This window comes from Eleginops maclovinus, chromosome 4 (assembly GCF_036324505.1).
Source record: "Eleginops maclovinus isolate JMC-PN-2008 ecotype Puerto Natales chromosome 4, JC_Emac_rtc_rv5, whole genome shotgun sequence".
Lineage (NCBI taxonomy): Eukaryota > Metazoa > Chordata > Actinopteri > Perciformes > Eleginopidae > Eleginops > Eleginops maclovinus.
Genome location: NC_086352.1, coordinates 19310512 through 19382600, shown reverse-complemented (window position 1 = coordinate 19382600; position 72089 = coordinate 19310512). Strand labels below are relative to the sequence as shown.

The 72089-nt window shown below is 39.5% G+C and overlaps 3 protein-coding genes across 3 annotated transcripts in view; 1 reads left to right on the top strand and 2 right to left on the bottom strand.

The window, feature by feature from the left end:
• Nucleotides 1-17711: 17711 nt before the first annotated feature.
• Nucleotides 17712-22241, bottom strand: LOC134862877 (zinc finger BED domain-containing protein 5-like; the record flags this gene model as incomplete). Its single annotated transcript, XM_063880977.1, has 2 exons — nucleotides 17712-18578; nucleotides 21798-22241. Coding segments are annotated over 2 exons (1311 nt in total), but the record flags the coding sequence as incomplete, so codon positions are not given.
• An 8537-nt stretch (nucleotides 22242-30778) lies between these two features.
• Nucleotides 30779-60190, top strand: lgr4 (leucine-rich repeat containing G protein-coupled receptor 4). The gene is made up of 18 exons (XM_063882323.1): nucleotides 30779-31606; nucleotides 39763-39834; nucleotides 44328-44399; nucleotides 45191-45262; nucleotides 48107-48322; nucleotides 49828-49899; nucleotides 50661-50729; nucleotides 51183-51254; nucleotides 51489-51560; nucleotides 51718-51786; nucleotides 51871-51942; nucleotides 52058-52123; nucleotides 52282-52353; nucleotides 52463-52534; nucleotides 52663-52788; nucleotides 53360-53457; nucleotides 55592-55645; nucleotides 55766-60190. Exons 1-18 carry the CDS (start codon nucleotides 31425-31427, stop codon nucleotides 57157-57159), a joined length of 2922 nt encoding a protein of 973 aa, XP_063738393.1. The 5' UTR covers nucleotides 30779-31424; the 3' UTR covers nucleotides 57160-60190.
• Nucleotides 60191-61333: 1143 nt separating this feature from the next.
• The window catches only part of mybpc3 (myosin binding protein C3), a 27953-nt gene continuing 17197 nt past the window's right edge, over nucleotides 61334-72089 (bottom strand). Inside the window, exons 20-31 of the mRNA XM_063882324.1 lie at nucleotides 70618-70777; nucleotides 70411-70515; nucleotides 70128-70316; nucleotides 66069-66203; nucleotides 65275-65442; nucleotides 65081-65169; nucleotides 64562-64757; nucleotides 64316-64455; nucleotides 62886-63045; nucleotides 62616-62752; nucleotides 61986-62172; nucleotides 61334-61738 (exon numbers count right to left, since the gene is read on the bottom strand). Of these exons, the coding sequence (XP_063738394.1) occupies nucleotides 61701-61738; nucleotides 61986-62172; nucleotides 62616-62752; nucleotides 62886-63045; nucleotides 64316-64455; nucleotides 64562-64757; nucleotides 65081-65169; nucleotides 65275-65442; nucleotides 66069-66203; nucleotides 70128-70316; nucleotides 70411-70515; nucleotides 70618-70777 (1704 nt within the window). The 3' untranslated portion in view covers nucleotides 61334-61700. The remainder of the gene's footprint in view (nucleotides 61739-61985; nucleotides 62173-62615; nucleotides 62753-62885; nucleotides 63046-64315; nucleotides 64456-64561; nucleotides 64758-65080; nucleotides 65170-65274; nucleotides 65443-66068; nucleotides 66204-70127; nucleotides 70317-70410; nucleotides 70516-70617; nucleotides 70778-72089) is intronic.

The following is a 72089-nucleotide window of genomic DNA, read 5'->3' as shown; positions in this document are numbered from 1 at the left end:
GATAAAAATACCGTGGGTTGAAAATGGTGGCATCTTTGTTTATTATTACAGTGAATAACGGTATTGGAGCCACCAGCAATTATAAAAATATCAATTCATGGCACTGTGCGGAGGCACAGTGATACAACAGAAGATGCAGCGATTGTTGTGGGTCACCTTAGTTGTGCAGGAGTGTGTCTCTTTCTCAGATCCAAAGGTTTTCATCTCAGCCAGAGGCCACAGTCTCCACATTCCTTATTTCCAAGCCGCACTTCTGTTGATGACTCATCTCCCTGCCTTGTTACAGGGAGCAGCACTCACTCTCCATTGTCGGACTACTAGGATTACTTTACTGTGCACACCTTATAATGAAATGGAGAAGCCGATGCAAAAGGCAGACTGATTGATTATATATTTATATGACCGAGTGATTCTAAAGTCATTAGGAGGTTTGCTGAAATGTATTGAAAAGGTACATTTACCCTGCAGCAATAAAATAAATGCTTAGCACATCAGATAGATGACTGGAGAAATACTGTTTCTAAATTACCTAAATCAAGGGGTTGAATAAATGTTCCAGAACGACCTGGGAAAATATATGGAAGGACTGTTGTTGTCATGACTCGGAATAAAAACAAGATATGGTAATAATCTAATATGGTAATAATGGGAAAAGCCATAGTTAATCCTAAATTAAAAACACTGCTGTTATGAACACCCCCTCTATTTACATTAGCATTCTTCAAGATGATCTTAAACTGTATAATGCCATTATTTGTTGTGCTTTTAAAATGCTTTTATTTTTATTTCTGGAAATATTAAAGGTACACTGTGAATTACTGTGTTAACGTTATGCACGGATTCATCCAAACCAATTTTGTTGTAAGTGAAAACCATCTGATCCTGATGACATTGAAGGTTCTTTAAGTAAAGTATCAATTTGATCCAAACCATGATTTTTCTTTAAACCTTACCTTAAACAGGCAGTAACTGATTTGTTGGCCACTTGGTGGCAGCAGAAACAACCATGAATACAACATTCACATATCATCACTTTTTCATACACGCACTTGTTAAGAAAATATTGCTTATTTATATATTCAGCAGACACAAAGCAACATTACCTCTAAATAGAGTTATTCAACTGGATGATTGCAAGTCAAATATTTACTCTCTATTGGCTTTGTTTTTGGTCATCACCATTTGCCTGAATATTGAAATATCTGGCTTTTTAGCTGCTTATTGTTTTACTATGTTCACCAGCTAGTTTCATTTGGCCAAAGGTCAAAGACATAGGGGTGTCAAATCAGTTGTTTAATTTTGAGGACATAGTGCCACAATCCGACACCAATGGGACAACGAATAATTAAAAGCTGTGTGTCTATCCGCCGGTTTTGGTGTTCTTCTGCCCTCTAGTGGCCACAAATTGATTATTGCAGCTTTAAGTTTAGGACGAACCATCTCCATGGTCACCCTTCAAATAACACTGCGGAAACTCGTGTCCTCATTCTCATAATTTGTACTCTGCTGTCCACTCTGTATACATCTATAGTTCATGTTATATACTAACCAGACGTGAGAGAATTTTACTTTTCACACCGCTTTAAATACACTGTTGACTGCTGCCTGTGCAGGTTTATCACCTTGTTTACGGAGCTGTCTTTATTTATCACTGGTACATGCATAGAGCCCAGTATGTTCAATAACTCTCATTTTTCTCTTCCTTTATGATTTAATCAGTGAGTGTTGGCAGGAGCCTAATGGCAAGGCCAGTGATGAGTCAGCCAGGCTGCAGTTTTGGGAGCTTGAGGTGAGAAAAACACTGAGGGGAGGAGGTAGGCAGGGACACAGAGAGAAAACACAAGTACAAAGTAAGACAAGAAATGAGGGATGCCATTGTGAAAAACACTGAATTAGGAAACAGGTTTGTTTTGCCTCTTGTAGTCGTACATCTTAAGATTGTTGGAATGAAAAAGGGCTGTTACCTCTTGAGACACCTCGTTAATTGTCCTCTGTGAAATGCTTAGCATCAGGATGACTACTAACCTTCACAATGAGCGGATTTGTTCCATTCATAGATCACAATCCAGTCAGAGGATGCTTTCCCTTAATCAGAAGTCTGGATAGGACTTGTGTTATCAAGGCAGCTCCACTTGGTTAGGATAACATTAAAAAGAAAATGTTTCCAGGATGCATAACCATGTTAGAGACATTCCTCCTATCAGCCTGATTGATGCTCCAGACTTGTAGCATTCCTTCCGTATCTCACCAAATACCATTATGACAAGAGGCTTTCCATGCCTGTGTTAAGTCCGTGGCCTGAGGTCTCTTTTTTTCAAACATTACGGTAAATGTATCGTTAATTATGGACCCATTTAATAGTTGACTGTATTTTCACTGCCAGAGGCATCTCGTGACATTGTTTGGGAATGAGACACCACAGTTTAGACAGTGTGGTATTTTCATTCATAACACTCAAGCTATTCCTGTTTGCGCTATTGAACCAAAGAAACCAAACATGTGAAAAGACATCCCTCAGCTGTGAAATGTTTATTTTTGTATTTCATTCTCAAATAAAAAATACACTAACTCATTTTTTAATCGTACACTAAAAACAATGTGGTGCCTTAAAATAACTACAGGATGGATTAGTGAGAACTTTTTGTGTCTCTTATTCAAACATTTGACAATGTCAAGGGGTTGTAGCTCAATCACAAAAATAACGAGGAGTTGAATAACATTCAGTATAATTGAATCAATATTGTAAATTCTGGCTCCCTGTTACACTAGCATGGCTTACTGCAACACTTTTTGCAAAAATTGGAATAGCAGGTGTACATTTTGTTATTAATTGCCAATGCAGATCTACCAACTTGTTTTACATGTTAATATTCCTGAGAGTAGTTAAACATTTAAGGAAACACATTTTTCTTCTCTTCTTTCTTTTGTTATGACAAAATCTCATATCTGAGTATGGAGCTGAAACCATTATCTTAGCTTAGCGTTAGGACTTGAAATGAAGGAGAGGGGTCGGGCTCTGTCCTCTGAGGCTCACTAACTAACAAATTGTATCTTGTGTTCAATTACACAAGCATAAGTGTAAAAAAAAAAAGGGTTGTGGTAGTACTGGGAGTTTAATGTTGTAACGATTTCTTGGTGTGGTGAATTCCTGTGGCGTTGCCTGGAAACCTCAAAGTAATGAGAAGTCTATATATAGCATCTATAGCATGTTATTCCTGAGCTTTTGAGGTGCTGATAGGTGGATTTTGTCACTTTTGAATAGAGCAATGCTAGTTTGTTTTTACCATGCTTCCAGTTATAATACTAAATTAAGCTAATCTGCTGCTGGCTTTAGATTCATGCCGTACATATGATTGTCTTAATAACTCTTGGCAAAAATGTGAAAAGCATACATATTCACACACATATATCTATATTCATACACATACTGTAGATCTTGGACCTTAAATTTGCTGTTTTCAACTTGTTGAAAGTACGTACTGCAAAAAGTGGTCAATCTAATTATATAATATAATAGAGATATTAATATAATATAACATTGTACAGATACATGAATAGAAAGTAATAAGATATGATATATAACGCAAATAATTAGAAAAATAATTCAAGTGTCCAACGTTAGGGTTTTTGTCTTAAAGGAAAAGGAGACTGAAAGACATTAAAACAAGTGCAAAACCATCACCAGGACAGAAGTTCTTGTTATGTACTTCTCAGTACAGGTGATGGACTAGTTCCTATTCTGCCTGCACATTTCAGGGTAGAAATCGAGGGTGATGGTAAGGTGGTTGGACAGTTATTATGAGCAAGTTCTCAAAAGTGCCCTTCACTCATTTCTGTCCATGCAGCCAGTGTTCTCAGGCACCTGAATGAAGCAGGTGTTTGCAACCATATGAATCCTATCTTATCTGGCTGGTATATGATACCATTATTTTTTTAGATAAAATGTCAGTGACATATAAATGGGGGGAGAAAATACAGGAACTCTAATTCTGTATTCATGATCTGGGGATAAAATGTCATCATGACATGGACTGCCTGTGAACTGACTTTCAAAGAAAAAGAGGACAACACATGAGCTCAGGTGTTGAAGGACGGTACCAAGAAATGAGGGTGAGAGAAAGGTTCAGTGTGTGTGATAGAGGGACATGGGAAACTTCTGACCATTAGTGGGATATAAGTGACATTGATTGTGCAACAACTTTGATATCTATTCTTGGCTGCTAACAAACTTATACATCACTATAAAGAAAATCTAATTCAACCAATAATGTGGTCACAGGTTTAACTTTTAAGACTTTGTTTAATAAGAAAATATTAAGCTTACCACATGAGACAACAAAACTCATTACCCAATATAGATGTACTTGTTCCAGGAACATTTAGGAACTAAGTGTCAATATCTTGGAGCAGCAAAGTGGGCAGGATGGGTTGTGATTGTAGAAAAAAAGATTGTATTTTTTGGTTGTGTAAGATAAATGTTGTGTACGAACACAGGTGCATCCCCTTTCAAAAGCTTGAACACACAAAGATGTGTCCTTCAGAGGACCAGAAGGCGAGGCTGAACAGATGTGTTTGGGAAGTTTTTCTCAACAAAAAAAAGATGTACAACTCCATCACCAAGTTTCATGAAATAGTTTCTGTTGACTTAAAAAAAGTACAGTACAGATTTGTTTAAGGCCATTTTTGACAGGAGGAACAAACCAGTGACAAAAACAATGTCCAAACAACATTGTGAGTGTTGTGGGAGCCAAAGCATATACTGTAGATCAAATCAAAGTTCTGCACAGTGTTTATTAGTTTGTGTAAATTGGGATGAATAAGTATGTATATTAAATATGTTAATTCATAGAAATAAAGTCAGATAGATAATTTGATTTGCTGTAAGCATGATGTTTTGTGAAAGGCAACACTGTATAAGCTCTGTATACGGTGATGTAAGTGTGGCTTTATGAGATTGGGTCGCTTGTGCTTATTTAAAAAATTGTGAAGTTCAGTTGAGGCTCAACTTAAGGAAAAAGCCAGACTGTTTTTTTTACTGTAAAACTTAGACTTTGAATACTCATATCGGGAGATACTGCACAACTGTTTAATAAAAATGCTTATTCTTTTTACATTACAGTCGTGTGGAAACAAGTCCTTCTCTCATGAGTAAAGACAAGGGAATCGTTGGGACCACCCCGAGTGTTAACCTGTCCTTTAATCGGTTTTCATGCACTTCAGCTAATCAAATTTTTTAAAATGACGATAAGTGTGTCCTAAAAATAAAGTGGACTACCATTTAACTAACATCAAACGTCACTGACTTTTTACATTTGTCTGCTTTAAGTAGTTTATTTACTAGAGACATTTTATCTGTTAATATTTTGGGAGTTTATGCAGGTGGTTGTGGCTGCAGGCTAAACGAGGCTCCAGATGTTTGTCTCCACAGTCAAGTTTCCCGTTCTTTCTAGGGAATCATGAGGCATTCCCAGGCCAGATGGACTCCAGGTTGGATGCAGGATAGTGTGAAATAGAAATGTAACTTCCTTTTGAGAAAAAAAGAGTGAGTGTAACTTTTGGGATTGCAATATTTGAGCTGCGTAAGTGTTGGCTGATTATTATTATTTTTTCCAAATTATTTCTGTGTTAAGGATTGTCTCAATTTCTTTAAGAAAGAAAAAAAAAATCTAAGAAAACCCTATAATCATCAAAGTAAACCATGACCTTTTTTGTTCTTGAGTAAATTCAAAACACATTATTGATAGCAGCATGGAGTGTGAGGCAATAAACCCCGCAGAGAAGTAAATCAAGTATTAAGATTGTTTATAAATCCTTTCCTGCTGTAGAATCAAAATAGCCAAAAGTGAGGGAAGTACTCATCCATGCTACCATAGATTGGGTTACATAATCATGGTACAATATGTCACTGTCAAATCACCTATTTGTCATGAGACCTGTTGTCCATCCCCTGTACATTAAACAATGCAGATAACAACTGATGAGCCACAAGAGGTTTTATTATTTAATTGGGTGGGGGGTCCATAAATGAATGCCCAAACTCTTTAGCCACCTCCAGCACGTACTTTACATATTTAACCCCACAAGTAAATCTCCAAAATAAGTCAGGAAATGTCTATCCTAAACAAGCTCGTAATGAATTATGCAGCTGCTCAGGGTTGATGTGGGAATCACATTTCCTAAAACAAGCAATTTAGTTTTTTACCCCATTCACATAGAGCCTGCACATTTTATCACTGTGTGTGGAAAACGGAGCACCTGGATGAAACCCATAACAAGAGGAGAAGAGGAAAACTCAGCTATTTTTGCTATGTGCAACTGTGCTTCCCCCACAGTGAATATTACAATAATTTCAGAGTCCCACCTGACATTATTGTCATCAAAGCTCCACCACTTCAACTTAAGCAGAGGTCTGATCAGCCAAAATTACAGTCCTGCAAAAGCCGCTGAGACCGGATTTAAAAAACATTTTTTATTGATTACATTCAGATTCTAAAGAGTATTTCAACACATATTTAAAAAATGTATATTCTAAAACACATAACAAAGTTTACTTTAAAGAGAGTTTTCTGATCTATTTCTGAATATTTAACTGTAGCTTCTGTTGTCAGTATCTTTCCACTTTTACATGACCTACGCAAACCCTTTAAATCTTCGGTAAAAAAAAATATATTAACAGGCCAGATCTGACTGACCAGCTGCCTATTGATGATGTCTGTTCCAGGGACGCGGGAACTTGTTACATCTGTTGTCTGGTTGCTGTGAATTTAATCTTTCTGCTCGTTCATATGTGTTGCTTGTTATGTTAGTCATGTGGTCGCTTAAGCTATTTTTAAAATTTTGATAAAGTATTTAAAAGCAAATCAAAAATAATAGTAGCTCTAAAAACCCTAAATACAGGGTAACAGACACAAAAAACAAGGAGCAACAGTGCAGTGTCTTGAAGTTTGTTTCTGCCACACAGGCAAACATAACCCACCTCTTCCTAAATGGATCATGTGGGGATCATTCTTTGCTATAGCAATCTGCTGTGAGCTTCAGTGTTTCCCTTTTGCAGGAAACCAAAAAAAAACTATTCTCTTATTATTTCAAACAAAGAAATCATGCATCATCACTTTCAAACAGTTCACAGACCTAGCTGATTACTGTTGCATTCACAAACAAACAGTTTGAGTTGGAGATTATTATTATTGATGTCATAACAATGTATCACACTACAGCCTTACTTGTTAGTTCACTCTCACTGATAAAGCATCTTTTTTGGTCAGACGAAGACGCTGTTTGCACCAAAAAAGCTCTAAAAACGGCGAGTTTAGGGATGACTGTTGCTGATGAAGTACTGCCAGCTGCCACACCAATTTAGAAGATATATGTAAATATATTGTTGAGCTTGTTTCTCCTACCCCCAAGTGGCCAAAGCGTGTCATTGCAGGTTTGCGAGTTATAAGATCATTACACTCAATGCAACACTCCCTTCAGAAAGATTTCAATATAAGATTATGAAGATCCAAAGCTGATGCATTTAAATGTAAAAAACTAGTGTCATATAAACTTGTGTGCAATAAAAAACTGTATAAATGTGTGACAATCACTTGTGTGTGTGTGTGTGTGTGTGTGTGTGTGTGTGTTTGTGTGTGTGTGTGTGTCTGCATTTTGGTTGCATGACGCACATCCTCAATTGTGAGATGCAACTACCAGCAATTTTGTGGAGAATGAAACAGAGGAGAGGTCCTTTTTGTGGTTGCAGTTTATGAAATCAGCCTCAAGCATGTAAAATCTCTTTCTTATTGTCACTGTGCCGTTGATTAACTTTGTCAAAAATATGCCACTACGTTGCAAAAACAGTGTGGCTCATCATAGCTCGAACTGTTTTTCACTCTCAGCCCCTTTGCATTTCTCTGCTTCATGGTTCCTTTATTAACAGCATCCCATCAAACACAAACGCCTAGAGGTCTTTGGGAAAGCCTTGCCTTACTGTGCTGGAAGAAATATGTGCACAAGAGAGATCCAGTGACGTGCTTCAACCCTCTGATGTCTCTCATGGAGGACATCGGCTGAGAAATTATTAATTAGTTTAGCAAAAGAGCGGTAGGCAGGAAATACTATCAGCTATACTTAGGGCTATAAACTTTAGCTTCTAAAGACTGTAATGTACTCTCTCAATGAAAAGGAGGTCTTGTTTATATTTAAACTGTATATATTTTCTGTCCATTGTATTCCCATAATGGCTTACAGTAACATGTTTTATATTCATACCGCTGGAAGACAATGTGATAGAATAGAAATGATCATACCTAACAGGGAAAAGTAAACATCTGCTTTCACGTGGCAAACAAAATAACACCGTCTGAATATTGATAAAACAACACAAATGTAGCTAGGTGGGTTATAGAGTCAGGTAAAGGGTTCTGATAAATGGCACTAAAACATAATGGTTTCAAAGATGTCAGTATTGCATTAAACACTTCCAATGTCCCAAAGGGGCCAAAAAATGTCTTCAAACGCCCTGCAATCCCTGTGTGAATTTTCCCATAAGTCTTTGAGCCAAGCCTTGAAATTATTATGATACAAATTGGGTTTTTGACAAACCAAACCATGAATCTTTCAAGGAGGAGGGAATTTCACTTATTTGTTCTAATCCCACAGACCCTCTTACAATCTCTTACAAAGCTGACTTATGGTGCACTTTAATAACGTCCATTCATTGAAAAAGTGGTGATACACAACCTCGACATGTGACACATGGTGTGATGTCACAACGCATCAACACCAGAAAACCCACAGATGACTAAGATTTCCAACTCACCCGATCGGGATTTCTTCAGTCTACTGGATGAAACACACTCATGATAGATAAAGTGTAATAGGCCCTAGCCTGTGTGTATTTTCTTCTTTCTGCAAGGCGACAGGGATAATTGCTGAGCCATCATGCCATCATTAACATAATGTGTTTATTATAAAGGTTCAATTGCATTATGCATCCAAGCCAAGCTGACACATTGTGCGTAGTTAGAACAATTAGCAAATTAACTGAGATTCAGAGCTCAATTTCAGTGTACAGAAAATATTATTAGAAGGTGACAGGCTGCTTATTAGCAGATGAATAATATCAAATTAGCCACTTCAAATACATTTTAATGCACTCAATTATACTAAATTGAGTTTGCCTGGACTGTGTTGCCTCTTGCTTGTCGGTAGAAACTCAGCATAATTTTTATATAATTAGATAGAAAGCAGCTTGGAGAAAATGAATCTTTTCCAGGCAAATATACGTAATGCATGCCTAATCTATATGTTCATGCTGCCAGGAATACACACACACACACACACACACACACACACACACACACACACACACACACACACACACACACACACACACACACACACACACACACACACACACACACACACACACACAAACACACTATATTTTGTTTGCTGAAAGTGCTTTAACAGCAGCGTATAAATAGGCTCAGAGGAGTCAGAATCTTTAAACAGCTCCTTTACAAGAAATGCTTACAGTGCGGTGCTTTGTTCAAATGTTCATGTACTTTTATTCATCCTCACATCATTAGGCCAGCTGTTCAACGTGAGCATGACTGACGCACAGTGATGTGCGAGCGGCACATGAATTTGTTGATTGCTGTATTAATAGTAACATATTTCAGTGATTGTGTCCACGTTTTTTGAGGGGTGTGGTGACTCATATCTTGTTGACATGGAGACCAAAATAGCAGCCAAATGGAAGAGGATATTCAGTCTACCCTTGAGACTTTGCACGATGGTGAAGAAAATGGAGAGAGAAAGATAGAATGAGAGGAGTGACAGAAGGAGAGAGGAAAGGAGAGAAGGGCTTAGAGAACTATGAAGGTTTCTGTTGTATAAGCCAACGGTGAGTCACACTCCCTGTTTGAATCTTGAGAACTAATAGAAAATCGTTTGTTTTCTCTCACTAGGGAGTGGGTTAACTCTGCAAGGACGAAAACAGAAATAGGGTGATTTGAGAAACAAGAAAGAGTTGTCTTATGCAATGCTTGTCAGGGTCATTGCGGAGTGACACACAGATTGTGTGCACCAAGGCCATTGAATTCACCTGCAGGAGTTCATGTGAGGTTCTGCTGAGAGGCAGGAATTTTACTGCTATGATGTTTCATAGCAAAGGCATGGGTAGAACAACAAACAAACAAAACAACGTATTTCACCAATAGGACCTCTAATTGTGTCATTTACCTGTCAACATAAAGTTTAATGGTCACACAGGTAAAATGCTGAACAGGTTGGGTACAACCAGTTGTTTACCATTGGTGGGGCTATTGAGAAATACTTTTTTATAAATGGATACCTGATTAAAAAACAATAATTAATTAAAATATATGAGTTGCAAATGCGAGCATGTGGCAGCTCAATCAACATTTGTGTTTTCTGTTTAGAGTTGTTCCTTTTACTCACAGCCACACACTGAAAACATTTAGCAACGCACTCAAATCAAACATAACCATAAAGATTATAAAATTGCAGATCACCCAAAAAACCTTTTATATGGCATTTTAATTTACACAGTACAAATCTTAATGTAAAATAAATTCATGACACCATGAAATCCTGCTGGTCTTTAACTATGCCAGAAAGAGTGATATGTAACCGGTTTATAAGTTGGTTTTGTTTCAATTAATTCTATCCATCGATCGTAAACAACTGACTAAGATGGCATGGGATTTGTTACTAATATCAGTCCAAACATGTACAGTAACAAAATTGCAACATTTCAACTGATTTTCATCCCCCACCCCTTACATACAGCACTGTTCAATTACACCAGTGTTTATTTTCATTGTCTACACCCAGTAGACTTTGCAGGCGCACAAAAGGAAAGCAGCGTGGTTTTCTGGTGCTCCATCAATTGCAAATGTAACCCCACAATGACCAGGCAGGATAAGCCAAACCTCACCATCAGCAGGACTTTAAGATTGAGAGGTTGAAAATTAATCTGACAGCATGCTTTCAAAAGACAGCCTGGAGCTACAGGACACACATGGGTTAATATGTGTTTCTATGTTTCTCTGGCCTCTGTGGTTTTCAATTATTATGTTTAAGGACTGTTTGGCCAGAGTTTCACATTGGGCTGCTCTTAGTGAAAAAAAGTCCCATTTTAATATATCGTTACCCGTTTTATTATTTTAATATTTAATATCTATACTGATAACAGTGTGTAAATGTTTTTTATTAAATATAATTAAATCAGTCACTTGTTCTGTGTTCTCAAAGGTTTCCATGAAGTAAGTAAATGGAATATTTTGATTGGCATTTTCTCCTAGTATCTGACATTTTTTAGACCAAACAATTGCATTTAAATTCATCTTAAACGAATCATCAGTCAATGCCCTGTTATTGATAAATCGTGATAAATGTAAAGCAAAGAGATTACATATGGTATTATCAAATAATGTATTGCAATGTATTGTCTTTCTGTTGCTATGCATCGCATGTCTTGATATAATATGAATGCATAGTGGTTGTCATTACATATTGGAGAAACCGCATCCATCATAATTATTAAAGAAATTCCAATCTATTTAATACAAAGGGAAAAGATTCATCATGTCATTGAATCGTCCGTTCTGAACATCGACAGAAGTCAGTGTGATGAGGCACATCCTGTTCATCTGAGAGGATACTTTATATCAAACATATGTCACCAACTGCTGAGAAACAACAGTGAGCTCTGTGCTGATGCTAGCATGCTGTGTAGAATACAGCTTGAGGGAACAGTATCACAATGACCATTTATAAAGACAGAAGGCATGAATGACAGGACCACATAGGCCGATCACGCAATTACTAGACATGCATTCTGCCAGATTTGAAAGGGTGATTTGAGGATAAAACATCTTAATATTAAAAAAAAAGTACCACAATGTTCCTTCGATAAGAGCCTTCCAACCAAATGAAAACTGGAACATATGTGTTAATAGGTGAGGGTGGCTTCATTAAATTGTAACAACCATTTTTTGATTAAAGAATCTGGAACATTTTGCCCTCTTTTGCTGGTAAGACATTATATCCATGAGTAACTTTTAATGAGAGTGGTAGCTTTAGGCCTTAAGACTTAGACGCTTCTTTAGAGCAATTTGTCCTCCATTGCTGCTGAGGAATTATATCCATGAGTAACCTTTAATATGAGAATGTTAGCTGTAGGCCTTAATAGTTTACATTTCTAGGTCACCATATCCGCAAGCCTCGTCTATCTGAGTCAGAACAACCCGATCCAGTTTGTATTTAGATCCATTATTGTGGTTTTATAGTAAATGTAGCAGTTCTTTTATGGGCGATATAAAATTGGTGTAAACTACACTTATGAGCAACAACAGCACATTGAGGCTTTTGAATTGCTACAACTGTTTACATCTTCAAAGCCCATTTTCACAGCCTGAAAAACACAGCATTGTCCCAAGGTTCTTAATTAATACTGTATAAACAAAATGATAACGGCTTCATTACCTTGAAATGGCGATGAAGACTTTTTTTTTTTCAAAAGCTCACTTCAAAGCCGTCTCTGTTTTTGTGATCTTTTTGCCTGAGATAGTTCTTATTTGTGTCAGCTAGGTCATCAGACAAAAGAAGCTTTATAATAGTCTGGCAATGACGAACATCAGACTTCCAAAGCCGTTGTAGAAGAAGGTGATCATTGTGACCATACTCTTCTCAGAGAACAGACAGAGAGCGTCATCTGGCGTTACGGTCACACTGTCCCTCACTTGCTAATAACTGTTCTGGCCTAAGCATCAACTCTCCCCCTTAGGGCTTGTCTTTTATAGGGAGCTAAAAGGAATAGCCGAGCAGAGAGAGACAATAAGTGACAATCAATGACATTTTCTAAAAGCATTCTGCATCTTGTATGATAACAGTATGACAAAATTCATGCTCGATATGAGCAGCGGAGGATAAGCTTGTGTGAAAGCAAGGACGCTTTCTGCATAAACAGAAACTCAGAGATGTATGAAAAGACTCTGTTAGTCATATCGAAACAATTACAGGAAATGAGATGTGTTGCTTTATATCTATTTAAATGTCTCTAACAGCTTCCATTAGGGTTATTGTTGGATGACTGGAAAATAGAAAGACAGCTTTCCTTTAGATCAACCACATCAACACACAAACACACTAACACTAACACACACACACACACACACAGCACACACAAGTGATTGTCAGACATTTATACAGTTTTTTATTGCACACAAGTTTATATGACACTAGTTTTTACATTTAAATGCATCAGCTTTGGATCTTCATAATCTTATATTGAAATCATTTCTGAAGGGAGTGTTGCATTGAGTGTAATGATCTTATAACTCGTAAACCTGCAATGACACGCTTTGGCCACTTGGGGGTAGGAGAAACAAGCTCAACAATATATTTACATATATCTTCTAAATTGGTGTGGCAGCTGGCAGTACTTCATCAGCAACAGTCATCCCTAAACTCGCCGTTTTTAGAGCTTTTTTGGTGCAAACAGCGTCTTCGTCTGACCAAAAAAGATGCTTTATCAGTGAGAGTGAACTAACAAGTAAGGCTGTAGTGTGATACATTGTTATGACATCAATAATAATAATCTCCAACTCAAACTGTTTGTTTGTGAATGCAACAGTAATCAGCTAGGTCTGTGAACTGTTTGAAAGTGATAATGCATGATTTGTTTGTTTGAAATAATAAGAGAATAGTTGTTTTTTTTTGTTTCCTGCAAAAGGGAAACACTGAAGCTCACAGCAGATTGCTATAGCAAAGAATGATCCCCACATGATCCATTTAGGAAGAGGTGGGTTATGTTTGCCTGTGTGGCAGAAACAAACTTCAAGACACTGCACTGTTGCTCCTTGTTTTTTTTAATTTATTTTTTTGAACATGTATTTATTGATTTTCAGATGTTTGTAGAAATCGACAATCCACAATGGTACATTATAGCAAAAAATTAAACATCAACATTAATAATGTAAATCCTCCCTCCCCCTCACTAAGGGAAAATAAACAGAACTAACAAAGGAAGATAGATTAAAATTAATTAAATAATAATAATAATTTAAATCAAATAAAAAATGTAACGCACATACAGGCTTATAACATTACATAAAGGACATAAAATAGGTGCTGGACACAATATGGTTGTATGTAGACATCAAAGTTATTATACATTCAGTATTCACTATGGATATACCACTCTCAAGTCTCCAAAACTTCCCCAAGATCACAATTCTCCAGGAATGTAAGAAAGGGAGTCCAAACCTCATAGAATTTGGCTGATTTCTTTTTCACTGTGTATGTTAATTTTTCAAGGACAACTCTTTAAGCCAGCGGCCAACAGAAGGGCTCTTTACATCCTTCCAACAGAGAGAGATCAAACGTCTTGCTTGTAATAGACATAAATCTGTCTTCATTTTCTTCTCTTTGCTGTTTAACAAACAGTCCTCTGGGTACAGATTCAGAATACAAAGTTTAGGGCAATTGGGGATTGGATTTAAGGTAATTTTAGAAATCATTCTTATGATTTCATTCCAGAACTTTTGTATCTCAGGACAACTCCACTGGCAGTGAAATAAAGTGCCTTTTTCTAAATTGCATTTGACACAGATATCGGGAATATTTGGATTCATCTTATTCAGTCTAACTGGAGTAATGTAAACCCTCATAATCCAGTTGTACTGAATCAGTTTGAGATGAGTATTTATTGTTAGGAGATGAGCACCTGAACATACCTCATCCCATTCTCCCTCAGAGATATCTTCTTGCAAGTCTCCTATCCATTGAGCTCTCTTATGTTCAGTGGAGTCTTTATGGTTTTTCACCAGTATGTTATAAAGTAAGGATATTTGACCCCTGCCAATACAGTTATTCACCGACACATGTTCTAATATGGATAAAGGAGGTTGTACATCAGAATGTGTCTGTGTATAAATGAAGCTTCGTAGCTGTAAATATTTAAAACAATGTTTCTGAGGTACGTCATATTTATTTTTAAGTTCTTCAAATGACAAAAGTTTGTTATCACTGTATAGATTCATGATTTTATAAATGCCCTTTGTTGCCCACAATTTAAAGCCCAGGTCACTTTTGCTGGGAGAAAAGCTGTCGTTTCCCCATATTGGTGAAAAACATGAAAGAAAAGCTGTTTCACCTAGAAATAATTGTTCTTCATGCCAGATACTAATTGTGTTTCTGACAAAGGGGTTATCAGTGAGCTTTTAAATAAAGTGAAATAAGTGTCAAGCCGCAAGCCCTTTGTACAAGTACTTTGAATTTGTACCCATGGTAACATAGGCTCAGCTGAGAACCAGAACATTGCTGCCCTAACCTGGGCAGCCCAAAAATACCATTGTAAATTGGGTAATTGTAACCCTCCTCTCTCATATGGCAAATAGAGAAGTGAGAATCGCAGCCTTGACCTTCTATTGTTCCAAATAAACTTTGTAAATAGTTGCTTCATTTTTAAAAAGAACTGTGGTGGTGGGGGTCGAGGGACAGATTGAAAAAGATATAGAAATTTAGGGAGCACACTCATCTTGATCACATTTATACCAAAAGAGAGGTTGGCATAGATGACCAACTATTCATAGATTCAGTTATCGAAGTCATCATAGGTTCATAGTTACAGGAAACTAAGTCCACTGTGGTTGGGGTAACATTAATACCAAGATATTTGAATCCATTCACCGCATTATTAAAAGGATGGTTAAAACAGGATTTCATCTCTCCTGCTTATTCAAAAACATGATAGAAGATTTTGTTTTGTTTTCTTTAAAGCCTGAGAACTTTCCAAAAGTGTCGATTAAATCGGTTAGATTGCGAATTGAATTCTTTAGGTCTGTTAGAAACAGAAGGGTATCATCGGCATACATTGAGATGCGATGTTCTAAGTCCACTACTTTGATACCTGATATTGAGGGGTGTGATCTCACCGCTATAGCGAAAGGTTCCATGGCCAAGACAAAGAGCATTGGTGAAAGAGGTGGGCACCCCTGACGGGTACCTCTGGAGAGCTTGAAAGGAGGTGATACTATATAGTTGGTTGCGACTTCTGCCATAGGGTCAGTATACAATATTTCAATCCATTTTCGGAAGTAGTTGCCAAACCCAAATCGAGAAAGCACATCAAGTAAGTAACTCCACTCCACCCTGTCAAAAGCCTTCTCAGCATCCAGAGATAGAATGGCTGTGTCAGGACTTCCCTCCCTCGCATGTATTAAATTCAACACTCTTCTTACGTTATGGAAGGCCTGGCGATTTTTCACAAAACCGTTCTGATCTGGATTGATCACAGTTGGAAGCACCAGCTCTAATCTTCTAGCCATGACTTTAGCGATAATTGTAGTATCTGTATTAAGCAGAGAAATAGGCGGAAATGCTGTACAACTGGTGGGAGATTTATTAGGTTTCAAAATAAGTGTTATTAGTGCACTCCTCAGGGATTCTGGGAGACAACCTTGTTGAAAGGCCTCTTCATACATGGCCAAAAGAGGTCCCAGTAGTTTATCTTTGAATATCTTGTAAATATCAACTGGGAGTCCATCAGGACCCGCGGCTTTACCTCCCCTCATATTGATAATGGCATTGGAGATTTCTGAAAGAGTTCATTTTTCGTCCAAATGTGCTTTAGAATCATCGGCTATAGTAGGAATACAAAGTTTATCCAGGAAATCATTCTGTTTTCCTAAGTTTTCAGGAGTTTCAGATGTATACAGTGTTTTGTAAAAAGAGGCAAAGGTTTTATTGATCTCCTGGGGGTCTGCTGATATTGTCCCACTTTGGGTTTGGATCGCATTAATTGCCCTATCTGCATCCAATTTCTTAATACTCCAAGCCAACAATCTCCCAGATTTTTCACCTTTTCCATAGTAACTCTGTTTCAGACGGATTAGACTGTTTTCTGCTTTTGTTATAGACATTTTTTCATACTGGGCTTTAAGAGACATCAATTCTTGTTTTATCTTTATGGAGTCATCCAAGAAAGCCTCTCCTTCCAACTGTCTGATTCTACGGTCAAGTTCATTCATTTCCAATTTAAGTTTGTTTGTTTTTGAGCTGGTATAGGATATGATCATACCTCTGATGTACGCTTCAAAGGCCTCCCATCTGACAATAGCAGAGGTCTCATTTGTATTTGTGTTAAAATAAATCTCAATTTGAGCTTTTAAAAAAAGCAGGAAGTTTGAATCAGAAAGCCATCTTGGATGAAATCTCCATCTAGAAGTGGACTTAACCAACCTCGGGACGTTGTATATAAGTGAAGTAGGAGAGTGGTCTGACAGCAGTATACTATTATAATTACAATCTACCACAGAGAAGAGCATAGAGCTTGACACTAAAAAATAATCTATGCGGGAGTAAGATTTAAAAGAGGAAGAAAAACAGGAAAATTCTAATTTATCAGTGTTTAAACTTCTCCAAGGATCACACAGGTTTAGATCATTTACATATTGCAACAGCTTCTTCCTACTCTGTGTGAGAGGAGTCTACTCCAGAAAGCGGTCCAATTTGGGATATAAAGTGCAGTTAAAGTCACCTGCCATGAGAACCCTCCCTGGGAGTGAGGCAATTATCAAAAATACATTTTCAAAGAATTTGGGGTTATCATCGTTTGGGGCGTATACGTTAATCATATTTATCTTTTCGTCTAGCAGATGTTCCTTGAAGGCTGCAACTGTGCCGCTGTCCAGCTCTTAATCTGCAGCGAGGAGAAAATCCACAAGCGTCGGAAAACAGTCAAACTCCTGGCGATCCAGACGGACACACCACAATTCCATCTTGAGGCGTGCGGCTTTAATTTTGTCCTGCACATTGAAGGCGGTGACGGCTTTTCCCTGCAGCGCTAAGTTCAAAGCATTGAGTGCGCTAAAGACATCGGCCAGGTATGCCAATTTTGAGAGCCACTGGAAATCATGCAGTCTGTCATACAGTTCATCAGTATGATGCAAGAATAACATCACCTCATCGCGCAGTTCAAATAGACGGGTGAGAACTTTCCCACGCGACAGCCAGCGAACTTCAGTATGGAAAAGCAGTTTTGTGTGTTCACTTCCCATTTCATCACACAGAGCTTTAAAAAGACGTGTGTTCAGTGCTTTGGTTTTTATTGTATTAACAATTTTCACAGACTCGTCCAATACTGATTTGAGGCATGGTGGCATTTTTTTCACAGCCAGCTGTTCTCTGTGAATGCAACAGTGTGTTGCTGTGGCGCAAGGTGCAACTGCACGTATGCGCGCTGCCAGTCCCTTGTGTTTCCCAGTCATTGCAGTTGCACCATCTGTGCAAATACCAACACATCGTGTCCAGTCGATATTATTCTGCAGGATGAAATCGTTGACTGAGTCAAAAATGGCTTCCCCTGTGGTGTTGGTCGGCAGGGAACGACAAAACAGAAATTCATCCTGCACACCGCCATCATAAATGTACCTTACAAAACACAGCAGATTTGCCTCATTCACGATATCAGTTGACTCGTCCAGTTGCTGTGTGAAAAACTGGCTTTGGCGTAAACGTGTGATCAGCTGATCTTTCACATTTTCGGCCATGGCTGTTATTCGCTGCTGGACAGTATCAGGCCCGTTTCTAGGATTTTGGGGGCCCTAGGCAAAGAAGTTGTTGGGGGCCTTTAAAAAAAAAAATTTCCGCAATTCTGTGCGTTTTAATCACAAAAGAGGTCAAACATACACTGAAAAGTAGCCTTTATTATTTTTTTTATTTCCTACTGAAACTGCTGCTTGCGGCCCTTGGCCTCAGCAAATGCAGACACAATCCCCTCCAAGTCCAAAGACCTGCGGACGTCACTCTCAATTGACATGAGTGCCAGTCCAGAGAGCCTCTCTTGGCTCATAGTTGACCTCATGTAATTCTTTATGCGCTTCAGAGATGAAAAGCTCCTCTCTCCGGAGGCAACCGAGACAGGAAGGGTCAGAAGTAGGCGCAGTGCAATGCTTAAATTGCTGTACAGGTCCAACAGCTTCTCACTGTATATGTAGTCCAGCATTTTAAATGGGCACCTGGATACTTCATCTGGAAAGGTGTGGACAGCAGAGTTGATCTCCAATGCCAAGTCGTCTGCATCAATATCATGGAGGGTTTGTTCCACTTTCCTGCATCTCTCATGCAATTTCCCAGTCTTGATTGTGGCCCTCATGATATCAATGCTGAACAGGAAGTCGTACAGGGCATACACCCCCTCCAGTCTGGAAAATCTGTCTTTTAGGCTGGTGATGGCAGTGTCAACCAAAGGCAGGAAGAAGTCCCTTCTGAAGGCCTCTTCTGGGGTCGATTGGGTTTCATCTGTACTCTCGTAAAGGAACTGCCTTTTCTTTTTACGTTGCCTTTTCTCAGGCAATTTCCTCTCAATTTCCAGATCTTCTGCAATCTCCATTGCATCCGTTTGGCTTGATGCGAGTCCATTTTCCCTGAAATCTTCTAGGTACTCTGTCACTCCCTCGGTTTCTTTTTTCAGTGTTTGCATTGAAACATCCGGGCTCTGGAGGAGCTTGCTCATATGGTTAACCTGATACAAAACGTTGTACCAGGTTATTGTGCACAGAAGAAAGGACCATGTTTTAAGCTCACCATGTAAGCTTTTTGCTGAGGACATGGTCTCTGAGTCCCCCTTCTCTGTAGCATATGTCTCCAGTGCTGACAGTCCGTCTAGTATTTCAGGTAGATGGTACCGCACTACCTTCACACTGTCAATTCGGGCCTCCCATCTCGTCCCTGAAAGTGGCTTAAGGGTGAGCTGCTTCACATGCTGCTTCAAAATTGCCCAGCGGTGCACAGAGGAACTGAAAAGGTTGTACAGTCGTTGCAGCATACCAAAAAAAGACATGGACAACACTGAAGACTTGGCAGCATCTGACACAACCAGATTTAGTGTGTGACTGCTGCATGGGATGCATAGCGCCTTGTTGTTCACTATGATAGGTGATAAGTTGAAATTGTGCGGCTTAATGCACCTTCTGTTGAACCACTGCTGGGAAGTGGTGTGGACGCCGCAATGTTGTCTTCCACTTGCTCCTCCTCATAAACATGTGACGAAGACGATGTTGATGGCCCTGGTGCAAAAATAAATAAATACATAAATAATATTCTTTTTATTTATATTGCACATTTTGCATGCATTGATCTCAACAACTCAGTTATTCATTAACATTAGTGAATGTCCCACATATTTGAAATGTCCAGAAGACTCTGTGGGCAAGTGGAATGAATACACACAACTATGACTTGAATTAGAAAAATGTAAAGTCATTTTGATAACATCAAGTGTGTTGATAGAAGGCACTAATAATAGGTAGAAAAGAACGTTACCTTCAGTAGCACCAGAGACAACACTTGGTAGAGCGGGATGAAGAAATTTCAGCAATGCCCCTTGGAGAAAGAATAAGTACTGTATGATTAGCTTGGTTATTTTTCAAATGCTTTTGAAATCCTATCATTTTACAGTCTGATAATTGTGGTGAAATAGATATTAAAAGCATTACACACAGTTCCTACTAGGCGGTTTAGTGGCGGTTTCTATACGACTACAGGTGAAGCACTGCTTCACCAAAAAAAAGTAAAAAAAATAATAATAATAAAATCTTACAATAATCCCGTTTTCACTGGTTTGAAAACAGAAATACAGTCACTAAGACGAGCTGTTTTCCTGAAATCAATTCTGTGAGTGGCAACAGCGCCATCCCCGCACCCGTGGTGTGTCTGTGTGTGTCTGTGTACTGTCTGTGTCCCATAGAAAAAGCTCAAAGCTATCGGTACAGTTTTTAACGGTGGTCCAGTGGTATTTACAGCTATCATGGAGACCAACAACAACAAACAGCAGAATAGGTTTAGAAAAGGATTAATTGACACTAAAGTGGCTGTTTTCTTCATGTGGCTGATCTGCGCCGGGATGTTAACCGTTAAAATGTAAATAAAGTAAGTAAATCAACCCAATGGTATTCTAGCAAAATTATTGTAAACTCCCATGTTAATCTCCTATTAAATAGCTAGCTACTACAGGAATAACTATTTCACTGGTTGTCTCAAGGCTCTAACGACTGAAAACATATGTGAAGTTTATTTAGGATATTAAGAGGAATTAATCGTTGATCAATTTGGCCAGCTGATAACGTTATGAACTTATAGTGAAGTCAAAGGTAGCAGTTTAAGTTTGGTTAGCATGCTAGCATGCCAAACCACTGGTTCCTAGCTAGTCGTCGTTACAACCTCGCTACTCTAGCAAAATATGGTATACCCTGCCTGGCACAATTTTCATGTTGATTGTGTATATTCTACTTACCGGTGTCTTGTTTTCTTTTCTGCTCCTCTTCCCTTTTCTTCTTCTTTTTTTGATTGCCGGAGAGATAATTTCGCTTCATTTTAATTTTTCACTTTTCACTTGCACTTGACGCTGTCGCGCTAATGCATGGGAAAGGGGGGCCCCCTCGAGCTGGGGTATTTCGACTACAATGTGTCGTTGCGCTTTTCGGACATCGCATGCTCTAGGGAGGCGCTGTTGCTGCCCTCGCAGTCGCAGCAGAGCCCTTCATCTACAGATGACTGCTTATTATTATGAAGCTATTTAAAATCGTCATTGCTGTTGAATACATGACCTGTCTTATTGGTATGCATGTTGTTTGATTCATGTTGCATTTGTATCAGACTTTTCTTTGAATTTTGAAAAAAAAAAAAAAAAAAAAAAAAAAAAAAAATCTTAACCTGTCGTCTTTGGGGGGCCTCCTCCTACTCGGGGGCCCTAGGCAATTGCCTACCATGCCTACCTGAACGCGACGGGCCTGGACAGTATCATTGGAGAGGGAGACCCTGTTAATTTCGTCGCTTGCTTTCTCCCCAAACAATACATTAGCCATAACCTTGGCAGCTGGTTTGATTAAATTCTCACCTATCGAATGAGGTTTCCCTGTTTTTGCGATGAGAAGGGATACCCTGTATGATGCCTCTGTAGCCTTCGCATTTTCCCCCGTCGCAAAAAAATGTGAGGGCGCCTTCGTCATGTGTTTTTTAAGTTCATCACGTTTTCTCTCAAACAATGCTAAAGGTTTCCCGATGTAATCCTTGTGTTTGCTCTCAAAATGACGCTTGAGCTTGGCAGGTTTCATAGCCTCGTTAGCCAACGACTCGTAGCACAAAACACAGTGTGGATTGGGATCCTCTTCATCTCCAGTCCAGAAAAATCCGAATTGTATGTAGTCGCTGTGATATTTTCTCTTCACTTTAGCGCTGGACTTTCCGCGATCAAGCCGAGTTTCACAGCTTTCAGCCGGGTGGTGGTTAGACGGCGAACCGCTCTCCTGGGACTCAGTAACGCACACAAAATCACTTGTCGCTGCGGCTGAACCACTTGTTGTTGCTGGATCTCCTGCATCAGGACGATGTATCTTGACTGTCACGTCAGATTTGTCATTTAATTTTCTTTTAACTGACCCTGTCTTTAGCCATCGATCCATCTTGTCAGTTGACGGCTCAAATTGACCTCGCAAATCATTTATGACGTAAGATCGTAACCTACGTAGCTACGCTACATCTATGCTACACTCTATACTAGTCATTTTAAGACAGTTTGAGAAACACTTTAAACTTATAATATATTAATTTCAAATGTGACATTTTACCAAAATACTCACGGACCACTAGGGGTCGCTCCCGGACCACCAGTGGTCCGCGGACCACTCTTTGAGAAAGACTGAAACAATAAAGTGTGCATGTGTATCTGGCTGTTGTGTGGGTATCATTGACTGTAAAAATAAGGGTGGGTATAAGACCACGTTAGTTTACAGTGACTCAGCAGAGGGTGATACAGTTAAGGCTGCGACCCGGTGATCACTGGCACCGCTTTTCGCACGGAGCCAGGTGTAAAATGATTTAAATTATTGTAAATATATGTACAAGTCCGACAATAAAAGAAAAGTAAATCGGGACGAAACCCACCATCATAACAAACAAAAACACCGGCAAAAGCCATAGGAAAGCAGCGTTACAGCCTACATAAAACAAAGTACTTTACCTTCCCTTATTTATGATAGAAATCAAAGTTCAGTTCAGGTCGAGTGTCCACATCCTCTGCTGTCGTCACCGAGACTGTTCATCACACACAAGGTGACCAGCCAGCTATGTGTCCAGCTTCTTTATAAACGAGTCCACGCTTGAAGGGTCAGCGAACAGGTGGGGTTTACCCTCGTGAAACACTCTGAATTTGGCGGTGTAGATAAATCCGTAATCGATCTTCAGAGCTCTCAGGCGCAGATTTATGTTTCTGCCGGTGGGTGCTCTAAAAAGTTTAAAGCCCGACCCTCGACAATCTCCGTGTGTGCGGTTAAATCTCCGTGGGTGCTCGGCAATCTCCGTGGGTGCTCGGGCCCCGAAGCACCCACGGTATCGGCGCCTATGCTCAGGCGTTGTTTCACATCATCGAAGAGCCTCCTTTTCTTGTGAAGATCTGTAGACAGGTCTTGAAAAAGCATGACATGGTGGTCTTCGTACCTACATGATCCTGCCCTTGTTCCTGGCGGCCTGCATGACTCGGATCTTGTCTTGAAAGTTTAACAACTTCATTATCATGACTCGCGGAGCGGAGGAGCGCGGCGCGCCCGGTAGCCTGTGCCAGTGGCGGCTGGTGAAAAAAAATCTTGGTGGGGCTAGTGTGCCAACAGATTTCCCTGCCTAATCTAGCATAAGCATTCAAATGAACAGTCGGAAAATGACTACAGTTCCACAATAATAATTTAATTTCACAGTTTCCAGCTTCACAGAAAAAGTAACAATTTACAGCTATATTAGACTTTATGCTATCAAATACTATACAATACAATCAAGGGATAAATTAACAACAAGGGTATGATTTCAGCTGAATCTATACAAATCAACAGTGAGTGAGTGAATGAGTGAGTGTGGGTTGAGAAGAGAGAATGAAACAGAACTTTCCTATTAAAATGTAACATATACAAAGAATTTAGAACCAAGTTATTTTCAAAAATGTTTACATAAACAGATTATTTTAATACCCTCTCTCAAGGAAAAATGCATTTACTTGGAGAAAACAGCATCAGTGCCATACAGTTGTCATTGCATGTCACAGCCTGAGAGAAACAACAAAGCATTCTCCACAACTATATTACAATTACATACTATAATATTATTACATATTACATCGCCATCATCTCTCTTCGTCGTCGCGCGTATTTTTTCCCCAGGTAGCGTAGGACAGAGTCTGGGAGTCGCACTACGAAAAAAAACTATCGCTGGCTCCTTATGTAGCTACAGCAATCCTAAACCTTCACGCATTTTACGTAGCAGTTGGGGCTAAATTTCCAGCGCCCCACCGGCGTTAAATTTGGCGACGTTGATAGGCCAATTATTCATAATTTCCCCCTAGCAACCATAACCGGATTGGCTGTTTAGCTGCCGGTCAGGGGCACTTTGCCGATCGCCCCATGAGAGAATGATACACTGTCTGTCAGTGGAAATTCACTGTTTAATGAGTGTTAGTTGGTGGAAATGTTGTTTAAATGATTTAAATTGCATGTAGGCACACACACTATTAAGTAAAACTGACATTGATTTAAAAAAAAATATGCAAAAAATATTTTTTCCCCTCAACAGCTGGTGGGGCAGAGCCCCAGCGCCCCCTATGGGCCAGCCGCCTCTGCTGTGAGCCCTTTCAATAATCAGCGGAGTCGGAAAAGTAGCCACTTTTCCAGAAAAGCAACTGGGTTGCCCTTTTCAACTTTCTCCGGGAGATTCACCAGCCTGAGATTTGAGCGGCGGTTCCTATTTTCCAGGTCATCCATTTTGTGTGAGTTCAGACACCTGTTTCTCCAGCGCGGCTATTTTAGTATTATGGACAGCGATATCATCTTCTACCTCACCAATCCGATCTTCTGCCTGTCCCAGTCTCCCTGAGAAGTCTTTGATATCCGATTTGATCCCGTTTATTGCAGTCATAACCCCGTCAAATTTGGTGCCGAAGTCGTCCTTCAGAGCTGCGATCGCTTCCAGAATGTCCGCCGCCTCCAGAGTTTGGGTAGCTAGCTTGTTAGCATCATCCTCTGTTTCTTCAGGTGAGACTTTTTCTGGTGGCCCGAGGCTGTTTTAGGTTGTCTGGTCGACATATCACGGTCTAAGATACACTTAACTTGGGTTAATAAAGGCGTTTGTTCGCTTTTTACACAGGATACTGTTCAATTTAACCGATTTTGACGGAGAGAGAATATATGCGACCGCTCAGCTCCGCGCCATAGCCACGCCCCCTGCTCCTTATTTATTATGTCTGTTACCCTGTATTTAGGGTTTTTAGAGCTACTATTATTTTTGATTTGCGTTTTAATACTTTATCAAAATTTAAAAAATAGCTTAAACGACCACATGACTAACATAACAAGCAACACATACTGTATGAACGAGTAGAAAGATTAAATTCACAGCAACCAGACAACAGATGTAACAAGAGAAAGGGATATTTTTTTCTGCCATTTTCTTGATTTGATCAATTCTACCTTGATCTCTTTATAATAATATCATTATTACTTGATGCATTGGTTATACTGTCCCGCCTACATAAACACCAATAAAGAATATTAAATTAAATGTAATCAACTCTCTCACCTCTGACATTACACAGTCATCTGACTTATTATTAATGTAACAATATTGATTAGCAGGTTTAATGTTAAAATGTTGTCACTTGGTTGAGGTGGCGCTAATAAGCGGCTGCCCTGGATAGATCAATGTATTATCTTAATCTATATTTATGCAGAGGAACAGGCACCACAAAACTGTCAGCACTGCACTTTGTCAAATATACTTTGGGATTACTAATAAATAATTACAATATTTCATCATCTTTTTTATTATATTAATTTAATTTAATCTTATAATTCCTCCATATGCCTTAATCATCTGTCATGAAAAACAACAAAATACAGTTTTCCTAATACAACATATGCACAGTTTCTGCTTCAATACAGTGTTGTACTCCTGGGGGCAGAATTTGTACAGACGATTGAGTGTGAATGGAAAATAGTTGGAGCACTGAGAAAATCTAACCACTGTGGGGTAGTGTTTCTCTTTATAAAAACTCAGATACACCCACAAATGTGTTAAGAAAAAAACTATTAAAAAATGATTGTATACTTCCTAATTCCTGAATGTGTCTGTGCGTTCCTGGAATATAAAATGTGTACATATTAAATAAAATTGTGGACCTTGATTAGTGCGTGGTTGCATTCTGGCTTTAAAGAACAAGACAGACTTAGGGTAACTTACGTTAGGGTTGGTTTCATTTACTTCCTCACAGGCATATACCTACCACATACAGTATACACCTGTTTTCATTTTTTAACCATATGTCATTTAGCTGAAAGCATCATTCTTGAGAATAGAAGTGAATACATTACATGTGTTTACAACAATAAGTTGTGGAGGCAATCCCATATTGCTGATTTCTATTTTAACTTTTTGTCTGTACTTTACTTTCACCTCAGCTTTACAAAAAATGCTTTAATTAAAACATAAATAAATACAAGGCGGTAGTAGTGTAATAAAGCTATATCATTTAAAGAAACACTGCCCCTCAGTGCATGTTTTCATCCATGAAAATAGACATGATTTTAGTCATAGTAATACAAGTGCAAGGATTTATTTTGGATGTTTCCCAATAAAGCAAAATGCAAGGTATCCAGATGATGACCTCTGCCATTTTATTTATTTATAGTACGGTGCACAATGTATTCCAGGCACTTCTACTGGACTCAAGGTTGTCTACAACTTCTCTCTACTGGATAATTCATTGAGATTTGACCTTTCATGTCTCACTTACCTGGGTCACAAGTATGACAAGTTTAAACACAAAGATGTTGTCCTTTTTTCAATACAAAAAGAAAATATTTTTCACATTTAAGTGTTGCTCTAAGAAACACAAGGGGGGGTTGAGAAATGTTTCACTGCAAGGTAAAACACTTGTCTTCGGAGACAATGTTTGGTATGGTAAAAGGTCAATACTGTGACCTATTATTTGCTATTCTCAGCGCTCACTGCTTATATGTTGACATTTCTTACAGGAACAGTCTGACATCTTAATGAGTGCGTCCAGGATGTGTTTAGCTTTGCTTACATTAAGGAAAGAGGCAATGAACTTAAATTAAAGGACCAGTGTACTGTATAGAATTCAGTGGTATCTAGTGTTGAGATTGCAGGGTGCAACTAATTCAATAATGAAGGAATATGGCGGTGTGGAACCACCTTCCTTGCGATACGATCAGCTTTTTCTTTTTCTAATAGAGAAACTTATTCCAACAAGACCCACACACTTGTCCTTAAACAGTGCAAAAATATGCAACCCTACTGGTTGAAATGTTAATTGTTTTTACTTATTTACTGCATGTTGTCAGCTTGTAAACTAGTCAGCAAGACCTTAAATAGTCCCCTGGATTACAGTCCAACTGTTTTCAAAGTTGTATGAGTACTTTTGAGGAGCTGTCTGCATTAACTATAACTTCATTAAATTAAATTGCAATCACTTAGAAAATGTGAATAATACTCTTGAGTTTCTGAAGCATTTTTTTTCTTTTTTATCTTGGTAGAAGCCACATTGCCACAACTTCTATCCCCATTTAAGAGGGGTATGCCATAGTGGGTTGATATGATTGTCCATGATTGATCTCATACTGTTTACCATCCAACTGATAATGTATGGCTCATAATCCAATCCCAGTTGCTGCAGCTGCGCAGTATGCCTCTGGCCTAAATAGTGCCAGACATAGTCACCACTCCTGGTGTTCATTGCGCCCTGTCTGGTTGATTACGCTTTTCCCTATGCACCATTGATTATCTAATAATGTGAAGGGTGGGGACGCCGAGTGTCAGGTGCTGCAATAGTTTTTGTACTTGATGTGTTAAGCAGAGCATTTTATATATTGGGGGAATATAAAGGGGAGGAAATAAGTATTTGATCCCTTGCCAATTTAGTTAGTTTACCCACTTACAAAGAAATGAACAGTCTGTCATTTTTATGGTAGGTTTATTTTCACAGTGAGAGACAGAATATACAAAAAAAATCCAGAAATGTAGATTTAAAAAAAAAAGATTTAAATTAATATGCATTTAATTGGGGGAAATTAGTATTTGATCCCCTAGCAAAACATGCCTTAGGGGAAGGAGGTTATAAGCCAATATTCTACGATACATGGTCCCCTCCATCCTCCCCTCGATGCGGTGAATCGCCCTGACCCTTAGCAGAGAAACACCCCAACGCATCATGTTTCCACCTCCATGCTTGATGCTGGGGATGGTGTTTTTGGGGTAATAGTCAGTATTTCTCTTCCTCCAAAGACGACATGTCGAATTGATGCCAAAGATCTTGACTTTGATCTCATCTGACCACATCACCTTCTCATAAGCCTCCTCTGAATCATACAGAGGTTCATTGGCAGACTTCAGATGGCCTGTATATGTGCCTTCTTGAGCAGGGGCACTGTAGGATTTTAATCCATTACTGTGCAGTGTGTTACCAACAGTTTTTTTGATGACTGTGGTCCCAGCTGCCTTCAGATCATTAACAAGTCCCTCCTGTGTAGTTCTTGGCTGACCCCTCACCTTTTTCATGATCATTGATGCCCCAAGAGGCGAGATCTTAGATGGTGGAGCCCCAGATTGAGGGCAAGTGATGGTCATTTTGTGCGTCTTCCATTTTCTAATAGTCTCTTTCTCACCAAGCTGCTTGTTGGTGGTCTTGTAGCCTATTACAGCCTTGTGCAGGTCTACAATCTTGTCCCTGATGTCCTTGGACATTAGTTCCACCATGACCACAAGACCTGTCTTTGGAATTGCCCTCGGTGGAGAGGTTGTAATCTGATTTATTGACTGTGGACATGTGTCTTTTATCCAGGTAACGAGTTGACATCAGGAGTAATTTCTTAAAGCAGGAGGACTTATTTAACCGCTCCATGGGAGCCAGAATCCTTGTTGGTTGCAAGGGGATCAAATATTTATTTCACCCAATTAATTGCAAATCAATTTATATCTTTTTTGTAATGTACATTTCTGGATTTTTTTTGTTATATTCTGTCTCTCACTGTTAGAATAAACCTACCGTAAAAATAACAGAATGTTCATTTCTTTGTAAGTGGGTAAACTAACTAAATTGGCAGGGGATCAAATACTTATTTCCTCCACTGTATCTGTGGGAAAAAATCTCTAATAGAAATTGCGTTTAAGAGGAGGAATAATTGCGATATTCAAAATGCAGTGAATGTGGGTAGTGGAGATGTATTTATGGTGTCATTGTTGTGTCTGTCCTTACGTTGTGCCTGCTGTCATCACTCATACAAACTATTCAAATGTATTGACATGTGTGCATCTGAGATAAAGTGTTCCACCATTTAAAGTTACGCGGCTCACATGTTAAAAAATGCCATAGTTTACTCCTGCACAAAAAACAAAACAAATGTAGGCAACAGAACAGGAGAAAAGCTAAATGTAACCATACACAGGGAGGGATTTGCAATAAAATATTATTCCCAAGAGGTAAAAAAAAAAATCACATTTGGCTGTTTAATTAATTGTATCAACCCCCCAAAAAACTAAGAGACATAGCCTAACTGAGCTTGGAAATGATCATCATGTACTTCCATCATAATGTTCAAAGCCTTTAAGACACACATTGCTGAGCTTTATATCTAATCTTCAGGTGTGTAGCACTGTAGCAATGTAAAACACAAGTGATCAATGCCTTCTTAAAAAATGTTAGTCTGAACTGTTTTGGATTCCTTAGATAACATAGTGGTTCTCACATAGATCGGTCTATCTTTAGAACCAAATGATAGTTCAAATATATCTGCCTAATTCTTTACAACAAGATTATTTTGCTTCAAACTTCATTAATTAGCTTTCCTGTGAATTGCCAGTTAAACAGCAAGGATGTAATAGGTAACTCTAAAAACAACAACCAGCAATCCTTGTTTAGGCATGAAGTGTCAGACCTAACGTTCCTATTTTGGCTTGTAGTATTTTGTTATCACATCCCCCATTGAGCTGACATGTACAAATACCTACTTGTACTTACTTAATGTGACCTCCACTGAATTCTGTACATTGTCAATCTCCCTTGTCAAGTATCCACCAAGTCAGTAATCCTATGCTATTTAACTGTAGCATCAACTAAAAGAACGTGGTGTCTTTCCATCCGAGTCTGTAAAACTTTTGTATCATTAAATGGAACAAATATATAATTTGGAAATAATGTATTTTTATTACCCTGTTTCATCATGTTGTGTTGTAGGCTATTGTCTGTTACTTGTCAAATAAAAGACACATATTTAAAAACATTATTAAGTGTGATGCATTGCTTGAGTAATTAAAGTAGTCACAAACAGCAGTGTATCAGCTAAATATGGCTTATTATCTTGCCCTGATATATCAACAATTGAAATCTGTAAATTGTATTTTGAAAGTGCTTAAAATGTTGCTCCTTTTACTCATGTCTTTGCTTATGTGTTTCGTTATGAATGCTAAGACATACATGCTGCTTCTAAATAGCCTCCTACTACCGCTATTAATTTGTTCACAGTGTGCTATTAATACTATTTACCAAAGGACGTGCAAATCCCACCCCCGCTGCTTTTGAAACAGGGTAAACAAAGTGTTTAACAGGAAATGCACTGATACGTGTCTCTAGACCAAACTGGATCTCCATGCTTGTGTAAGTTTTTACCTGACTCTTTCCCCCTGGCTGGTGAGTGTGCAGCGGCTGGCAGCCTGTGACGTTGTGGTGCAGGTCTGAGTGTTGCACAGGCCCAGTGCTGCAGGTTGTCCGGTAGGGTGCCTGCAGAGCCACAAGCATGCTGTTGATGTCAGGAGCAGAGGAGGGGAACGTGAGGAATGGCTGAAAACTGTCGGTGATCTCCTGTTAGGAAACAAACCCGGTGTGTTTAGCTGAGCATTTCACCGCTACCAGATCAGCCTGTTAGCGACGCATTAGCAGGCACTGCTGGTTTAGGCTTTATTTATTTTGTTGATTATTTAATGGGACAGCGAAAACGCAAAAAACGCAAGGTAGGCTACCGCTCTTGTCGCCACCAGCTCTGCTACTTTATTTTCATGGACTAATACGACACAAGGGGGGGTTGAGAAATGTTTCACTGCAAGGTAAAACACTCGTCTTCGGAGACAATGTTTGGTTGTTAACGCTAGCTAAAACCCTAAGGTTGATATTTTTGGTTAGACTTGTGCATGTATGAAGTGCTCGGCCGTTTTATGTTGTTTTGTGAAAAGCGTCGGTTAGCCTTCATCTCTTCATGCCTCAGCCGACCAACCACATGAGAAGTCGACGTCCGGAATAGATTAAACCACAAAGAAAGGCCTCCTTTTTTATCGCTTTCACCTGAAACGACGAGGAGAAAATGCGTGTGGACTTGTTTTGGATATGTTTGTGGTGTTTCCTTCGCCCTGGTGCCACCGGTCAAGGACAGTCGACGGCCGTGTGCTCGCCCTCATGCAGCTGCGATGAAGATGGGGGTGCAGACTGCTCGGGGAGAGGGCTGACCACCGTCCCGACTGGGCTCAGTACTTTCACCTACTACCTGTAAGTACTGACCAACATCCACAGGGAAATACAAACTCACAAGATGTCTGTGCACTTATGCATGCCTCACCGTAAAGGCCTGAGTGTTGGATTGTGTTGTGTTTACATTGCAAGTGAATAATTGGGCATTCAACATCATGGGGTTAACTTTTGGCCCACCAGAGGAAAAAAACTATAATGATGATGTAAGGAAAAGTAGAGTTTCTAATCTTTATTGAATCTCTCATACCTAAGAGTTAGGTGATAACGTTCTTGACAACTTGTTCCAAACTTTGTTTTGCAGCCCAAAAGTTTCTGCTCATGTTGTTTATGACATGTTTAATGTAGGGATTATTGCCTATGTAGGCTACATTTTCAGTTGATCCATTTAATAGTAGAAACAATCCTAAGATTTATTATCTAAAGAAAGTGGTTACATAATCTTGATCATAGAGTTGATTGTTTTCTTTTTCATATATAACAGTGAACCAAATAGTTTAAGGTTTTCTTTTTTTGTTTTGTTAAAGGATCATCTTAGGTTCCAGGAAATTATAATAGAATCACTACTTTTTGACAATTATTACACGTGAGCAAGCAAAAGAGAACAAAAATAATTAGGTTGAATGATAATGAACATTGTATTAGTTAAAGCATTTAGTTTATAACATTTCAAAATAGTAAAACATGGCTACCACTTGTTTCCAGAGCCATGGTCACGTCTACATACAGTCCTAAATTTAAACAATTTTCACTAAAAATAACAAATTCTCAGAAATGTTGTGGATTAGTTTTTTGTTGATCAACAAGTTGTTTCAGCTCTTTGTATATTTCATGGTGTTTTCCCTCCATTTTATGATTAACATGATATGGGTTAGCCCATTTGTGACTCCTCACCTATACCTTCCTCAAAGTGTTATCTTTTAGCTGTTGTCCTGGAGCAGGTTGCATTGTCAGATGATTGTTTTTGATCTGACTATATACTTTTTGCCTTGAATGATTTAGATATTTTCTCTGGCAAATCCAATCTGTAAAAAATACTTGATTCAAACATTGGTTTGTTACGCGCACTAAAGCGATCAAGAAAATAGCTTTTAAAGATCAGTACCCTGCTGGATAACAGGTACAAATGAAATTCTTAAATTTTTTTCTACTTAAAATTTGGTTAGAAAATGCTATGCGACTTAACCACCAGGTAATGTACTGAGTGCTGAGGTCACAAATAGAGCCTAATTCATGTGAGTAATGCTCTGTGGATGGCAGCCAGCATTATGTTCAGCACAAAATAATTAATAGTCAAGCATGTTCCATTATTTGACTAAGAGTTTAAGTACTGCTTTGTGTAAGAACTCATTAAAAAAAATTAAAATGTGAGCAAATGTGCAGCAGGTAGGTCAGATCTTTATGGGTGGGGGCAGAGATACAGTTGATGATTGCCCCATGAAGAAACGCCTGAGTTTGTTTCACAACCTCTGGGTTAATCATAAACTTAAGTAACCACCTCTGCAACGGCATTGAAAATATCAATTTAGTGTGGGTTTTGTAATTACTTTGCTCCCTCACAAAAAGTGAATAGAAGAACTTATGATTTTAGGTTTACACAGGCACTTATCTAAATAAAAAATATGTTATTTGGTTAATAGGTTAACCTGAAGGCTATTCCAATGTAACTTTGCCTCAAAGTGTTACGGTTTATTCCTGTTTGGGAAAACCTCTGTGTTCCTTTTTTGCCACCTTTTAAGAATGGTGGCCATAGCCATGCTACATTTAAACCGATTGTGGCGCTTGAAATCACTATTGTTAGGGAAGTGTTGGGTAAACTAAACAGTGGATTCATATGTCAATCTCCCAATACATGTCTCACTTAGGTCTAGATAAATTGTATTTTCTTATGTGCATCTCAATCGTCACATGAATTAACGTTTTCTCAAAATGATATCTCAGCCCTTACTGCCACTCTGCTGGACTTTTTTAGGCATAAATAGAAAATGGTATGTTTTCTTGTATCTGCTCTGCACATTTATCTAAATGCTCTGACAGGTTTTATGCTTAGAACTGCTTCATGTATTTCGCCTCAACCTCTGAAAAGTATGTGAAAGGGTGTTTATCCCTCTCTCTGTCCTTCTCTCATTTGTGCTCCTGGTCTCTTGAACCTAAGTTGTCCTTTCCCACTCCCTCCATCTTTTGTATTTGGAGCACTGGGGTTAGGGATCATGATGGATTAGTGAGACATATTGCAGCTGCAAGGACTCCTTTTCTCAGAGCTAAGGCACCCACAATGGTATGCTGATGTGTCAAGAAACAAGCTTATATATTGGTGTTATGTCTCATTTAACTCAAACATACATGTTTGTTTGCAGTCAACATGTCTTGAAAATCTGTAAAAAGACAGGAATGAAGGTTTACCTTTAAAATACAAACACATGTACACAAATGGTATCAAAAGCAGACGGATGCAAGGTTGTTTATTGGGAGCTTAGCATTGCCCAAGGTCAAGAAGTCCTCATTACAATGACACATATTAATTATTTTGTTGATTCTCTACTGCTCATTTTTACCTTTGCTTTAGAAAAAACCCCCAGTATGTCTTATTGAAGTACACACATTTTACAATAAATCATGTGACAATGTTGGAGTTGACTCTTACCTGCAGCCTTCAGGGGCTTGAATTTTGGCAACTGTAACGGAAACAGCGCTGTCACAGAAAAGCAGACGAGAAAAAAGAGGAGGCCCCTCAGCCAGTAACAAAGCAAACACTCCTTGAGAAGGTATGTAGTTTACCTGCCACAGGTTATTGGTATAGTGTCTGCGTGTCTCTCGCATTTTAATGTGAGCAAGAGGGAGTTATACAAACTACATCCCAATAGTGTTGGATCCTTTTACAAAGTGCACAAGGTTGAGACGTAAAGGAAAAAGTGTGGTTTTGTCAGGAGTCTTACACTCTGCTGGTGGAGCTTGCCGGCTTCACCATTGGTGCCCTCAACCCATTTTTAAATGAATGATACTTTTGTTCTTGGTCAGCAGAGGTGAAAGGAGCCAGTCAGTGGTTCCCACTATCAAATAGGATGACTTGTGGATGGGCGAATATTAATGCCACACTCCCCCCTCTCTCTGAGTCCCCAACCCTTTCCTTCAGTCATACACCTATTACCATCCCCCATCACACTGTTTCTAACTGATAACGGTTACTGGTTTTCTGATTCTTGTGCCCAGTATTCAAGCATAAAACATTATTCCATGCTGAGTTGGTCAGAAATGATAGGTTTTAGGTTTGCGTCTTAAATGGTTTGTATTGAAAGCATGTTTAGTAGTATAAGAAAGCTATATTTGGACAAAGTAGTTTACTTTAACTATGAGTGATGGCTTCAAAGTAAAGACTGTGATGTATTGTGGGGTACTATAACCGGTGCCAGAGGATGTAAGGCTAGATGTTTGAAAGTTTGTTGGAAATATGACACATGTTTTCTATATGCAATGTTTCTGCTTGTATATATCTGCACCCAGACCTGTTTTCTATATAGTAGGCTTAGTAAGTATAATTTCTTGATTTGGACAATGAAGAACTTAGAGTTCAGTTGCTCAAGCAGAATGGAGAGCTGCTAAGATTTTATCCTACTCTCCATCCATAACATAAATGTGCTGAATCTCTGATATTTTATGGGTGTAATAGAAACCCATTAGCTTATGAACGTGTACATACAGTATGTACTCTGTGTTAAATTAACTTTTTGTGAGTCGATCAGTTGTGCTATATTTGATTAAAGCTGATGATTAGCTTTCAAAAATGCTATGTGCTGTAATGCTTATCAGTGCATTGTTCCTGTCAGTGAGGTCTGGGAGTGTGCTTCAGAATTAGTTTAATTGTAGGTTACACACAACACCCTTAATTGTATGTTTCGTGGAAAGTGTGATGCATTGCAGCATTGGCCTAATGGAGTGATGCATTATGTGTGGGGTGACACAATTACTCTTGTCTTGTGGGTAGTAAAAATAAGGCTAGTGCCTAATTACAATAAATGGGGGAAAAAGTCTGTTTTGCCAGATTTTCAAAGCCAAGAATCAGACAAAGATCTGCACCCTCTATTAAAAACTCCCAGCTGTTGTGCAACGTTTCTGTTAGACATTGATCACAAAACCCTTAAGCTGCAAATAATGATTTCCCTTATCGATTAGTCTGTTGGCTAATGTCTCGATGAATCGTTCCTTCTTTCAAACATCGGAAAATACTGGACAAACATTTTCCACTTCCAATTTCAGTTTCCACTGTTCAAGGGGTTTCTTGATATGATTTGTCTCACTTAACAGATATTCATTTCACAGTGATATAAAACAGAAGGGAAGTTATTTCTCACAGCGTAAACAAAGAATACAAGTAGTACCTGATGAATTACCTGTGGATTGAATAATTAATGAATCAACTACTTTCCATTTATAATCCATAATTAATTTGTTTCAAAACCTACACATTACTTTCATAATGATTCTCGTCTCTTCTTACATCATGATCGAGGCCGGGTAAAAGGAGATTTTTGAACCATCAGACTTGTATCCTTTCTTACTGTGTGTTACACAAACGTGAAGAACATGTAACGTGTCATATGTATTTTTTCAGTAAGATCATTTACCACGACATGTGAAACATTGTTCTGGTAAAGGGATTAACCATTATCAGTGTACAAGGCTTATGGCAGATAACCACAGCAACAAGTCTCTTGCTGTGTGCTACATTACCAGTTAACTTTAGGGAAACCTAGCCGTGTGTTTAACTGACTATTGCAAGTGCTATTGCATGATGCACAACTTATTTTAAAACATGCATTTCACATTAAATAAGCTTTAGTATAAGTTTAGTTTAAAGGAAATGTCAAGTGGTTCAACTTTTCCATGTCCTTTTTCACAAATGTGTGCCATATGATAATGGATTTAAAAGGGTTGTTTATCTTGGGTCGATAACAAATAATCTTTTAATGTCCAAGTGGAAAATTAATTTATCTAAATTGATATACTTAGTATTCATAGCTTTGTCTTGTATTATTGTATGAGGTATTATTCTTTGCATAAAGGCTGAAATATGGAATTTGATCAGACCTTGGGGTACTTGTTCAAAGCACGTGTCCTTTTCCCAGCAGGACTGCGTTTGTTCATCCATTGACTGCCACACAGGCTTGATTTGTGACTGCTGCCTGCTTGTCCTTCTGGTGAAACCTCCTGCAGGAGAACTCTTTAGTTGTGTTACTGTACTTTCTTGCTTCTTGGCTAAGACCCTAATTTAAGTCCTTTCCTGGTTGTTTGGTTTGGTCGGGTGACAAGCTTTAGTAAGGGCCTGATTTATTTGGGGAATTATAAAGCATACTCTGCTCCTGGACATTTTTTACCGGTTTTCCAACAAGTCCTTTTGGTCAAAGTTACGCTCAATAGTTAATAGATATAAATATTTAGTAACAAATAGGCTCTTGTTTGTAAGAGTTTGTAGTGATTCATTAGTGATTGGTAATACTGTATTTGGTAAACACGCTATAACCAGACGAGTACTTGCAAACATCAGGTGCAACTCGCTGCAGATGTGGGTTTCATTGGCCTTCGATATGGGTCAACATTTAACAGGTTAAGTGACAGCGATGGTATAGATGTAAAGAGATATACACTTTGGGAGACAGGTGTCCAGAGTGATTAAATGTGTAGTCTCAAATAGGGCTGCACAACGAATCGATACAATCGATTACTAACAAAGTTGGCAACGAATTCAGCTATCGATTCGTTGGACCTATGTTGTTACTCTCTGTTTGCGGAGCTGGCTACATCACTCGAAAAAAGAAAACATTTGAAAAATGGCGGAGGCGGAGGGAAGCACGGTCCGACCAGCCTATCTATAAGTAAGGGATAATGTGCAGCGAAGCAGTCATTGAAAAAAAAAAAAAACACCCGATCAAGATCCCTCTGCTTTGCGACGGTCTCTGTAATAATACGGTCTCTGTTTTTTTTTTCAGCAATGACCGGCTCGCTGCACATTATCCAGCTTATTGCACGGCCAAACACTAGACAAACTAACGACTAACTTGACTTATTTTAAGTTATTTAAACTATGCCAATTTATTGATGCAGCTATTTCAAAGTGTTTGCAAATTTCCAGAAAGTACGTTGGGTTGAGTCACTGTGTGCTGCATTTAAGGAGTGAACTAGGACACATTGAATAGTTTTTAGCAAATCTGAACATCGCCTACATTTGGGTTGTTTTGTGTGTTGATTTTGTCAATTTAGAAATACAGTTTTTTGAATAAAATAATGGAAAACATTTTTTGGGCACGTTTTTTATGTGATTAATCGATTAATCGTAGAAATAATCAACAGATTAAGCGATTATCAAAATAATCGTTAGTTGCAGCCCTAGTCTCAACCAAAATGTTCTTTAAATGTTGTTGAAACAACAGATTGATAAGTGTTCATGCTTTTCATCCCATTCATTCTGAGCACTTTCAGTAAGTTCGTTGATAATTCTTTGTTTATGATCACTTCACAACTACTGAAAATCATTGGCCAAGAAAACAGAGTTGATGCATAGTTCCCTAATATTTGTCTTGACCTTTTTATTGAACATAAAGAATTACCGGACTGAAGAGATTTTTTGTGTAAAGGGGTTGTATTTTGACCTTAAAAATATGTTCATGCTTTGTCTTAAAAGCTTTATTTTTGGTTTCTTAAAGTGCGTCTGCTACCTTTTTCCGATTCTCTGCTTCATGTCTGCTAAAATGAATCCAAATGGCACATGGGATAGACATTTACTGATACCTGTTTGTAGAAGCGTTTAGGCTTGTCATCATTTATCACAGCTGCGTTTTTAGTGTCCCTTCCATATATCTTAGCAGGGACAGGCCAGGACCTTGATGAGTAAAGCAGCCAGACACAGAGGGAGGGAGGAAGTGTGACAGAGTCATGCAGGCCTCCCGTACTCCCAGCCCTGCATGTGGTTTAGACCAGTCAACAGTCTGCGGAAGATTTAGACAAACGGTTTAAAATGTGGTTAGGGATGTTTCCAGCTGACCACTAGCGGTGGCAGATCTGCAGCAGTGGTTGCAGAACACCACCAGGGATGTTGTCTGGGTAGGAAAGAAGGCTAGAAGTGGGTGGATGTTGATGGAAGTAGCTCTGCACAGTGTGTGTGGTAATTGGATAACCAGGTAAGTGGAGATAGGACACAGGTCGCAGAGATGATGAGGGTTCTGTCAGGGGCTGCTTTTTAAGGCTGCAGCGCATGTGTAGTTGGGAGTGCAGAGGAAGGGCAATATGATCCTTGTAGGATTCAGGGGCCCACACACAAGGTCCTGGGGAGATCTGGCAGTGAAATTCAAGATGGCCAAGTGGAGAGTGAAATGGGGGGCAGGGGGTGCTTCACTTGAGTATCCCGGATGTTTTTTCAGTCTTTATGTGCTGTCTCTTTACATACGGCTTTGACGTGGGGGGGTCTTTGAAGCAGGTTGGTGGATCTGCGATCAAGATAAGGATCCAGAGCTGAATTTGCTCTCATTGTGTGTGTAGATCTCATCAAGACAGCCTTTCTTTGTCCAATTTTAGTATGACATCCTAACTTTGGTACGCTCAACACATTTCCAGTAACATATACTTTTTTTAAACGATAACTCTGATGATTGTAAATTATATTCATATTAGTCTTGGTGTGGAAGCAAATCAAGTCCTGTGTGCATAGTTTTCATGCTGCTACATGCCTATCTTTACCTGAAAGTTGGTTTGAAAAACGAAGATCCCTGAGGCTAAAGCGAAGAGCTTTTTCAAAGTTTTTTCAAGGGGTTGAGGTTGAAGTCATGCAGGCACAATCAAAAGATTTGCAAAAAAGGTTTGGTGACAAAACGGCAAGTACTTTTATATACATAGTTTATTACTACTGTCTTGTATGCATACAAAATAAAGCCTTGAACACAAATGACATCGTTAATTACAATTTTATTTACGTGACCATTTTTTAAATCAGGGCTGAATGGGCTTCACACAGTCTCAAAAAACAATGCAATACAATAATTTAAATGGCCAAATGGTTTAAGAATTATATAAAATTAGGGCAAGGGTTTGCAAATCGACGTTTTTGAAATTGGATCTTTTCAAACGAACCACATTTAAGTGAAGTTAGAGGTTTTACTGTCTTTCTAACTGATCATTTGTTTCCACAGTGACCTGAGCATGAACAACATCACTGAGCTTCCAGAATTTGTGTTCAAGAACCTCCCCTATCTGGAAGAACTGTAAGTACATGCCCCGTGTTTCTCCTGCTAATGATGTATTTACTCTTTGCAATGTTGACATGAGGGCTTATGATATGCACCTGGGTATTTGAGTTTGCACTGCAGAACACACAGTATAGGTGCACAACATGACCTTCTTCTCAGCCGAAGAAGATAAGCACAGTATTACATGAGGTAACAAGTCACTCAGTCATTCATGAAAAATAAAAGGTGCAGTAAAGCTCAATTTAAAAAAAAAGTGAGGTGAAACATCTCGTATTGACGTAAACGATCATGTGACATTCTGTGTTGATTTTTGCTTTTAAGGGATTATCAGGGTGGCAACAGCACATCTGTGCTCTGGGGCTTTGTTGAGTGGCGTACATCTAATCTTAGTGGGTGTTTGTTATTTCTTTGCTCTTTAAACACTCCGCTGTCTGGCTCGGAGCTGCTGGGAGTCAGAGATAAAAATCTGTCTACCTGATATCAGGTAACATGCAGCCCTGAGAAAGCAAAGTCACCAGTCAGTGAACAAACTCCAGCGTTTACAGCTCCACTGTGTCACAGTTTGTGTGAGCATATATATGTATTTTAGGCTCTGGTGCATCTTTCAGCCGCCTGAATCTTCTTCTTTTTCATATGCCACTCCAATCTACTTAGTTGAAAGGTACTTTACTTTTCATCGCATTGTGTGGAGGAATGCAAGGCAGGAAGGAAGAGGGCAAAACAATGGTTTCCATGGAAACACAAGTGAAAAACCCCCCCCCTCCTCTGACCGGGTCTCACTGCTACCTTTTTCACCTCTAGGTGCTCATGATGGATGGACTGTCGTCAGGGTGTCATTGATTGACATATACTCTTAGTGCATGTGTGTGTTTGTTTAACCTTCCCTGACAAATGTGCCGTGTCGTCTCGGTGAACTTTGCTGGATGACTTTTTCGGCTCCAGGGCTGCTGCAGTGTCAGTGAACCAGAGCAGGGGCTCTGAGGGCAAAGACAGGGAGAGAAAGAGTTGACAGAGAAAGAGATCAGGGAGAGAAAAGAGAGGGGGACATCTTCACACAGGACGGGAGCAGAGACGGGGGAGGAATATTCCTTCCTTCGTAGTCACGCAATCTCCTCCGCTCTTACTCTCTTGCCAAAGGCAGCACAAAGCTCAGCAGACGTGATGACAGGTATTCTCTGTTTCCTTAGCAGTTTGTTTATGGTCTTAAAGTAATCTGGGACCAATGGGCTCTCTATTTGTCTTCTGTGAATTGTGGTAATGACGTGTGGGTCAGTTTGTTGTCAATAAGTTTCCTTTTGTTGACAGAATGATTTAAAGTGCATTTGTTAATTTATTATTGTTTTTTTAACCTTTTATTTTAATTTCTGTTGCAGCTGTGTATTTTTTCTTGCCTCTTCTTCAACATATTCAAACAAACGGTCTAGCACTTATTTGAATTAAATCTGTGCTATCAATGAAGATTTGTTGGCTCAATAAAGATGTGGCTCAATGATATGCCGTAAAATCCATTACAATTAAACCCTAATGATAACAACAATAGCTTTATACTGTATTGCATGAAATTGTCTTCTGATATTCTTGTCTTGATCAAATATAGTACAAATCAGAATTATACACTAGTGTTTTCCAGCATTACACATATTTATTTTGTTAAATATGGGCTCAACACATTTCCCCTTACAGTGACACTCTCACCCTCAAAGGACCCTAAATTAACATCTCACCCAGACAATTTATGGACACAGACTTGTAATGTACAAACCTGTATGCTTTTTCAAAATGAAAGAACTAGATAGTTTAATATCTAACACAGTTTTTTATAAATTGCACTGATGATTTAAACAGGAAAGTGCTATGATGATCCAAACAGCAGAAGTGCTCCAGTCTGTCTGTGGGAAATGAATGCAACCTTTACTTACCTGACGTTTCTCTCAGTAAAAACACTCTCTTATAATTACTTTATTCTTGGAAATTGCAATATCTTAATTGCCAACATGGACATAAATGCATTCACGAGTTTATTATCACAGCCACCTATACCAACAAACGTACAAAAAGGTGTGCACTGTACATGTGGGAGCATGTCAAGGGGGAAGGGAGCTTATTTGGGTTTTAATAGAGTTGTTACCTAAAAAACACCACATGTAGTTGTCTTGCAAAAAAATGTTTTTATTTGTTGGTGGTAAATCATGTCTGTAGCCCTTTACTGTTAGGGTGCACTGCAGGGCTCCTTGTGAATTGCTTTTGACAAAGGTAGACCTGTGGGAGTGGTGTTTCACAAGGATTTAGCCTTTCCTCAACAAGATTTAGCACATTTTTCTTTACCAGTCGAAGCCCGGGGGGACATGCACTGAATCTGCTGAAAGATGTAAGAGGAGGAGAAGCTCTTTATGTTGTGAAACCTGAATGATATCTGAATGATTTGTCAAACCGTGTTAGCATTTGATGGTTGGCAGCTTGTGACAATGATTGCAGGTTCTGGGTTGTGTGTGTTCTCGTGAAATTAAGTCATATTGACATCAGCCACGTTGGTCACTGTATGTTGCAAAACAAGAATGACTGAACAGCTGCAGACAAGACTTGTGTCATTTTGAATTTATAGGCATCCATGTGCATGTGACAACTTGTCCTCTAATCATGAATATAACAGCAGATGATGTTCTTGGAATTTAATTCTTATTTAAGCTGTCACAAGACATTCTCTTGACACATTGTGGCTCAGTGGAGGAGCATTGTTTGGTTGATTTGGTGGTATTTTCAATTGTGGATTCCAGCTTTGAAAGCTATTCATTGGGTTTGTCTCAAAGCCAAGTCAAACTGCACTGACAGCCTTTTTGAAAAAGCCTATGAGCTGTCACATCCTCATATGACAGCTTTGGTCAACCACATTAAATGAAACAGCAAAGAGAGCCTGTGAGTTCAGAGCAGGAGTCTGTTGTATAAGACATCATTTCTTCACACATCAAATTCAACATCTTCTTATTAATTGTTCATAGTTAAATTAAAATATAGAAAAATATACATGAATTAACTTTATAGTTTTCAGTAGGCTGTTTTCTTTATTCTGTTTCTCAGTATAACTCACTTGCTCTCCTGTCAAGCTCAAGCAAGCTTTCGATTTACAAGCACAGCAACAATTTATTATAACTGCCTGGTATTAGTTTTTATCATCTTCATCATCTTCATGTTGATCAACTTGGACACTACAAAGAACATGTGTTTTTCACAGTATCTGTGAATTTTCTTATAATTTATTTTCAGATTATTGTAGCACAAAATGAATGACCTGAAGCACAGATGCCTTTGTATATTCAAATTAGTTAATTTCAATCATAAATCGACTGTAAAAGAAATGGATTAGAATTTTATATATGACTTGTGTCACCAGCACTAGTCAAAAATAAATCTTGATTAGTGATTTGGATTTTACACTTACAGCAACTAATGCTATAGTAAAACATTTTAAGGAAGTAATTTTCACACACACGTGTAGGCTTTGGGTCACACTATCATAACTAAAATAGGTAATGCCTACAGACTGTTTCCGATTTGTGTCTGCAATGTATCGGTTATATTTGTGAATTGGGATAAACAAATTGTAACCAGCAGTAGATTTATACAAAAGTTTTTGAACATTATAAATGGAAAAAAAACATAAGCTATCGTTGGGCATACAGTATACTTATAATGACAGGTCATTTATTTGTTATTTCGCTCTCATCTCATCCTTCATTTTGCTGCAAAAATGCATTTCAGTGGTCGAGGTCTCTATTTCAGTGACATTAATGGTAAACAACCAGAAAGCAGTGCTGAGACTTGGTGGCGGGAACATGGTCTTCTAACACAGTCATCATTGATTCTCAGGCTCACACCCAGCAGCTCTTGTTGCAGGGAATTCAGCCTGGTCTGACTCACGTTGCAGAGTGATACATCTGTTGCTAATCTCTCGGGCCAGATAGTATACTTGTGCTGTGTGTCCTAGTCAGCCTGTCCCATGCTTATTTACAACCTTATTTCCTAAACACTTCCTGTTCCCAACAGGAAAGGGAGGTGTCCCCCTCCTTCTCAAGCAATTCATGAAGGATCTCCAGAAGCTGCCTAGTGATAAATGTTACAAGGCTACACTTGTTGTGTCGGCCTCAGAGGGCTGAATCAGGTTTTCACTCTCTATTGGGTGCACTGAATAGTAATGGTTAGGAGGCTGAGAAAGGGATCTCAATAGGGAGGATATCCAGGAACAGCTCTAATCTCTTGTGGGTGACAGACGAAGTGACAACAGGCCATGGCACAGACGCATGTCTTTGACACCCCGGGCCCCATGTTCAGCTTCAGAGTTGGAACCTAATCTACTGAAGTGCTGAATGTGGAGACGTTCTTTAAACACTATGCATTGCTTTAATCTGAAATAAAATACACTCTTTGGTTTGGTTGAACTGTGTTCCTTTTATGTCTTTTGAAACATTTGAGAAATTTCCAAAACATAAGTGTGACTCTTTCTCTCACCACAGACGACTTGCCGGGAATGACCTGTCATTCATCCACCCTGATGCCCTGTCTGGACTGCATCAGCTCAAAGTCCTGTAAGCGTGCACCCTCCCTGTCAACACACACAAACACACACTTATGACTGTGACGGTGTGAAGTTTTCCGAACATTGCTGGGGAGAGAAAATGTTGCAGTTTGTGGTGACATTGTGGCGCTGTCAGTTATTGCCACCCTAAACAAAGTCCTACAATTTACATCAATTTGAACATGCCCTTTTCCACCTTTGCCCTAAACAGTATCTCTGGTTGTAAAAACACCTAATGGAGCATAGCATACAAGCCCTGTGTGAAAATTAGTTCTGCATAATTTACACGGGGCAGCACACCCTAGTTTGCTTGCACAGACTCGAACACACTGAGCGACACACAAAGCGCGGCCCTGTTGATTCTGCAACGGGCCAAAAGTTCAAAGTCCTGTTGATCTACAGGTGAGGTCTTAGTTACATGTCTGAAAACACAAACACGTGAAGGTATCTTAAAATGCTTATACTATCAAGGGATAATTCACTTTTTTTGCGTGTAACCACAGATTTGAATGTTTTTGACAACATTCTTTTTACAAATATTGTAACTCAATAAGCACACATAATGTTACATAATAATGTGTCAGAATCTGTTTTTTATTTTTGTAATGATAGTTTCAAGAATCATGAAAACTCATGAAGCCAGTGTCTCTTTCGGAAACCACATAAACAACAACCACCCGTCAAAGAGGCCTCCCTAGGAGGCATAGAATCTGTCAAGGATTACATTATGTTTTACATTTGTGGTGCAAGTAAGGTGTTGTGAGTTGAGTTCAAATAATAATGTTGTTCTTTTACCTTCAGGATGCTCCAGAATAATCAGCTGAAAACTGTGCCCAGTGCCGCCCTGAAGAACCTTCAATCTCTCCAGTCTCTGTAAGCCATCTGACATGCACACACACACACACACACACACACACACACACACACACACACACACACACACACACACACACACACACACACACACACACACACACACACACAGCCCTCCTAAATGTGAAGATGGATACGCACGTCTAGGATAGGGTATTGTCTGCTCAAAGAACATTTCAGTTTCCAGGTGACCTTTCTGTCCATACTGTTAGAGGGAAACATACTGCAGACATTGTAATAATTATGCCGTCAATGTCATTTTATTTGTTGATCAGTCTACGTATCAATTGTTTGGTAATTGCCAAGAAAAGCCGATGAGCTTCTCATTTTGAGCTGACATAAAATGTCTGTTTATGAATTGCTGATGGAACATTTAGATGATTAAAGCGTTTTGTCCTGAATCTGGACAGAAAGATGTGCTGCTGTCAGATAAAGCTCTGCACACAGCTTACTATCCAAAGTGGAATTCATAGTGTTTGTGCCAAACAAACAACCACATTTTAGACACACAGATTCATGTTTAGATCCACTAATGTATGTAGGGACCTAAATATTTGGTAATGAGGTTTTGCTTAAGAAATGGACGCTAACATGGGTCTATTATACTTTGATTTAAGGGGAGTTTATAGCTGATAGCATGGCTTTAGACCAGGGGTGTCCAAACTTTTTTCACGAGGGCCACATACAGAAAAATATACGAAGAGCTGGACCACTCACTAGAGGTGAATATTGCCTCATAAGTTAAGTTATAAGTTAGCAAAATCATTTAAATGTAGGTGAATAATGCGTGATACTTGAAAATGCTTTAAGAAAAAAACAGCCTACATCCTATCCGTCTTTATTGTTTCATTTATTTTGTTGGCAGCTCATTCCTTAAAACAGGAGCCTCAGATTGATAATAATGAGAGTAAATATGAAGGTTAAATTTCAAGCTTGTTATGGAAACAAGTTATTGGACTTTTTTTTAAATCAACTATGATTTGTTAGAAAATGTTTTAAACGACTGAATTTATTAAGAAATTGGGCTTATTAACACATGAATACTGTGTAATAGATTTTAACATATATATTTGAGAAATACAATATAAGACAAGCAAAAGTTTAATTTGTGGGCCATATTCCATTGTACTTTTAGAATTTGCTGAGGGCCGATTCCCCGGGCGCTGCACGATAGCTGCCCACTGCTCCTAGTACTAGGATGGGTTAAATGCAGAGGAACAATTTCACTGTGTGTGCTCTGCTGTGTGCATGTATGTGACTAATAAAGAGGGTTTCATCCTCCGATTCTATCTATCTATCTAAATGGCCTGAAGGCCGCATTTGGCCCCCTGGCCGTAGTTTGGACACCCCTGCTTTAGACCCTTATTCTTGTTTAAAAAGAAGTGGGGACTTTTTAATATTTAGTTTCAAATAGTTGATTCACTTTTTTTGCGCATTTAATGTTAATGGGGTGCCAGAGTGTGTCAAAATAAAAAGCATCAGCATAGACTGAAAGAGATTTTCAGAAAATGAAAAGGGCCAGTTGAGGCCCCCCTGACAGCTGTATTAACTGGCCCTTGTCCTCCTGTCATTTTGCATTACCCATGACTAACAGTACTTACACTACTTATTCCACTACTGTAGGATGGCAGTATAATGAGATTTAAGACTGCACACCTCTTCCAAGTCTAGAATAAAAATCTTAATTATGGTTGATGTGATACGGGCGGTTCCCCTCATATCAGATGCTTTTCTCCTGCTTAATTGTTTGTTGTTTAGTAGGCCCAGCTAAACGTGCAAATGTAGGTCAGTTTTATTCTCGACTTTTCTCTCCTTTTGTTGGGATTGTTGAGATCTCCAGGAGCTAGTGTTTTTCCACATGTTTACTCGTACTGTCAGCTCTTCCACGATTTCCTGCTCCACTCGCCGTCTCTCTTTGCTTTGTTTTCTACCACTACCAAGGGTCAGTTTCATTAAGACCATGAAATGTACATGGCTCTATTTTTGCCACCATGAGGGACTAACAGAGGAATGGATCCAGCTGGAGAAACGTGCTGAAAGTCCAGCTTTCAGCTATTATCACCCCTCTATAAACCTCCGCTTGTCCCTTGCTTCCCCTCTCCTTTTTTTCTGCTGCTCTTCTTTCTTTTTAACAGATGTCTTTTCTCTGTGAGGGTTTTAAGGTCTGTAGCTGAAGTAATATGCTTTGACAGAGCCAGGACTTGGTTTGTATAAAGCCTTAGAGAGCTAAATGTCAATCAAGAGTGTTTTTCTTCCAGCCCAGACACTTGAGGAATTTTGAGGGAGGGTGAGACACTCGGGGAGGGAGGATAGCTGGGTGGTGATGGTGAAAAGAACACTTGTGCATTCATCATGCTGCTTGAATAAAAATGTGTTTTTTTTTTTTACTACCAAAATATTGGCTCCTGGACAGTCAAACATCAGATTTCCTGAATGTTCACATCATTAAACATTATAATATTGCTTTATACTACATTAATCTTGTTGGGAAATGACAAGTTAATAAACTCAAACTGCTGGTCCGCTGCATTGAACACCCCTTGCGTGCCAATTTTTTTATGGTTGTGGCTGATTGAGTACAGTTTTATGTTCAGTCCATGTCAAAAAAATCTGTGGTCATTGTGTAAAAACACTCCCAACATCTTTCAATGCCTTCAAAAAGTCCAAAGGTGGTCCAAACTGTGATAAAATAAAAAAGAATGGGAGCTAAGTGTGCAGTTAAATACTTAAATAAGTGGCTAGAGTCCAAAAGTCAAACACAGGATAATAGCAGTGTCAAAAGATTGAGTCAAATAATATTTATTTAATGAACCAATGCTATCTCCTTGTTACCTTTTTTGGCAGCCGCCTGGATGCGAACCACATCCTCACAGTACCAGACGACAGTTTTGAAGGTCTTCAGCAGCTGCGCCACCTTTGGTTGGATGACAACAACCTGACGGAGATCCCCGTCATTTCTCTGAGGCACCAGGAGAACCTCCAGGCTCTGACGCTGGCGCTCAACCGCATTGTGCACATACCAGACAACGCATTCGCCAACCTCACCAGTTTAGTTGTGCTGTAAGTTAAATCAAGCTTAATTCTTATTGTTGTTTATAATTTATTTATTGTTATTGGAGATTGTAGTTTGAGCCTGTTTAGCCATTATTAGATGGAGATATTTGAATGGGAGAGAAAGAGGGGATGACATGCGTAAAGGGCGGATACAAGCCTGCCTCCAGTGGGACTGAACACCGCTGCATTGGCTTTTGCCACACTGTCAAGAGCGGTATAAGAGAACTGGCTCGATACCCTCCAGAGCATTCAGCTGTATTTTGTGCATTTTACATCACCAGTAAACAAGGCTTTTAAAATACCCAGACAAACAACATTTCTACATTTTACAATTAGTGACAATGTAAAGCCATTAGTCACTGAATATTTCCTAAATCAAAAATTAAGGCAATTACATTCCATGGCTTTTCATTAATTAGGGCTTTTGGTAAAACGTAATTTATTCTTCATTACATAACTAACAAACCGTTTCAGCATCATTCAGTGAACTGAGCTCCCCCAGGGCTGCCAGGAGAACTTTGCATGCAGTCTTCATAGAGCTATACACTAAAAAGAGCAGCAGGAACAACCTGCTGGTGTGCTTTTTTAAAAGCTTAATCAACCAGGGATGCTGAACGAGAACATGATCATGTTGAGTAAAATCACCTGAGGGAGGAGCTACAGAGGTGATGCTCGTTGGGTGTTTGTAGGACATTTCTCAAGTTGCGAGGAAACGCATGCAAATTCTCTGTGTCGATAAAACTGTATTAATTTGATGTCTCTTTAGTTTCGGAGCCATGGTGTTTCAGAACGGACTTTGTAGAGTACAGCCCAGTTAGTAAAATGTGACTGTACTAAGAGTGCTACACTCTAAATTAAATAATCTGTAAAGTAATCATTTCCATTAATCTGTCACAGCAAAGAGCTTCTCTATGTTTTCTGATGTAGTTCTGAATGCATCCTGCGAGCGACTGCAAATCAGATTCCAAACATACTGTCTTATTTCTTTCTACACCTTACAGTTTATAAGTAAACAAGACAGGTTGCTACTCATACCCTGCTGTGTTTTTGCATGCACGCAAACTTTGCAGTTAAATTTACAATTGAGGTTTACGTTTAAATGTTAGAGACACTTTGAAAGAGTAGTTTGAGCATTATTGTAAAACCCAGATATTGTTGATGGAAAATGCAAAAACCTTTCAGAGAGGAACAAATAAGTGGTGCATTACGAATCTGTTATACATTCACACAAACACACACACACACACTCTGAGTGGTATTGCTGCAGGGTTAGTATAAACACGTCAGAGTAAACAGGAAGAAAAGACCTTGAATGTATTAGGTCAGGAAAGTCTTCTACACACACACACACACACACACACACACACACACACACACCTGATTCACAAATCACACTGTGTCTTTTTAGAAAGGATTTGTGGAACGTCTGACAAACCCATAATGAATGTTGTAGTTTATTTTAAATCCATCATGGTATAAATCATCTCACATATGTGCTTTTCCTTTTCTAGACATCTTCATAACAACAGAATTAAGCAGATAGGATACAACAGTTTTGCCGGTCTTGTGAACCTGGAGACGCTGTAAGTGCGCAGTCATACAGTTGTGTGTGTGTGTGTGTGTGTGTATCAATGTGTTTGTGCTCGTGTTTATGTGTGCTAACAGCTCCCCCACCCACCTCTGCTCCGTTCCTCCAGACATCATTGTGTCCACTTCCTCCTTTAATTGCTCTAGGATAAATAGAGCAAAGTACATGATGCTTATCAAATCTGCCCTCCCACTGTTCACTTCCTCCTGTCACACAGCCATGAAAAATCTTTTAGTGCCAGCCTTCCCTAATGGCAAGCATTTACTGTACAACACAGGATCTTAACAGGATACGAGAGAAGTACTCATACGCATAAGTTTCTTTCTTCTGAATCCAAATCTCTTACATTTAAAGGGAAGTATATTCCCTACATAACAACACACTACAATGGGCACTTTAAAACAATTATTCATCATTTAGGCTGATTATATTAAGATGTCAGTGTTCAGTTTTGCAGTTCTGCACCATAGCTTTTCTGCAAGTGTTTTATAAACTGTAATTCCCTGCTGTATTTTGTATAATATCTTTGCTGCCTTTCCCTTGTTTCCTTGAAAATGTATTTGGTGGGACAAAGCACGTCGCTTGCTCCATGGTTAAATGGATAACAATACAATTCAAAGCACAGAGACAACCAGAAAATGTAACACTCCTTTTAGCAATGCTCAGTCACAGTATAGAAATAAGAGGGATGGATTTGTTACGTCAAAATACAAGAAACACGGCTGACCTCCTGCTTCTCTCTCCGTCTCATCATAGAGATCTTAACTTCAACAACCTGATGGTTTTTCCCAAAGCTATAGAGGCCCTGCCCAAACTGAAGGAACTGTGAGTATATCGTCCTGTTTATCTTCTCTGAGGGTACATTTTATTCTTACACCAAAATCAATGACCCGTTAACTCATCAGAGCATACAGGAGACTTAACTAACCAAACCTCCTCTTTTGACACAGTGAATTAACACATACATTAAGTTGTGTGGTTTAAAAGTTCATACTTGCATAGTTATCTAGTGGATGTGATCAATAAATACAAATAGATTTGCTGAAGTCTTTTGCTTTTATTTTGAAAGCTAAAAGCCCAAACCAGTTCCTGTTTCTGGCTCAGCACATGTATTATTTAATAAATGATTATAGCTTTAAACTCATTGACAGATTCCTCTATTAGAAAATAAGAGCTAATTTAGGATTTTGTTTGCAGAACAGTGTGGCTTTTGCATCATTACTTTTAGTATCTATATTTTTGGTTCTGCATATGTGACCTTGACTTTTTCCCTTGCAGCGGGTTTCACAGCAACGATATTGCTGCCATACCTGAAGGGGCCTTCCATAACAACCCCCTGCTGCGCACCATGTAAGGTCAAACTCACTGACACCACTTAGAATCTCACATAGCACAGTAATGACTCACATTTGTACAAGCACTTCCATGCACAATGCACAGCTTGCTTTCTGAAAGGTTCAGATACAGTTTGAGCTGACAGCGTGAGGCTTCAGTAGACGAATGTCCAGAAGATGGTGCCATTCTCGCATAGTAAATTATTTTGGATTTGAACTCTCTCCCCCTCTGCTCTTGCTGCCCTCACAGACATCTTTATGACAACCCTCTGTCCTTTGTGGGCGCCTCGGCTTTCCAGAATCTGTCCGACCTGCACTCCCTGTAAGTCTTCAGTGTTTTTTTTCTCCTAATCTATTGGAGACTGACACATTTAATAATGTTACTTTTTGTATTCTAAAGAGTACTTTTGAATCATTTCTGACTCATGCTTTGATGTTCCTGACTGTGATTTTACAATTTGTTACCATATGTGTTTCAGGATGCTGCGTGGGGCCAGTATGATGCAGGACTTCCCCATCCTTACGTGGACAAATAAACTTGAGAGTTTGTGAGTAAACTTGTGTGCAACATCGGCTCCTGCGTGTGCTTCTGTGCGTCTCACGGGTGACTAATTTGTTTTGTTTATTTCCAGGACCCTGTCAGGAACCAAGATATCGTCCATCCCTGCTAATCTTTGTGAGGACCTCAAGTTGCTCCAGACGCTGTAAGAGACTCTTCCTTTCCTGTCACATGCAGAAGAAAAGTGATCACACTGAAGTAAAGGGGCATTTCTCATATTAAATAGTCCCAGTTATCTAATGTTTGTTTTCCTCCATCAGAGACTTGTCCTACAATGAGATCAAGGATCTGCCTTCCCTGCAGAGCTGCGTCCGGCTGCAGGAGATGTGAGTGTTGAACTTGTAGCAGTCACTTCACAAATATAAAGATCCTAGAAGACATTTTTAAGGTTTCAATAATTTGAATGTTATAAAAACAATTGTAGTAACAAAGGTAATTGTGAGCTTGTTTTTAATCTGTTCATATTCTTGTTTTCAATCTACAGAAGCTTTCAGCACAACCGCTTTCAACAAATTGACAGGGACACTTTCCAAGGTCTGACTGCTCTCCGTTTGCTGTAAGTCCACTCAGCCACACACTGTCACACACTCGATTACACACTGTATAGACACATATTTGTTTTGAATGCCTGGTTTGTGTGTTGACTGTGTTGTTATTCTACACAGAGACCTGAGCAGAAATGGTATCCGAGTCATCCACAGAGATGCTTTCGTCTCCCTCGCTGCACTCACCAACCTGTGAGTGTGACCTGTAGTATTATTGTCATTATCATGAGTACAGAAAACATATCATCTCTTGGTTTGACTGTCTGTAAACGGAATATCATTTCTTATGTATAATCTTTTTCCCTTCTTTTTTTTTGCAGAGATCTGAGTATGAACTCTCTGACTGTGATTCCTACCACTGGACTGAGCGCACTCAGTCAGTTGAAACTCTCAGGAAACCCGGAAATGAAAAATGTGCTGAATGCAAAAAACCTGCCAAAACTGAGGTGAGGACGAACTTCTCTGGTCTGCTATCAAGTTCTGTGTGTTGTGTCACAAAGTATAATTGTAGTGGGGAAGGTCTGCTTAGCAGCATCACTACCTGCATTATTACAGAAGTCGGACTACTCTGAATAGTGACAAAGAGGGGTAAAACATCACTCTGCATATTATAAATATACTGTGTTTTCATGTATTTCTTACATTTTTCACACAGGAATAGTTTCTTTCTGATCATACCAATGCCTGAGTGTGCAGAGAACTGAAGCTTAAATACACTTGCTGTAACATAAAAGTACAAAATGATGATGAAGGAAACATAGCTGTTCTGCACAAACTCAAACTGAGCTGTTGAGTTGTTGTTAAACAATACAGCAGATGAACTGGACCCTCTCCAATGGTAACTTAGGACACAGAATAAATCGGGAAAATCCTGTAGTAAACAAAAAGAGTAGAAAAGCATCCAAATATTATTATTATTGAAAATATATCAAAAGAGAGAAATATTTGCAGACAAACGCGGGAACTCATTAGGAAACCAGGTTTTTTTGATGATTATTGTTTTTTGTCTGTTTGTAGGTCGATCTCTGTCCCGTATGCCTACCAGTGCTGTGCATTTGTTGGATGTGACTCCATGACGAGTTCTTCTGAGGAAAATGACATAAAGAAATCAGCAGGTAGGACAGCTGCAGTCAGAGCCTTTTCCTTGGAAGAGATGACTTTTTTAGTGTTGTTTACATTAAAGTAGGGGTGGGCGATATACCGGTATGATAGTAAAAACCGGTATTGTGCTGCGCCATGATATGAATTTTGAGATATCGTTCATATTGGGTCGCATTGTCGAACATTCTTTGTCTTCTGAAGTATATTCACACGGGCTTCGGAAGATTAACCTAACAGATCTCCGCTGGATTAATGAATGCCTGGACGTGTTCCTAAACAGCCTGTCTGTTCCTAAAACAGCTGTGCACCGAGTTCTCGTGCACCTAATTTCCATACAAAAACGCTCCACGAGCTCCTTATAAAGGCATGCAAGACGTGTGAACAATCCAGACTCCACAGGCAACGCAAAAGCAACTTTCAACAATCAAAATCATGACATTATTTTAGGACATCACGATGTCTAGTAGAATCATGAATGTAGATGTGAAACTGAATTTTTTAGTCCGCGATAAGCATAATAGCATGTTTAGAACAAAGTTTTGGAAATCTTTTCCCCGCGTGACTGATTTCGTAACTTCTAGCAAGCAGTGGCTGGCTTGAGCGGAATGGTTTTTCAGTGAGGAGACGCACAACGCTAAATGCATATGCAGTGAATGACATTAGCCTACTGTAATTATGCCCATTATTTGATTTAAGTAATACAATACAACTGAAGGTAAGCAAGAAATAAAGGCCTGGTCCATATACAAGCCTGCCCCAAATAAAGGCCAGTGCGATGTGCAGCCTAAGTAAATAAAAGCACTCGGCCACAATTTGAGGATTTACGGTGTAGACCTATTTTTATGAGTGGACGTTGCAAGCATTTTTTGCTGCGCGGAAGTAGTGCTAGCAATAGTGGATCCAAAACAAGAACAAGAAGAAGAAGACGACAATGACGAAGAAGAAGAAGACATTGAAGAAAAAGAAGACATTGAAAATTAAAGATGAGTCAACAGGCAGAAAAGAATACCCAGGTGCAGGATGAAAAAGAAAGAGGGGCACCTCTGTCGTGTGGAACTGGTTCGGTTTTAAGATCTCCGACCTCGAACAAAAAAATATCTTATGTAAATTGTGTCGCCGTGCTGTTTTAGCGAAAGATGGAAACACCACCAATTTATTAAATCACCTTAAAATGATGCATGTACGAGAATATGCAGATTGCATCAAAATGCGAGAAGCAATCAGCCCAGGAGCTCGACCAAAGACAAGCCAGACTTCCACTCAATCGCTTCAGCAATCACTACAAACATCATTCGCTGCCGGTACTCCCTATGAGCGGACAAGCAAGAAATAGAGAGACATCACGGAGGCTATAACCCATCACATTGCGAAGGACATGGTACCCATCCAAACTGTGGAGAAAGTGGGTTTCAAAAAGTTACTTCAAACTCTGGACCCAAGGTACGAGATCCCGAGCCGCAAGTACTTCAGCCAGAAATAACCGCCTCAACTTTACTTGGAATGTCGGGAGAGAGTTTACGGCGAAGTAAGCCAAGTCGATTTATGATGTTAAAATACATATTTTGCCTCAACTAATGTCATTTAACTAAGAAGGGCTATTCAAATGTGATTCAGATTTTTTCCCCCTCATATATCGTGATATAATATTGATATCGTCTGGACAGTGAAAAATATCGTGATATGAATTTTACCTCGTATCGCCCACCCCTACATTAAAGCAACTTCAAATATCAACAAAGAGTTTGGTATAAGCCTCAAGGCATATAAGCATACTTGTACCATTCTTTCCTCCCAGACACATATTTTAATGTCTTTCTTTTCGATTTGCATCAAGGAAAAGTTGCATTTTATAGCATTACATCCTTAAACTACACAATTAAAAAATAAATAATTTCCTAGATCTTATTTTAATTGTCATCAAAAGTGTAAAGTTAAGGAAAACTTTAAATGTAGTTTTAATAAAAATAGATATGTAATTATTACAATTTCATGTGTTTCACTCTCTACAGGATGTTTTGTTGTTTTCTTGGAAAGCTGTTTATATAGCAGAAACAAGCATCTGGAAAGCCACACATGAGCATGTGTCAAAACGCTGTTTTATACAACTGAATATTTCGTTTGTTCTTACATTTGTTCTTTTTTTTTTAGGCGGGGAGGATGTGGAGAGAATGTCAACGATTATGCATTGCTCTCCTTCTCCAGGTAAGCATTACACAACTTTTTATTTATTTCATTATGTGTCTGTAAATCAAAGAGGAGGAGAATTTCAATAATCTAAACATTTCAATTTAAATTAATCGACCAAATGATGTCTGTCTCCAGGAGCCTTCAAGCCTTGTGAGCACCTGCTGGGTAACTGGATGATCCGCCTTACAGTGTGGTTCATCTGCCTGGTGTCTCTGGTCTTTAACAGCGTGGTGCTGGTGGCCACCTTCGCCCCCACACACCACGCTGCAGGCCATTCACCCTCCCTCTCCCCGGCCCGACTGCTCATGGGGCTGCTGGCCCTGGCCAACCTGCTCACAGGTCTGTATGTTGGCGTGCTGACTGTGCTAGACGTGGCCACATGGGGCTCGTTTGCTGAATTCGGAGTATGGTGGGAGATGGGGCGTGGCTGCCAGGTTACAGGAGCCATGGCCGTGTTCTCTTCAGAGTGGGCGGTGCTGCTACTCTCGCTGGCAGCCGTAGAGCGCAGCGTGGCCGTGCGGACAATTCTCGGGAAGGTATTGATGTCACCAAGGAGGAACGGCAGCCGGCGCGGATGCTGGAGAGGGGATCGGCGCTTCAGTCTTGCTGCGGGACTACTGGGGCTGCTGGCTGCTGCCGGAGCCTGCCTGCCTCTCCTGACCTCCAGTGACCACTCCGCTTCTCCACTGTGCCTGCCCTTCGCTGGCGGAGAAAGTCCAGCTCTGAGTGTCACAGTGGTTCTGGTGCTGCTCAACGCTCTGGCTTACCTGTTCACTGCAGCGGTGTACACCCAGCTGTATTGCCACCTGGGCCGGGTGGAGCTGGCAGATCCGGAGCAGACGGGTGCCCTGCGACATGTTGCATGGCTCATCTTTACCAACTGCATCTTCTTCTGTCCCGTGGCAGCTTTCTCCTTCGCCCCTCTCTTGACTGGCTCTACAGCCGGCGGCCCAGAGATCGCCAAGTCCGTCACCCTCATTTTCTTCCCTCTGCCGGCGTGTCTGAACCCAGTGCTCTACGTGTTCTTCAGCCCGGCCTTCAGGGAGGACTGGCTCAGACTACGCAGTTGCGCAGGATCGAGCAGGGAAGTGAAGGCTGGGGCCGAGAGTCACGGAGATGACGGGGGCGGAGGGTCGGAGATCACAGACGGCGGCTCCTCCACCCAACTCGGCTTTGACTGTGGGGTTTACTCACAGCTTTGTGGAGAGACTGTTGTGTGCGAGCAGTGCGAGGCTGCGCTGCATGCCAGGACCTGCTCCTCCCCGTCGTCCTCCACAGTGTGCAGACACTTTGTGAAGTCTCACAGCTGTCCCACCCTGCTGGCGGGTGCTGCCGTGTGCCAGCGCGCCGAGGGGTTTTGGGCCGACAGCGGCACGCCCTCTGCTCAGTCTGAGTACGCAGACGAGGGGGACTCGTTTGTGTCGGACAGCTCGGAGCAGGTACAGGCTTGCGGCAGAGCCTGTTTCTGTCAGAGCAGAGGCCTTCCTCTGGTACACTACTCATACAACATACCTCGAGTCAAGGACTAACACGCTGCAGAGCTCCAGTTTGTCTGTGTGCACAGATCTCTCCGTCATGTGAATTAAGATGCTTAAACGATATATAAACATTTTTATATTAAACAACGAAATGTGCCAACTACCCTACTAAAGACCCATCAGCAAGCACTTACGTTTTTAATTACTGTGTAAACAGAGATGCAACCAATCATTTAAAGGGAACTTGGAGACTTTTTCTGAGTGAGCTGAAGATAGATAGAAGATAGAATTGGAGGATGAAACCCTCTTTATTAGTCACATACATGCACACAGCAGAGCACACACAGTGAAATTTGTCCTCTGCATTTAACCCATCCTAGTGCTAGGAGCAGTGGGCAGCTATTGTGCAGCGCCCGGGGAGCAATGGGGAGGAGGGATTGGAGGTGTCCGGTGCCTTGCTCAAGGGCACCACAGCAGGGCCTAAGGGGTGAACTGGGACCTCTCCAAGTAGCAGTCCACTATCCATATTTTTTTCAAGTCTGTTCGGGGACTTGAACCAGCGACCCTACGATTCCCAGTTCAAGCCCCTACTGACTGAGCCACTGCTGGATACACATCATGTTAAAAAACTGGTCGACAAAGGACCTCCAAAGGAAAATCTTGCCACCAGTGCCTGCCTCCTGCTTTCCATTGGATCTCATGATGATGCAGGCCTCAATGTACGTGTCAAAGATTGATTTCTCTGTTCAACGTGTAGTTATAAGCTTTTTTCAATTTTAATTGTAACACATTTTGTCAATTTTAAAAGCTTCTCCACAGCAACTGTTGATTTTATACTTTGATTTTATTTTGTACGTAAATGTAGCAAATGTAATAATCATCCTAGAGTTCAGAGTGAATGTAACTTTCAGGTGGTCTTCACCTGCCAGATGGGGATAATGTAACGACAGCAATAACTTCTGCCCTGCCTGTGACCATAACCTGGTATAAGTTAATGCCAGTCTATAATGAACACGACTTTGAGTTAAGTTACCAAGACTAAGAATGTCATAAGTAGCAGATATCACTGTTATAGCAGCCGCTGTGCTTGGTGGTAATGAAAGGTGTTATTTATTGTTTGAGCAGCAGGAGGGGGAAGGTGATTTCAGGTGGCCTTTGAAAATAACCCAAGCATTCACCAAAACAACAGCACTTCTCTTTGTTTAACTCCTCAAACAACCCTAACAAGTCTATTCATACAGGTTTAGATCTCTACCTTTTTATTTCTGAGTTTTACTATCATGCTGTTTAACTTGGATTTTTTTTGTGAAAATAATTAAATATAAGACCCGATTTAATCTGATCTTCAAATTACTTTTGGCTGTCAATTGGTGACTCATTGCCTTGTTAAATGCAGTTTCTTTAATAACAAAATATGATGATTTACTCTTTTACTGACCACAAGAGGAGAATATCCTTTTCACTCACCACATATCTGTATGCTAAATATTAGGTTACAGCCAGCAGCTGTTTTCATTGATTATGCTACTGGCTACTGGCCCATGATCCATGTTTTTTATACAGGTATGAGAGTGGGATCCTCTTTCTTCATGTTACTACAGTATGTGCAGAGAACATTTCCCCCAAGATGTCAAAATAGCAAAAAGTCAACTTTGTTTTTATTGAATTTACTTTATTTGTAGAGTAAACTATTGAAATCAACTCTCTTTGCAAAGTTAGACCTAATATGAAGAGTAATAACTAACATCAATTTCTGGTTGATTTTTAACGTATCATTAAACATAATTTGGCTTGGGAGCGACAAGTCAAACACAGGAAAACCGTCCAAGTTAAACACGTGAATGTAATCCCTCTCTTGCAACATGATGTCAATGCAGCACAAGACTGGCAGCTGAGTCAACAAAAGCATGTGTGAGCTGTGGCGATGTGTGTAAAATATGTATTGTGGCTGAGTATTATTCAACCACAGATAATCAAAGTATCTATATTGCGGATGTTACATCTCTACTGCAAAGTAATTGGCAACATTTTGACCAGAGTAATTGGACATTATGAAAAATAAGATTGATTTTGTTAACGTATTCACTGCCTCCAGTGTGTTTCCAATCCAGTAACATTATACAAATGTACTGTTTGTTCAGATCAGATGTCTTATTGTACACGTCATGAGAAGAGCATTATTATATTATAAAGTATATAACCGTAGATATCTTTTGGTCCTGAAAGCTGGCCTGAGTGAGGCTGTGTGTGACGAGGGATTGACTGATGTTTGGTGTGCTGGAGCATGACTGTACATATTAAAGCTGGATACACCCTCGGAGCGTGTAACCACAAGTGCACGTCATGTGAGTGCTCAGGAATTTAGGCAATGTAGGGAAACGTTTCCTCCAACAAGACATTCTTGTGTCCTTATAATGCACCATTTAATTTGAATCTTCTGAGTTTTATTTTCTATTTTCCATGCCGACATTTGTCTCGACCGGATGTGTCAATTCTTGCACCAACCAAAATGTCTGTTGATTGTCTGAGATGTCCCATCTGGTGAAAATGTACAAATCTTTTAGTAGGTTGGTTATTGTTTTTGTTTTTTTGTATTTCTATGTAAATTATTTGAAAGGAAAACAAGTAATCAAGAATGGGATGCTAACTAAGGAAGCTACCTCCTCGGCTGTAGTGGCTACCAGCAGTGCTTTGTAAAAGAAAAGTCTTTTTTGTATTTGTTTTATTTTTGTTTGCATTTTTAGCTTTATGTTGGTTGTACATCATCATTTTAGTTCAAATTATGGGAGGAATCTATGTACTGTATACTGTGATTTATTTTTTTAACCAAACTATGAATTGTTTTTGTTTTATCTTCTATAGATACAAACTTGCAGAAAAATACAGATTATAATAAAATAAATCTCACTTATTTTCTGTTCAAATTCAAATCGTATCTGTAGTTGTTCATGTCAGACCTCCCCAAGTTATTAGATTCTATTCAAGTAGGAAAATAATCATATAAATTGTGAATGAATAAAATTGGAAGAACACAACGCTTTTCATTCACCTTTGTGTTAAAATTAAAACACTGCAGCAACCACTGTGCTTTTTAAAATCATTTATTATATTTGAATTATTGTACTTTCACCTTGTTTCAAAGGTAAATTGTCATCAGACCTTTTTCTGTAATGCAGCTTTGCCACTTTAAACCTAATTCCTGCTAAACATCAGCATATAAGCGACATTGTGCTTGTTTGCAGAATGACATTAAGTGGTGGAAAGTAGTTACGTTAATTTAATCAAACACAATATCTTGAAACATAAGTAATTCCTTTTCATACTACTCTACTATTGCATTTTTTCTGCATCAGTCTTCTTAAAAGTTGTAAACAAAGTATTTCTACACTGCTATTTCTAGTCTTTTGCAGTTTTAATTCAAAGCTTTTTTTAGTTGTATTGGCCTGAGCAGACATCATGTTAAGGGTGACATTTTTTGACCTTTCCAGGCATGTTAACACGTAAAAGACTATTGTTTTCATTCAGTGGAGTTTCCTTTCACCTGCAGTCCTGTTGTCCGCCTCCCTTCCCACGCGCCACAGCTGAGACTTGGTGATGAGAAAAAAATGACCTCTGGGTTTGTATAAAGAAACTGAAATGAATTTGAGAAGACTTGTTTAAGCTTTGAATCGTGAAGCCCTTTCACAAAACCCAGTGTCAAACACCTGGCAAAAGTGTATGCGCTGTAAGGCATTCGTCATGTATGTTAATAGTGGTCCGGTGACATGTACAAAGGCATGCTGGATCCTTTGCAGCTGTATGTTGAGAGGGCACAGGAAATATTTACATTGAAGGCATCAAAGGAGTAACTGTTGAGTGATGTTTCAGCAGCTCCCGCTCAGTGAACTCCGCCATGTGTTCCTCTTCACTCACACATGTCTCGGAGGTAGAAGGACATCAGAGCTATTCCAGCCCTTCACATTCATCCCTCTGTGGCGTGCACATTAGGCACATGCCTCACACCTCTGACTTTAGATAGGCTTTGTTACAATAAAACTAATCCCTCAACAACACTTGTCCATTCCTCTGGACCTTCTATCAGTGGCAAGCTTTTTGCATTTCCTGAATACCACAGCCACCTATCGTCAAAGCAATAACTAGGAAATGGCCATCACTTGTTCACCATTGCTGATGACACTGTAGCATAATGACACTATGTGATAGTAAAGAAATAAATTACTCACTCTTGAGTTTTTGAAGCATTTATATTGACCTATGTAAGCACACAAACAATTCCAAACACTATAATCCATTTCAGTTGAAATACTGGAACAACATCACAAATCCTGAATTCATTAAATAAATATTGCCACCTTCTTTGACTTGCTATTTTTAATGCTAGGACACCATTATCCATTCTTCCTAAAAGTAAGTGTAATTCAGTAATCCAGTGGTACACATCATACTAACACAGCAGTGAGTATGACTATATGATTCCAGAAGAGGAGAGTTTTCCAAAAGTTAAATAAATGTGGGCTAAACACATTTTGTGATGTAGGGGGAAAAACTGAAAACATGCAGGAGACGCATCCATCTTCTCTTCCGTCAACAGCTCAGACCTCTTTCTTCTTTTCCTCTCTAGGAACTTGAGCTGCAAGCCAGGAACATTAATCAAGATACAGAGGCATTGGTAAGTGTAATAAAGACCATTCATATCTTTGGCTCTTTAGCTGCTAAATGCATCACCATTTCCACTAGCAAGTCTTATGGACTTTCATGATGAAACATCTTTCTGATGAAAAAGAGGGGGGAAGTGCAGGGAAAAGGATTGATTGTTTAAGTGGCTCATGAAAAAAGGGCATGTGTTTCTGTAATTGTATCACAGTTAGAATACTTACGGCGGACCTCCAGTTTACACTCCACTATATCTTCTCCGCTGTCGTTGACTGCTTTGCACATATACACCCCCCCGTCGAACGTGCAGGGCTTACGGATCTCCAGCGTCAGAACACCTTGTCTGCTGAGCATCCGGTACTTGGCTTCATTGGAGATGTCCATCTTGTTTTTGAACCAGGTCACTTTGGGCTAACCAGGTAGGACAAAGTTACACAAGCCAGGACATACCTTTTATTATCTATTAACTCTCTATAACTGCTGCACCATTATATTGTATGCATAGTTCATTGGTAACTATGACATATGCTGGGTTTATCTGGTGGATACAGTTTCAATGAGGATAGGGTGTTAATTACTTGCTACTAATCCCAAAAAGATGAGGGGTGTAGGTGTGTTTATGTGTGTGTGTGTGCGTGTGTGTATATGTGGGTGTGTATCAGATGGTGAAGGTATCGGTTTCTGTGGTTTTCAGCAAACTTCCCTTTGCTTTTACTCAGTAATTTTGTATTTTGGAATAATAAACATTTTGAAGGGTTCAAATTATTTCTTGGCTCTCAACTGTACGATGAAAACTCCAGTCAAAGCTGCTAGGTGGTCCTTGAATTGAAGCATTTTGTGACGAATTGACTGACCTTTGGTGAGCCTCTGAGGGAGCAGCTGAGGGTGGTACTGTATCCTGCTATGATTGACCGGTTCACCAGTGGATGTGTGAACTTGGGAGCCTGCGTGAAGTCATGGTCCTTGTAGGTGGGCGGCTTGTACTCAATAGCTGAGGAGAGACACAGATAATTTGGTACACTTATCTTCACAATATACAGTTCAAACGTTAGTGCTTTAACTCAAAATAACATTACTCAATTTAACAGCTTTGAACTCATAATATATGTCCAGTCAGAGCGCACCTGTTTTTTGGATGTAAGCGCTGTCGGGTGTGTTGCACGACTCCAGGCTGAGGCCCACCTGGTTGATAGCAAAGACTCTGAAGACGTACTCATTCCCCATGATGAGGTCAGATGCAACGCAATTAGTTCGCCTGTATTGCTCGTAGACTGTAAACCACTCCTTCATATGAAAAGAAAATAAGAGGGTTTTTAAATCCTCAATATTTGTGTCAATAAATAACGGATTATGCAGATACAACTTAAACAGAGAATATTTGATCATTTGGCTGTCTTGTGCTGCAGTCACTTTAAACTTAATACAGTGTGATAAAAAAGAGTGAGAGTGATAGTGAGTGGGGGAGAAGTCAAAGGGAAATAACATGCATCTATTTAGGTACAAGGATGACAAATGAAATGGACAGATTCAAACATCTAACAAGTACACAGTGCATCGTTATTGGTAACATGATAATCAGCATCCCCAAGCACGCAAGTGAAATTAATTTGATCTAATAATGACTGCAGCGAAACATGAACCATCAGCTGAGCGGCCAGAGAACAAGGCCCCGCGTCACCGTACAGACAATCCGCACCAGGTCAAGGCTGCGAGGATAAGATTAGGACATTCCTGTCCGACATCGTTCCTGGCAGCACGAGGTGCAGAGCGGTGCCAGTTAGAAGTGTTGCCAACAGGACCATAATGCACCACTCCTGGCCCACAGAGGAAGTCTGTGTGCTCAACATTGGCTGATTACTGTTTATGTGTCAGAAGGGCGGCTAAAATATCTCTCTGTGTCCATGCAGCATTCATCCTCACACATGTACAGACACACACATTCATGTCAATAGAAAGGGAGGTTTGCAAATGTGGCTTCATAGCAACAAAGCAACAATCTGTGGTTGCCAAGTAAAACTAAGGGCCTGCAATGGACCGTCAAACAAGAAACATTAACATTGCTAGTCATATACTGCACTTAGCTTAGTTTTTTACAGACTGTGACCTGACTTTGGACTGGAGTTATACAATGTTCATACTACTTTTAATTTAGTCAGATTGGGAGGTGTGAATATACCTAATACCCAAATTAACCAGAGGATCAGCTGAATCTATAACATGCCAGGAGAAAAAATAGCTTTTTGAGGTGCTGTGCGTAAAAAACAATCATTGATTCTCAACTAGTGGTACAATTTGTTAACATTTGCATTTGGTCTCTTTAACAAATATAATTAACGACATTGGGTTCTGGTATGTTTTAAACCCTACTTTCTCAGCTGGAGTCCAAATATTTCTCTGTTAAGACCTATAACGTAATTTCTTACAACTTATTTGCTGTAATTTCCCATTTCTTTTCTCAGCATTCACATCAGGAGATGTTTTTCAGCTTTATTTGGGTGAAATATTAAAACAGATGTAAACTTTTCTGCTAGCACCCCAGGGTGTAGAGTCTCACCATGGTCTTCTTGTCAGCTTTCTGAATTGTGTAACCAGTGATTTCACAGTTACCGTCGTCCTTCGGGGGCTTCCACTCCAGTGCCACGTTGAAGCCCCAGACATCTGTGATCTTCAGAGCCTCCGGAGCCCCTGGGAGATCTACAGAGGAAATCATGAATTGTGAGTAACTGCCAAATACAGATTTGGTATTTATTCCCAATAACAAAACCCACAGCCAGCTTTCCATGTGTTCAGTCCTGCTTACCAACCACTTGCAGTGTGATACTCGCTTTGTCTTCTACGTTTTCAATCTGCACCTGGAGATCATACTTCCCCGAGTGTGTTCTCTCGGTCTTGCGGATGAAAAGGATGGTATCAACTTCGCTGTTCCTCACACTGGCGAATGTAGGACTCAGAGGCTCCCCATCTTTGCTCCAAATGACCTTTGGCCTGGGCTTTCCCTGTATGAGGAGAAGAACAGTCTTAATGTCTTCTTTTGGGGAGTTGAATCATTGTATCAAAAATACAATAAGATAATAATAATCTTGGCAGCACATTAACAAAAAAAGCCAAATTAAAGAAACACATTAAAACATTATTTGTGCACCTACATCATTTAAGTTATTATATTCACAGACATAATTTAAAATAAAAGCAAATAGCAGAATAACTAAAATACTTAATTTTAATCAATCACATTTTTGGCAATTTGTCTTTACTTTATAAGTAAAGCATCCTGGTGTTTGAATGATGGTTTTGAAAAGGTTTATACTGTATACTGTACCTGAAATTTGATCATAAGATTAACAGTGTCTCCAACTTTCTTGACGAGAGTCTGACGCAGATTTCTGGGGATCAAAATTCTAGGACGTTCTGAGAAAGAAAAAAACACAGAAAAAGGTCAAGCTTTTATATGCTATATGATGCGTATTGGTAGACAGAAAGCTGTCACAATTCCTCCTATCTGGAAACACTGACGCATTATCTCTCTGATGGTGACAGGCTGGGCCAGTGTGGAGGCAGCGCTCGGCCCCGCCATGTTGAAGGCCCGCACACGGAACTGCAGCTTGTCTCCGGTGGTGAGATCTCTGATCATCAACGACGTACGGTCAGTCAGACCCTGAATAGCTGGTATCCATTCATCCGCTGTGATAGAAAACAATGACAGGAACAACGGTTCATAACAGCAAACAAAATCCAGATCATTTATATCGTTAATTCCAGTCATTGCAAAGGTTAATGTGAACATATAATCACCCTTCTGACGGTCTTCAAGCTTCCCTAAAGTCAAATGAAGTGCAAAAGAGTGGGCTTATACATTAATCTAAACTGACAGGTTAAAAGAAGCATGAAAACTTTAATGCCTCTTGCGTTTATTTTTGCCTCACTGGTTGCTCTTAGCTAATTGATTATGAAGTCTAACATAAATTCATTATTAACTTTGTTTACATGTTTCAAATGTGCTAAACTGTCCACTTTTCAAATGCTCTCGAAGTGTTTGATGGGAGTTGTGTGGGAGGTTATTTGCTTTAATAAACTGATCAAGATTTTTTAAAATGTTTAATTTTTTAGGTTTAATTCTTTAAAGACCTATTTTTTTCATGTTTGTCCTTTATTAGGAACCTATTTGTAAAGACACAGCAATACTGAATATAGTTTTTATATGTTTGGACATCATACTGGGAGTAATTGATGTTGAATAGATTATAAACTTTGATGATGTAAAAACAAATCCTTATCAGAAGCATGCAGGCGGTTGCTCCAGCACTTACTGCCCTCCTTGCAGTACTCAACCCCATAACCCTCGAGTTCAGCGGAGCCGATCCTCTCAGGCGGACGCCACTTCAGCGAGATAGTAGTGTCACTGATGTCTTCCACGCAGAGTCCAATGGGCTCACTTGTGGGTGCTGAGAGTCAGACAGATAAATGTCTCTGTTAGTCACTAAGAGCATTACGGAAATGCATTCGGGATGAATTACTGAACAAGTGGATAAACCTGATTAGGAATGGATAATTATGTAGAGTAACAAAACATTTTCATGGCTCCTTACTTACCTTCAGGCTACAGAAATGCTAATGGAAATTGAACTTAGAGTGACATAAATGAAGTCACATGAAATCCAATAATAGACTGCTTGATCTTGGCAACAGTCGTAATTCATATAAAAGCAAAGACAACATCGATTTCATTATCAGACAAATGACGTTGTGTTATCAGTCTAATAGCCTGTAAGCCTACATACATCATACCGGGAAAGATGAGCTGTCTGACCAACCTGCAGTCCACAGCAGGGCTGAAGTCTGAGTGCCTGTTGTGCTTTCCTTCCCATTGTGGATAAATGGCCTGATTTAAGTTAGCATTAAAATACTTTGGTTTATCAGCAATATACACCTTGTGCAATACACTCTCCTGCAATTCACATCTAATTTCATTTTCATTTTTTCTCTATCTTGCAATTGGCATATGCTGTACCAGCTACTTCTTTAATTCAATATGGTCCCATTTTCCTTAAAAACAAATACACTGCTATTTCTTACCATGGTGTACTTATCTGCTATTTAGTTTTTTTACTTATTGTTTTATTAATAACTTGTGCATACTTAGTCGTTTTTATTTTTAAATATGTAAGTCTATTCTCCTCACTTTTTCTGCTTTTGTAATAATGTAATTTCCTTTTTGCGGGACAAATAAAGTATTTCTGATTTTGATTGCTTTCACCCAAAAAGTGTCAAAAGCAAACAACCAGTGTCACAAAAAGTTGCTGCATAGACTGAAATGCCTTGTCATGAAGCAATAAAAAGAAAATGACAAGAAAAAAAATATGTATGTAGGGGTCATCTGTAATAATGGAAGGGGAAAAAGGACATATAAATGCCTTGAAAAGATAAATAATGGTGTGGATTACTAAATGCTTATTTATATTGCCTAATCAGAAGAGAAAACATATCTGAACGTTTTGGATTAAGAAATAGATGAATTATTACTGATAAGATATTATACCAGTGATTAATTGTATCAAACACAGTCCATGCAATTTACTTTAACATCTGGAACAATGAACTTCACCCATTTTGTTTAAAGTGTCGCTGCCTGTACATCCCAAGTATGCAATACCGGCCACTAATGCTTGAAGTGTGATCATTCAGGGCGAGTTACAAACACGTGCTACAGCTAGTTGTGCATGGTGAAGGTTGCTAGTAAAGAATATTCCAAAATAGCAACAGTTGGCAACACTTCCAAGGAAAAATGGTGTCAACCACATATTTTCATGTTGTTGCAACAACTTGATGACAACATGTGGTCCTACTGGAAGCTGATGATTTCTAGTTGTGGACTTGTTTGACTAAGCCCAGGTCTTTGTGTCACAGGGCACAGGTTAAGTATTCAGTGAAACCAAACGACGGGAACATCAGTCAAAGGTCACGTGTTTCCTTGTTGGTTAAATTCACAGCAGGAGGGACTGTTTTAAAAGTAGCTCGAGAGGACAAAAGGTGAAGAGCAAAACATCTTATTCAGACATTATTTTAAAGTATATCATCAACAGCGTGATGACGATACCTGGCTTAACATTGTCAAACACATACACTGCTGAAACATAAGGGGGCTGAGATATGCATTTCCCATCACTGTCACACGCAAACATTCCAAATACTACATGAATATCTAAATTGCAGAATAAATAATCCTACTACCAACAGGTTGCAGCTCTATCTCTGGTTCAGCAGCAGGAACAGGCTCCACAGGGTTCACCTCTGCCAGGGGAGTGCTCTCTGCTGGGGGTGTCTCTTCCTCAGCTGGAGCTCCCTGTTCCCCGCTGGGTGCTGCCTCTGCAGGGGCTGCGGCTGGTTCACTACTGGCTTCCTCTTCCTGTTCGACCACAGGGGGTGAATGTGTCTCTGTCTCCACCTCCACTGATGCCTCCACTGGGGCATGCTTCTCTTCTTCAACAGGTTCCTTCACTGGTTTCTTCTCCGCTGTCTTTGGAAGTTTAGGCTTTGCCATCCTTTCTCAGTGTGTGGCAGTCCTGCTGCTGAAGCAAGTAGTAGCGTGTGATGCCTTGCTCATTAACCTATGCTTTCTCTCTCGTGCACACATACATTCTCCGTTCTCTATAGGGACAACAATGCCTCGTCTGCAGCGTTCTCCACAGTAGCGTGAACCTCTCTGTGTTAAGCAGCTGGTCAAAGCAGAGTGGAGCTCTTCCAGACCATTATTTATAGAGAGGGATGCCATGGATACCTTAGTAATAGGCTGTCTTACAAGCAAATGCCCATCTGGATAAAATGATGTTTCCTCTCAGATCAACAAATAGTGTACAAGATGAAAGTTTAAAAGTCAAAGGAACAACCAAAACCTGAGCCTCATTACTAACTTATATAAGCAAGAATCAAACATTTTTGAAATAGATTGATTCATTATTTCTTCAGGTTTTAACACTGCGAAAAATGTCTCTGATTACTTTTAGAGCATGATAATCAAAAATAAATTGCATAAGGTCATGTGATGTGAACAATACGGCTTTTGAGACTTAACATGATGCTATGCAGTGAATACTATATGGTAGATAGGAATGGCTATCTGGAGTGCATACACAGCATTTGAACTTTTACAGTACCTCAAGTGCCATCATTCACCCATGGACGCTGAAACACTGATGACAGTGGAGCATTCATAAAAGGTACTTAAAAGTGATCTGCACTCTACACATAAATGTCTGCTTAGAGGTCTTGTAAACTGGTTGCGCATAGGTGACAAAGAGCAAACTTTTGTGACTCCAAATGAAACTGTAGAGGGGAATCGCTAGACAAAGTAATAAAATATATATTATTCAAAGATCGGTGATGTGTAGTTGGGAAGGAGTAAAAGTTCCAGACCTCTGTGGCCCCTTCATTTGATGCTAGTCATTAAGATCTACATTAGCAGCTGCTACTACTACTAGCAAAACCTGTTCACTGAAAATTACCAATAGTTCAGTCTGAGGCTGCCAACCCTGGTCTAGCAGAGCAACAGCCACCCTGCTTCAACAAGTTAACACTGTATGACTTTGTTGTGTTTTTTCCTCATCATCTGGTCCATGGGTTAGGGACAGACCTTTATATATATACAGTCTATGTGAAACAAACACACCTATGACTGACATAATTCAGAAATGACCTGTGGATCACGTATGTAAGGCCTACTGTATATATTTGTTACACAGACAATCCATGGACGTCTTGGATTACATGAAACCTACAGCAAACATGACCCGGTCCTGTCATGACGACAAATCACCCAGGCCCCATGACCAGAGTGAAACCTTAGACTGAGCAAACCGGGCAGTGTGACAACCCAGAGTCACCAAGAGACACGTCAACTTCATCTACGTCTAACATTGCTGCTCTCCTCGATACTGTAGTGCCACGGTCGTTAAAAAAAAGAACTTTAAAAAAATGTTTACATTTAATTTAAAAGAGGATCCTTCTTAGGACATTCTGCCACCAACACCATTGCCTAATTTTAATGTATGGTAAATTATAAAGGTTGTATACCACTGATATTTTAATGGACCCAAGCCAGTGGAAGAACAAACCACCCTGCACTTTTATGACTGCCCCTTAGTCCCTTTAAGGTGCCATTTCCTTTTTTGTGTGTGTTGAGTGTAATTTTATTTGCCAGTGCCAAAGACACATGTTCATTATATGTTAATTTAATGGACAATAAAGTATTCTGATTCTGAATCGATTCTACTGATTAATGCTAGTATGAACCTGTTGTTGAGCAATGTGGGAAAATGATTAATTGACTCATTTGATGTGTGAGACAAGTTGGTTTAAACCTAAAGACTCACCGACTGGCACGAAAGACTGTGAGGCTGGACTGTGGCGGGACATGCCGATGCCGTTGACGGCATAGACTCGCATCTCATACTCCATCCCTTCAATCATCCGCTTGGCTTCATAGGTGGTGTCAGGGTAAGGGTCAAAGTTCAGTCTCATCCACCTGTAGCTCTTCTTCTTCTTCCTCTCCAGCACATAGCCTGGTAATTAAAATGTTGATTCACTTATCTTGTCAGATCAAGACAAAGAGGAGAAAACTTTGCCATAATGTGAACAAATAAATATTTTTTTTACCAATAATTGGCTGTCCACCATCAAACAGAGGGGGGTCCCACTGGACAACACAGGAGTCCTCCCCCACACTGAGGACTCTGGGAGTCTGAGGAGGGTCTGGAACATCTGGGGGAAACATGGCATGTGTTTAGGAAGAAAATGCATCTAGTTCTACATACAGCTGAGCCAAAGATATTTACAGGTGATTAGTAGTGGGGTCAGTCTTACCGACAACTTTCACATTGATATCAGCAGTGTCCTCCCCGGCAGGATTTCGGACCACAACAGAGTAGATTCCCTCGTCCTGCCTCTCCGCCCCCTCGATGGTGAAGACACAGTGTCCCTTGGTGGTTTCTACATGGACCCTGTTGTCTCCCTCTGTGACGACCTGCCGTACACAATGACAACCAACGGACAGTCACACAAAAGTGATCGATAGTAGCGTTGCAGGTTCTGGAGGTAAAGACGCTGGTTAACTAAATGTACTGAAGTATATTAACATTATGCCGCATTTGGAGGGATGTTAACACAATGTAGGTTTCTTGAGGTAATAAGGGAAGTGTTTGTTACAAAAATTATGAATGGTGAGGGAAACCCCAAAATTGTCCTGAAATATATGGATTTGTCCCCTAATTCAAATATAAGTTTAAGTCACAGAGGAGTAAAAAAAAACAACATACTCTCATTTGAGAAAGCTAGAAAATGTTGACTTTTTTGCTAAATTTGTTTTTGTCCAAACAGAATTAAAGGATAATAAATATAGTGGCCGGGTAATGTTATAGTTTATAATTGATTGATTCATCCATTACAATTTCTGTTTCTAAAACCATCAACACCAAACTCCAGATTTCCCCATGCAAAGGTAGAATAAGCACCTGGAAATACTGAGTTGTTCATTCAAAACAAATATCGTTAATACTACATATATATTTATCTGGTTTACAGTAACTAGTCACTAAAATAAACTCAAGAGAAACCATAAGCATGCAGGGAAAACAAATCACAGTAAGAGATTGTGGACTTTTCTCTACAGTCACTGTGCCTGTTTAATTTTGCCACCTTGAAATGTAAAGTAATTTAGCATAACATCATCTATCTTTATTTGGTCAGTCAATGAAAGTAAATATTATTTCACATTTCAATAAAAACATACTTACCCAGTTTCCTGTGACTTGTGTGTCCGTAGTAAGATTCCAAACAGGCTCTTACCTTGTTGACATGGATAAATACTGACCCCATGCACTGTTTCTAAATGTATGTGAAACTGAAACGATTGCTTGTACATCCTTAGCTACTGAAAAAGATGCTTTCACATATTTGTCAGATTCTGTTTGTCGTTGTTACTGCTGCCGCCTCCTCTTTCTCCGGGGTAGTATGGCAGTAAATCAATATAACTCACAACCTGTTCAGTCAAGTAGCTGAACCATCAATTATTTTGTGCCTTGAACTCAACTTGTTACACATCTCGTAAGTTTACATTAGGTCAAATGCTCTTGGCTATAGTTGTACATCCAATGCACTAAAAGCTAATAGCTTTCTTTTGGTACAAAGAGGTGGGAATCTACAGTAGGTGTCTTACAGGCATATACTGATAGTGGATATGAACACTTACTTCCCCATGCTTCAGGGTCCAAGAAGATGCCGGCCCTTCTGTCTCTTCTCCGTCAGGTTTTACAGAACTAGCCTATATTCAAGCAGAG

What these genes read in the sequence shown, in the direction of transcription:
- lgr4 (XM_063882323.1), top strand. Translation starts at nt 31,425, where the DNA reads ATGCGTGTGGACTTGTTTTGGATATGTTTGTGGTGTTTCCTTCGCCCT. An exon ending in CTTGTGAACCTGGAGACGCT is followed by an intron (nt 49,900 to 50,660) that starts GTAAGTGCGCAG and finishes GTCTCATCATAG; the next exon opens with AGATCTTAACTTCAACAACC. An exon ending in CTCAAGTTGCTCCAGACGCT is followed by an intron (nt 51,943 to 52,057) that starts GTAAGAGACTCT and finishes TTCCTCCATCAG; the next exon opens with AGACTTGTCCTACAATGAGA.